The 72089-nt window shown below is 34.7% G+C and overlaps 2 protein-coding genes across 5 annotated transcripts; both read right to left on the bottom strand.

The window, feature by feature from the left end:
• Positions 1–37147: 37147 nt before the first annotated feature.
• On the bottom strand, positions 37148–39919 carry LOC141597156 (uncharacterized). Its single transcript, XM_074417510.1, has 4 exons — positions 39428–39919; positions 38878–39304; positions 37885–38329; positions 37148–37552 (listed from the first exon to the last, which is right to left on the bottom strand). The coding sequence occupies exons 1-3, from the start codon at positions 39648–39650 to the stop codon at positions 37894–37896; spliced, it is 1086 nt and encodes a 361-aa protein (XP_074273611.1). The 5' UTR covers positions 39651–39919; the 3' UTR covers positions 37148–37552; positions 37885–37893.
• Positions 39920–47478: 7559 nt separating this feature from the next.
• Positions 47479–63936, bottom strand: LOC141597157 (uncharacterized). Of its 4 annotated transcripts, none has more exons than XM_074417511.1 (20): positions 63541–63936; positions 62229–62557; positions 61218–61406; positions 61039–61122; positions 59498–59557; positions 58978–59025; positions 57752–57951; positions 56262–56738; positions 55725–55851; positions 55415–55612; positions 54849–54938; positions 54157–54219; positions 53144–53218; positions 53011–53061; positions 51555–51632; positions 50823–50957; positions 50587–50694; positions 49067–49132; positions 48205–48287; positions 47479–48116 (listed from the first exon to the last, which is right to left on the bottom strand). In XM_074417511.1, exons 1-19 carry the CDS (start codon positions 63614–63616, stop codon positions 48219–48221), a joined length of 2523 nt encoding a protein of 840 aa, XP_074273612.1. In that variant the 5' UTR covers positions 63617–63936; the 3' UTR covers positions 47479–48116; positions 48205–48218. The 4 variants fall into 4 exon arrangements, with proteins under 4 accessions (XP_074273612.1, XP_074273613.1, XP_074273615.1 ...); XM_074417512.1 differs by having other exon boundaries at positions 47479–48078; positions 63541–63924; XM_074417514.1 differs by having other exon boundaries at positions 63545–63621.
• Between the last annotated feature and the right edge of the window lie 8153 nt (positions 63937–72089).

The following is a 72089-nucleotide window of genomic DNA, read 5'->3' as shown; positions in this document are numbered from 1 at the left end:
CTTGGAGCTTTCTACTCCAAGAGGATGTGCACATTAATGGCTTGAGATACAGAGGGACTCGTGTGGTTGAGACACGACGTCTGGTAGGGGATCCTGTTTGCTTCCAGACCCGGTACGTCTGGGCGTCTCCTGGTGCCTCTTTGTGGTTATCGGTATGTTCAGTCGTGTCCCATTAATAGTGTGGTTGTCGGTATGTCTGGGCGTGTCTCGGTACCGTGGTGGTGGTTGTTGATGGTGGTCCATTCATATCATAGTCACGTTATTTGTTCACACACTCTAGTCGTGTCACACTTTATTTATTTAATGAAACTGACGTTTATGTGTCTGTGTAATTGTCCCTTATCTCTCTTGGGGTGGGCTGTGTCGATCCATATGATATCCTTTGGTCATATGGGGAGCAGGTTAAGTTCAGGTTTTTCGGATAGCACGCGGGAGACGGGACGAGCGTGATGAGTCACTAGACGAGTCTAGTTGACTAGAAGAGTATAGATGTCATGAGTTGTACTTTATTCATTTGTTTACGTTTATGTAATTCATTAAACATTACATTAAAAAATGTTCTTTGATTGAAGTTTTGAAACCCTACCTCGGGAAACCGAGAGAGTAACGCTTCAATTATCTTGGCCGGATAATTGGGGTGTTACAATACCCATGCCTAAAAAGCAAAAACAATTACAATAATCCAATTCAAAACTTCTATTTCTATCAAAACGATCTATCAAACCAAAACGATCTACCATTTCTATTTCTCATTCAATCTCTCAATACAAATTCGATTCAAATTTCCAAATTCAATTTCCAATTCAAATCAAAATTAGTAATTCAATTTAAATTCAATTCAAATTTCCAAATTCAATTCAAACTCGATTCAAAAATTTCGAATCAAATTCAAAAATTTCAATTCAAATTCAATTCAATTCCAAAAATTCAAATTCAATTCAAGTTCAATTCAAGTTCAATTCAATTCAAGTTCAAAGTTCAATTTCAAGTTCAAATTCAACTAAAGTTCAAAAATTTTAAACACAATTCAAGTTCAAATTCAAAAACTCAAATTCAGTTCAAGTTCAAGTCAAAATTCCAAATTCATTTCAGCTGAAGCCAAAATTCCAAATTCATTTCAACTCAAGCCAAAACTCATTTCAAGTCAATTCAAAATGATCATTCCTAATTCAAATCAACTTCAATTCAAAGCAGCCTATCGTTTCATGCTTCCAAATGATCTTTCATTTATAAGCGGTTCTATCATTTCTACGAATCAAACAGAAAAAAGAAAAAAAAAATGAAGGTTCATGCCTCCAAAAATGAGACCTGGACCGACAGTAGCAGAGGAAATCCCCTTCTCCATCAGCTCGGGACAAATCATTGCCCTCATGTATCGTATGAGGATCGCAAAACTAGGATTAACCCTGTCCCAATGACCTAGGCTACTCAGGTCAGTATGGAAGGGAAGAAGCTTCGTCGACAACTTCTCCCCCTTGTCTCCGATGTAAATCGAAGACAGAAACCACGAGAGCCACGGTCGGGCTCGCTACTCAGCTGTACACGGTGGAGGAGGTGCCATCTCATTACCTGCAGTAATCTACACTCTCGTCGGAGTCTTACCGTCAAAGTATTCCTTAACGTAAGAGCTCGGGACTAGGCCGGGTACCCTAACCGCAGCCTTGGCTAGGTTCCAGCCGATCAAACCTCTAGCCTCAACTGAATCTGTTCTCATGGCCGTCGCAGGCCAAACTATCAGCTCATCTCCACAAGGCAAGCTAGAGATAATGTCGTAGTCCTCCAAAGTGACCCCGATATCTCCAAAAAGACATATGGAAAGTCGATGTCGTGTCCCAGAAGCGATCTAGGAAAGCTCGAATCAGGCACATGTTGGCCCGAATCTTCTTCCCTTTGATCTCTCGCCAGCCCCTAACCAAGGATCTGAAGGCCTCGAGCTCGATGATCGCCTTCTCCTCCTCCGATAGTTTCTCGTAGGCCTCCATCATGGCGGTGTACCCCGAAAAGGACCTCATGTTCCCGACCTCTTGAGTTTTCAAAGTTGTATTAGCTTCTTAGCTAAAATAAAGCAGGTGAATATAAATGGCTTAATATAAAGATAAAATCGAGGTTTACCATGCTCCTTGTCGTGCAATACGACAAGTGACTCTCTGCTACCCAAATGAGATGTCAACCATCCCATTTGTCTGCCCACTGAGGCGCATGCACAAGCTGGCGCCCTCTCCTCCTCACATTGACCCTCCGAGCTACCTCCCCTTCCTCCATTTCCTCCCTGTGAACTACCTGGGTTAAAAGGGGATCAACGTCGACTTCCATGGCGTCTCGCCCCGAGGTAGAAGCTACATCTTCTGCAAAAGAAAAGAATAAAAGCGCAAATGAAGCATTTAAAAGTCGTTTCAAGCCGTTTTCAAGACGTTTCTCAAGCCCTACCATCAAACAACTCGGTAAAAGTGATAAAAGTACGTTCCTAAGTAGCTAAACTAAGCCTAGTTACGGTCACGAGCCGAAAATTCGGCAGCATTTTGCTACTATAAGCCTAAACCCATGCAAAAGTGTCCCGGAAGACCTGTCACAAATCAAAATTTCGGCATGGTAGGAAGTTTACCCATCATCCAAGGATTCCAAAACATCAAGTTTCATCAAAAATCGACAAGTTTTAAACCATTTTTGAGCCTTTTGAAGCGGTTTAGCAAAATCATCTTATTTTGGTCTCATTTCATCGAAACTCAACGAAAATTCGAAATGAATACATGGTTATGCTCCTAGCATGTTTAATTACGCATTTCTAATGTCAATTTCAAGGGACAAACACATTTGGGACGGAATCCCTAATTTTTTTCGACTAATTTGTGTTCTCAAACCCTAATTTTTCTATCTTCTTATTCAAGCAACAAATGCAAACTAAATAAAGGGCAAGATACATACCTGGATTTGTCATAATTAATAGCGTATTTTGATCGAATTTTGTAAAATTTGGTTGGGTTTAGGTGTTTATCGAAAGGAAGAAGAAAAAGAAAGATTTTCGGTTCAAATGAATAGAACTCGTGCTGAGTTCTGTTTTACTCAGACACGGATGAACCCGGGAGAAAACGCGGCCTTTGCTGTGCTTTTTCCCCAGGTCTGTTGTCTGCTGCGCCTAATCCCCAGCAGGTTTTGCAGCAGCTTTCCTTTCAAGTCGTTATAAGATCGTTAAGGGTGGACCCAAGCCCTATTTTTTTCTGCCTTGGGATGTTCCATTAATGCGACGGGTATTTTTACTCCGTATATTTTCTACGGGTGTAATTTTTTTCGCCCATCTAGTCTACATTCTTCCCAGCAGTTGTAATATTTTGTTCCCTAACGAGAGTTCATTACCACTATACAACTCATGTATTCTTCGACCAAATCAAGTTTTCTATCAGCAGTTCTCGGAGAGATCCGCCTCCTTAAAGTCAATTATTCCCCAGTGGTTCTCAGAGCATCATGACTTTGTCCCAGCGGTTTCTTACATTGAGATCATCCTTTCAGGAACCTTCAGATAACCCTTCAGTAATTTTCAAAAGTTTTTATGTTCAGTCCTTCAGAGTTAACCTTCAGAGGTGTTAAGAAGTCTCTTCAGAAGACCTAAACCCCTAATATCTTCATACATCAAGTTATCTTCAGACAAAAGAGGTTTTGCCAAAGCACTTCACTCCTGTTTCACCCAGGGGTGTCTCAGGTATGATTTCTTCTTATGGCTGGCGAGCCTCCTTATGTAGTCTAATGGACTTTAAACGACCCTCCCCGATAGTCGACAGACTCTAAAATGTTCCCGACGATACCCCTTGACCCGCCTTGCTTCGCCATAATCTTCAAGTTGTAATCTTCGATTAACCTGAGGGCTATACTTTGACTTTTGCTTTGTCCAAGACTCGGTCAAAGTAGGGGCTCTGTATACACCTCGTTTCTGCACCAACCACCAGTGATGATTGGGCCGCATGTTTGACTATGCGGAGCGATTTATGACATTTCGTAAGTTCGTCGGCACATGATAGCTCAAACAGTCAAGTCAACCTCATGGTCATCATCTACGCACCGATATGGTTGTTTTGACATTAATTAGAGTTCGTTTGGAGTCCGGGTTAAAAACCGCTTCCATTTTCAAAAACCGTCTAAAACCCGAGTCGGAATATTCTGAAATTTTCCGGAGTAATATTCCTAAATTTCATCTATTATCACGGAAATATCTACCTTACGGAATAAGGAAGCCTACATCTTCCCTAATTCCTAAAATCAACCGCGGAAATCTTTCTTACTGAGGAGGAAACTGCCCAAGAGAAAACGCAGTAGGTACTCCGCCTCTTGGAAAGGTCGCAGTTCCTGCAGCGTCTCTTCCTGGGTTGCTTTTTCTCAAGTTTCCAGACTTCCTCCGGATTCCTTTCCAAATTCTACCCTTTCCATAATTCCTCCGTGGGATTAGTATAAATAGAGGCCTCCGCCTCACATATTTTTGACGCGAGTGTCCGCCCTTCTCTTCTCCCTTTGCATTCTAAGACCGCGCTCTTGCTTTTCGACGCCTACGTGCTTGATCAATCGACCACGTAAGCTCAGATCTTTCTAAATACCAGTCACATTTTCATGACCGACCAATTTGACCAATACACTTTAATCAACTCAATCAACTTTTCCCAAATCCTCTTTAGAGGGCACTTTCATTCTACATCGAGTCGAGCAATCACTAATACGGCAACTTAGTTAATCTCGCTTCATCAAACATGGAAGTCTGAGGGTGTAAATCCCAATTTATTTAATTTTTTTATTTTTTATCAACTAATGTACGAGTTTATATCACGAGTATGTCTAAAACCATTTTCAAAAATCATGTTCTAAAACCCTTTTGACGGAACAGCAGAGAGGCACTGTCGAGAAGAAACGCAACAGCTGTTGCGCCTTCTGGAATGGTCGGAACACTTGTTGTGCCTATTCCAGAAGCTGCTTAGCCGCTATTGCTCTTCTTCTTCTTCCTCGTGTTTCTTCCTTGTTTCATTCAAAGGTTTTCCTTTCATTTATTCCTTATTTTTTATTTTTCATTTACAAGTTAGTTTTATAAAATACCTTTTCTTATCTTTTCCGACTTAAATCTCTTATAATTCGATATTTGCGGATTTTCGGCATTCATTCGAACCCGGATTTAAGAGGCTCGATTTGTTCATATCAAGTCCCCTGAATTCGTCTTTGATATATAATTTTAATTCTGCTCTATCTTTTAATTTCCATTTCTAATTTAAAGTTTATATATAAACCCGTTTCCGACATCGTCATATAATAACTAACTTGTAATAATTCGCTTTTAATGCTTTATGATGGTTCCCGATGCATATAATCTGACTAAACCACCTTTACTCGAGTTGTATATAAATAATATATAATAATCAATCCATCAACGATAACAATTAACAAGTCTAACTTTCACAGTCAGAACCAACTCAAGAACAATCGCATGAACTGATGCGCCTCTTCTAAAGGACGCAGCAGATGCTGCGCCTATTCCGAAGTGGTTTCTGCCTCTGAACTTGTCTTGTTTTGACGTAGGCTTTCTTATTAGGTTTTAACCGGTTATAATCCTTATTATCACCGCTAATTCGTCATATTTTCATATTTCTTTCAGTTCTTTTATTTTCTTTTCAAATTCCTTTTCAAGCATACTTGTGACGTAAATTCAATTGTAATTTATTTATTTATTTGGAGTTCATTTCTTGCCATTCTTTCGTTCGTTATGTATGATTTACTTACTTCCAACTTCGACCCAATTAATGCTAAATTGGTTGTTTACCGACATTTTTAAATTCACATGCTAGGATTAATCCATGTTTGTTGCATAGCATACATACAGTTGACAACATATAAATTATAGACAACTTCCCTGATCATTAGTAGATGCCGATATCGAGGCGGGCAGGATTATGTGTTCAATTAAATGAGCTTCCTAATACGTACCCTCACCCCTTACTCAAGATCTCTGTGAACATCCGTGTTCATTGACATCATGAGAGTCATTCTAGACATAGAATGCTAAGGGTAACGAATTTTTTAGTGTTCATGTCACTACTTTGTGTCTTGACATAGCATGAACTATACAAACGGTTCCAATTTTCCATAAAAATTGGTGGCGACTCCACAAATACAGGCTTCTCAAACCTTTCACCGGTTTCAATGCCTTTCAAATCGGTAACGACCCATGACGTGCTTTGTCCCTCGCGCCGGAGTTCCGTGGGAGAAGTGTCGTGGCCTCAAACCCAACGCGCGGGTGAGCGCGGCGCGGGTGGTTGTGTCCACATTAAGGTTTAAACCCCGCCTATTAGATTTCTCCCAAGCCTGATAACGACACTTTTCGGCTTCGGAGCTATTAGCTGTAATGGCCGTTGGTTCCTCATCTGTCAGGATGGCAATGTCCAGTGACATTATAACCAGTGTATACTGGATCTTTAAGGCCCACTCATCAAAATTAAGCCCATTGAACTTTAAAACAGAGTTAGCAGATGCAAACATATTTGGAGATGCTGCAAACATTTATACATGTTTATCTATTAGTGCCATGAAAAAACTATCATACAGATTCAAATAATCCCCCTTATACTAAAAGAATAAGAGATCTAAAAAATTTTCCCGCCTAAAGGAATTTTCCTGTAATTGGGCTTTCATTATATCATATCTGTAATTGGGCTTTCATCATATCATATCTGTAATTGGACTTTCATTATATTACATCTACAACTGGATATTAATACAAAACATAATAATAATAAATTTTACAATTAAATTTTAAATTGCGTTAAATATGAGTTGTATAATTGTTATTTTCTTTAATATTCCTATCTAAAAACCGCGCATTCGCGCGGGATCTATACTAGTATTAAATAAACTATCATACATGTATTTAAATGACCTTTGGGCAACACTTAAACACAAGCAACCATTACTGATATTAATATATACTTTAACAATTAATTATAACACATATGAATCAAATAAGAATGCTATCTTTAGATATACATACTATTAGACCCAATTTATGAATAATTAACCCTTTTATATCATCAACTATATTTAATGACCCACCTTTAGGTGATCTCCCAAAGTATAGAGGACAAAAAATAATTGATCAATCGAACTATAATGTCATTTAAACATCTCTTTAAAAAAATGATCAATTAAAAACTGTTATTTTAAATGTCTAATTATAGTATAACAAGGTCACTTTGGTGACTAACATGTCATATACAATCAAAACATTCAACAATAAAGAAACCCCGCCTCTCATTTGCAGGAATTTCTCTATATAATATTGACACCCACCAATCATATAACCATGGATGTATACCCAAATAATGCAAATATGAATCAACAATACATGGCTGATAATAGTACATGAAGAGCCTAATGCGATGTAGCGGAAATACATTACTCGTATAAATAAATGATGCTTAATCAAATCAATTGTCTAACTTCATGCGTGTTTGCTGTTAACATTTATATCTTCCCAAACACGCACCCAAATGCAATATAAATACAATACGATTAAATGAAGATTAATATGACACCATAGTGCAAAAAAAAATGTATTACTGAACAAACAATGGCCCATGCAACTTTGGAAGTACTCATACAATTTTCCAAATTGTAAATACCAATAAGACACCCTCATAATGAATCTATCATTTGCATAAGTATTACACTTTTCAACGGAAGCCACTGACAATCTATTACAGATTTGACAGATCATGTATTAATACTATTCTATAATTCCAAAGTATGTACGCAAAAACAAAATTATAACTTTGACCATAAAAACATCGAATTACACTACTATTATATACATATCTACATACTATAACATCAGTACATCCATTTTCCCAAATAAAAGTTAACCAGGGTTCTATTTCTTCAAACATAATCATTCTATCGAAGCAGGAAAACTTTTATGGCTAAATTAATCAAGTCTAAACTCCTCTGATACCAAATGTAAGATAAACTTTATAATTTCGATAATGAAATCAGTCCCAAGAATCAATATAGACTTGAATTAATTCAACCCTAATATAATTAATAGAAGAAATAAAGGACTAACCTTGGTCCATGGCTTACAGACGCACTCAATACAATAAAAAGAAGTATAAGACGATTGCTTAACCCTTTCCTTTAATGTTTCTTGATGATAAAGGAAGAAACTGCCTTTCACCCTTTTTCTTTTAATGTACGTATGTTTTGTGTTTTTGTAGGATGATTAATTATATTCTTTTAACTTCCAAAATATATATAATGGATTACGTACCTTTTCGCACAATGAAACCCGATCGTACCTAAATTCAATCAAACAACAAGAAGCTCAGTTGTGACTACAAAACGGAGGCACCTCTCTCTCTCTCTAAAAATTTAGAGATAGTGAAATCCTCTCAAGAGGAAAAAAAAACCCAAAATTAAGCAATGGAGTTGAAGGCTTTTTCCCCAAATTCTTCTTTAGACGTTTCTTTAATCACCACTCTTCAAAGTCATCTCCTTCCTTATTCAAGGTAGATCTTTAGTTTCTTATTAAATCTCATATTAGGAAAAAAATAAATCAGCCTTTTTTCTTGATTTTCTTCTTCTTAAAGACTCGGTTTTAATTTGCTCTCCACTTTAGTCTAGGAGAGCATTTTTTTCAATCACTTGTCTTAGTTAAAGAAGATTTTAATCAAGGATTTAATAGCAATATTTTTAGAATTAACTTCATATATTAGCCAAATCATTGTTAATTTTTTCAAATTAACAATGTATAATTATGAATGTATACTGAAATTTTTAATCTTTCTGGATTTATAAACTGCTTTGAAATTTATTGGAGTCTCTTTGTTTTCCTTGGGTTGCCCTCATTGGTTAGTTTTGGTCAGATATTATGTTGTGTCTTCTTCTTGTGATCTGCCTCTTTGCATTTTCCTTTGATCTATATGATCTTAATGAATTTTTTTATTTCTTTTATGGGGTTTTTAAAGTGTCATACTTTCCCGAGTAGAGTCTCGTTCTTTGAACCCTTTTATTTTGTGGTTTCTTCATGGTAAATGGAAATTCTTTGAATTTCGTTTACCTTTTTCATCCACAAGGATGGTATAGATTGATTCATATAATCAACCTAGTTTCCTTACCTTTTCAAAAAGGAAAAAAAAAAAAGAAAAAAAAAACGATCGTACCTCTTCGTGAAAGACGACATATATTAGGGTAAGGTAAGAGGGAATAATAATTCTCGAACTTTAATTACATTAATTGAAACTGATCCATCACGATGTCGTCTTTTATATTAAAGTCACGTAATATTTAATATGAAATTAATAAACCCGAAACACATAGGCCGCTAGCGTCTATATCTATCTATCTATCTATCTATCTATATCTATCTATCTATCTATCTATCTATCTATATATCTATCTATCTATCTATATATATATATATATATATATATATATATATATATATATATATATATATATATATTAATCCTCTAAGTTTGCTGCTGAGATGGCATTGTAATATTTCAGCAAAAATGATATGACATCTCATGGTAAACTAACATCTTAATTAAGACTAAAAAATGATATCAACGTAAATATTGCTATGAATACAAATCTTTCCTTTGAAATCGCATAATGATAATAATAATGATATCTGTGTGGTTGTCACTTATCATGGTTATTCCTTCCATAACTAATACTAATATACTCCCTCCAATTCACCATATTCTTCCCTATTTCCTAAAACGGTTATTCAGGTTTTCTTCCCCTTTCTATTTTTGGTAACTTTTTACTCTTATTTTATTCATACCTCTCTCCAATTACCCCACCAACCCAACTCTTTTAATCTTATTTTATTTCTTACTTTAATATTTGTGGCCCACAATTCATTATTTAACTCTTAATTATTCATCCCTCTTTCCTATCACCAAACCCCACCCAACTTTTTATCAATATAATACTTCATTTCTTAATTCTTGTGCCAAAAGTAAAGAGGAAGAAAATAGAGGATTGGAGGGAGTATTGTGCAAAGATTGCTCCCAACTTAATATTTACGTGATTTGTGTATATCATATATATATAAATATTCACCACCTCTAGTAAAAATGCGCCTCCAACATAAGAAAATGAAACAAAATATAAAATCAAAAAAAAATACTAGATATAAAATCAAAAAATATTCTAGATAACAAACAGAAATACTGAAAAAACTGATATTAAAATTAAATGTAATTTATTTCGCCGTACATTTTCTACTCATCTCAGTACATTTTGTATCCTACTTTCTATTTACCTACCCTTCTAAAAAAACACAAACTTAGTTCTCTCTATTGCTAACACTAAATATAAAAATTTCTTTGATTTGATGATAATTTGTATCTAAAATTGGTATTTAATTCAATAATTGCATTATTATTGTCTTTGTACAATTTCAATGCATCTTTTTCAATCAAATTGGGGATTTGGTTGAAATAAAAAAATATTATTTCTATATTCCTATATACTAGATGTAAAATCAAAAAATATTCTAGATAAAAAACAGAAATATTGAAAAACTGATATTTCTATTCTACATAAAAAAATATTCCTATATACTTAACCAGTTTTGTTCCATTTTATATTTTCTTTTTCCTTCAGATCATGTTTAGTTAGAGGTGGGGTAGGTGTAGATGAAAATTTGTGTGGATTAGTAGCCACATGACTCAATGCAAGCCTTTACATATTCTAGAACCATTATTTGTTTTTTATTGTCCAAGATAATGATATTTTGGGAGTTAAAATATGCAAATTATTTCAGATTTCTGATTGTTGTATAGTGCATATTTAGAATAAGGCGATTGTGAGATGGTAAATGTCTATGATCGTTTCTTTATTACTACAGTCTTAAGGAAAGAGTGTTTTAATATAAATGAACCGTCTTATTGGTGAGATCATCTCACAATTACTATTAGTCTATTACTAGACTAATTATAGGGTGACATGATGTCACAATGTGAGGCGGTCTTTTTAATAAAATGATAATAATTACTAAACTAATTCTAGGGTGAAATGGTATCATAATGTGAGACAGTCTTAAATGAAAAAAGAAGTATTAATTAATTATGAAAATATGAAAGTTGTTTTTACTCTCTTTTTACTTTGTATTCTGTTTATCCCAATCATTTATTTGACTATTTATTCTTTGAGAGAGATATTTTAATCAAATGCAAACAAATGATTCGGTACAGGGAGACTTAGAGGTGACAAACGTGCCATTCGGATCATTTCGGTTCGGGTTCTTTCGGATCGGGTTATTTCCCTGGACCTTTATTTTCGATTTCAGTTTGCACTTTTAATCAGGTATAGATATTTTGGGTCGGACAGGTTCGAGTCAGGTCAACATCAGAGCAAATAAGATTCGAGTCAAGTCAATATAAGAGCAGATGAGATTCGAGTCAAGTCATATTCGTATCGAATATCAAGGGATTATGTCTTTATTCAAAACATGAGTCATATTAGTATATCAAGTTCATTCGATCTTATGTCTATTTTGGATATTACAAATTTGGTTCAAACGAATCAATTCAGGTTTCGGGATAAAGTCCAGTGATACCTTTCGGGTGTACGGTTAGGTTCGACTCATTAATTTCGATCGATTTTTCGGGTTTGGTTTACATTTGCTAGCTCTAAGAGGCATTAATAAGTGGTTGTTTACTACGGTATAATATACTCCGTACTAATAATAATAATAATAATAATAATAATAATAATAATAATAATAATAATAATAATAATAATAATAATAATAATAATAATAATAATAATAACATTAATAATAACAACAACAATAACAATAATATGAATATGAATATGAATATGAATATGAATATGAATATGAGTATGAATTAATTATTATTTCTTATTATTATTAGTTAACAACAACAATAACAATAATATGAATATGAATATGAATATGAATATGAGTATGAATTAATTATTATTTCTTATTATTATTATTAGTTACCTTTTTCTCCCAGTAATTATGTTGTTAAATATGTCGCTCATGTTTTAAACTCTTTATCATTTCGTTAAAGGCGTATGGTATACAAATTGTACACTTAACCATTTTTGTTGCATTTTATATTTATAAGAACGGTTTTAGCAATTACAATTCTCTTTTTAGTGGTAACATATATTAACTGATTCTATTCATCTAATTATAAAAGAGTCCATGAAATTCAAGGTTTAAAACTAGTACTTCCTCCTGTTCATTCATTTTGTCCCTCTTTCCTTATCGAAGCTAGTCGGATTTTTGTCCCTCTTTCCTTTTTTGGTAACTTTTGTGTGGTCCAAGTTTAATTACATGTGAGGTAGAGTGGAATAGAGTATTTTGTGTGGTTCATAATCATTTTCTTAATTCTCGTGCAAAATAGAAGGGGGACAAAATGAATGAATAGGAGGGAGTATTATTTAATATTCTAAGACCATCCCCAAGCAAGGTCGTGAAGGAGGTCGTGACCTTGCTTGGGTCACCTTAATCATGATTAAGGGAAAAATTAGCGTGACCCGAGTCGTGGCCAAGGCAAGTAAAGGTCAGTTTGTGACCTTCTCTGGTGACCTCGACCTCTTCCATGACCTGCTAGGTGTCATGTTCTGGTTGGTTACAAGGACACACTTTAGTCTTGTCTGCAAAAGTAGCTGTTACTTTCCCTCAAATGCCTGCAATTTTCCCAAATAAAAGAAATATATGAAGAACTAATTAATAAGAAACTAAATAAAAATTATACAGTAAATCAAAACAATAAAAAATATGAGCATATAAAAAAGAACTATATTTTTAAATTGTCTACTAAATGAGCTTAATTTTGATATATTTTGACTCACTCGTTTTTTTTTATTTTCTCAAATACACCATTATATTTTTAATATTTTTATAAATAAGAAAATCAAAACAACCTCAAAACAGAAAAATAAATAAAGATAAATACATGGCTACCTGACGGTGTTGTGAAGGTGATGGTGAAGACGGTGTTGATCGACGACGGTGATGGTAATCGTTCAAGATGACGGTCGTGAGACGTGACGATCTGAATAGGAGATGTTAACAGTGTTTGATTGATTAAGAAATAGAAGATCGATGATGATGAAGATCGGCTATGATGGTGAAGATCGAGTATGGTGATGCACTGAAGATGGTGATGATGAAGATCGGCTAGGATTTTTTTTTAACTGGGTTTTTTTATATATCTGGGTTGGGGGTAATGATTTGGGAAAAGGGGGATTAATTTTAGAGTTTGGTTTGTTGTGTCTATGTGGTCTGACCACGTCAAATTTAGGTTTTTTTTTTTTTTTTTTTTTTTTTTTTTTTTTTGAGTTTGTTTAATACTCCGTATTAAAGCTATCATATTGACTCGATTATTATACGGTTCAAAATAGTAATACGATTATTACATTGAATAGATTTTCGTTAAAATACAACTATAAAATTAAATTAATATTTTTACTAATATCCGAATTAAAGATAAAATATTTATCATCGACTCGTAATTACTATTTTAAAATTAAATTATTTATAAAATTATAAAAATAAAATTAAGTTATATAAATTAAATGATAATTGGAAAAAAATGAGAAAAGCTTTAGTGGGGTGATTATGTGAGAAATGATTGAAATTGTTGGAAAGTGGAAAATGATTGAGTTGATGACCTAGGTCGTGACCTTCTGCTTGGGAGGGTAAAAGTGGGTCAAAGTTAATAAGGTGAGATTAAGAAGAAAGCGGGTCCGACCTAATTAACCGCGACGCTTTCTTTTGGTCTAACAATTTGGGCACTAATCTTTGGTAGTACATTGGAAGATGAGATGAAAGCACGCTTGTGTGCCGTCAAATCAAAAAAATTGATCGAATCGCAAGAAAGATTTGCAACAATACGGAGAATTTGTGGTTAGAAAAGAGTGGTAGCTCGCTCTATCAAAACTTGGATACTAGATTTGTAGATCCTCTAGATTAGCTGGGCTAATGCCTAATGGGCTTCTTGTTTCTTGGCTGCTGGACATGCTTTTAACACATATAGCTGGTAGCATGCATAGCCCGTGCTTGATTTACCAGACTTAACCATTAGTTTGGATTGTGGGATTTAGGGAAAAAAGAAAGGAATGGAAAAGAGGAAATTATTTGGCAAATGATACTTGGGTGGCGCTGAGATTGGGTGTCACCCTCTCACATGTATCCTTTATTAAAATGGTTCTCACTTATTGCATGTAAGAGGGTGGCACCGAGATTAAGTGTCATTTGGTGGCGCCAACTCATTTTTCTTTTGGAAATATGAATTATATGATGATCATTCATCGTACAAAGAGATCACTATTCATTATTACGAATCACCTATTCCAGCCAGTGCAACAAGAGATGAGGGAGTAACTTGGCCTCGTGCCATTCCTTTCTAGTTTTATTTGTATTTTTAGTTATCTTTTCTGCATTTTTTTTTTTTGGTTAATTCGGCTCTTTATCACCTAAAAAATAAATGATTTTAGATGTATGATCATACACATACTATTTAATCCCCACAAAATCTAACATAGATAAGTTTCCTCGTGATAAGACTATCATCATTTTTGAAAGAACGTATTTACTAATCTAGTAAGTTTGATAAAAGTGAAAAATGTAGCAAATTTATAAGTGAACGAGATATTAGATACGAAGTACTATACTACCATGGTTTAGATTTTGTTGCATATGTAACCTCTAGGTCTACCTTGAATTAATATTATGCTCTCATATTACTCAAAAATAACAAGAAAATACCATCTTGCATGTCTTCTGTACGGGCAAATACTATTTTAGTCGGACTATTTTCGTTTAAAATTAAGACAGATCAAATATCACCATTTTACAATAAAGTGAAAATATTTACTGATAAAACGTTACTATCGGTTTTTTGTTAACAACTGACAATTTTAATTAACATTTATTATTAAATGGTTACTTTTTATGAAAAATATGCTGCCATTTTATGGTCTTAAGATAGAACCGTCTCAAAAGAGACCTACCCCTTGCGCACCCTATTAAATTTACACTATTTCTCATTTAAGACGGGTATCATTCGTCTTAAGCTTAATTAGACGGGTTAAATACCTATCAAATTACAGCAAGTCTTGCTGATGGCAGCCATATTTGGTCTTCAGCTGAAGACGGGCAAAATGTCACCCAACATTGATGAAAATGTAACCATTTTAAGGTAAATAATTTTTAAAGCTATAATAGTTTGTCATTAAAATGGTAACATTTTGTAGTTAAAATGGCGACATTTGGCCCGTCTTCAGCTGAAGACCAAATATGGCTGCCATCAATGAGAATTTGTGATCAAATTATATAGCAAGTTGCCTAAGAAATGTAAAATATTTTGTCTTTATTATCATCATATAATAGTATTTGACGCGTTTTAACATTTAAGACATAATTCTTTTTAAGCAAGACTTAGTGTTAAATAATGATTTAGTCAGATCATAAAGTTTAACAGCAGGTGCCCCTTGTGACGGGTATATCCGTCAAAAACTTGCGACGGATCAAGTAATACGATGTGGGTAGATAAGATAAAACAGAATGCTACTCCCTATGTATTTTGCTTTTGTCTTATCTATCTCATATAGTTTGTATTTGACCCGTCTGTATCCACAAATGAGAATTTGTGAAAGTTTAAAAACTAGCTAGATTTTTGATTAGGCTTTCCAACACCATGAAGTTTATGCAGGAGGAATAGCCAAAACTTGGTATATTTTGGTCCCACTACACTGTTAATAACCAAACAAACACAACAAAACCCCTATTTTAGACAACAAAAGCACTGAAATCTGAAAGCAACCATAGAAGTATCCAAAGACTTGAAGCTGTCATCTGTCTTTGAAACAGATGATAAGTTTACATCCCCTCCAAACAAAAGATTCACACATGAATTATTTCTATATTACAAATTCTCATTTGTCATAGTACTGTTTCGTCATAAACGTGTGAGATTTATGATCTCTTAAAAGCTATAAGTAGAAGGATAAGTGGGAGAGGGTTTATGAGAGGTCGCAAGCTTGTAACGGTCACAAGCGAAATTATTAGGAATATATTGATATTATGCGATTGTATTTATGATATTATATGATCTCAGTTCATATTCTATGAGCCCATGTGTATAATTATATGAGCCCATTTATTTTCGGAGAAACGTCGTCATTTCCTTTCAGCTGTTACTAACGGTGTCGAACCACCCTCTTTTAAAGAGGTCATTTGTGATGAGCGGTGGTGCGCTACTATGAGGGACGAGATTGATGCTCTTGAATGCAATGAAACGTGGGAGCTGACTGATCTTCCGCCTGATAAAAAGGTCATTGGTTGTCGTTGGGTATATAAAATTAAATATAAATCTGATGGAACTATTGAGCGTCTTATTTAAGGTGCGCCTTGTTGTTTTTGGTAATCATCAGGTGGAGGGCTTGGACTACGGAGAAACATTTGCTCCCTGTGACCCCCCGCGATTATGCGGAAAATATAACTAATAAATTTAAGCGGAAATTATGAAAATTTTAACACTTTTATTTACTAGATAAGGTTTAACTGCGGGAGGCACTAACAAAATGAAACAAGTGCAACGATAAGCAAACTTAGGTTATGACAAACCAAGTCTAGCAAAATAGCGAGGGAAAGATATCCCACGAAAAACAAGTCTAAAAGGTGAGTCTAAGCATAACGATAGACAAAAATCCAACGGTTAAGGTACTCGTTAGCTCACACATGTCTTCACTCCATAAATGCACCAACTAATATCTATCATTCATGTAAACATGAACGCCAGAGTCAATGGGGAGTAACTCAAGGTTCTCCCAGCCACATTATATCAAAATGAACATAACAAAGAACTCAAATAAGGCAAGGCATAATAAATACGGGATACAATTCATTTGAACAAATAAGCATGGGATCATTCATGTTAGAACAATAAGAGAAAGCAAGATAAAATAGCAAATGAGCATGTCATAAGCATATTTAAATAAGTGAAGTAAAGGAAAGAACATAGATACGGTTAGTTAATCACAAGCACGAATTCCAATGATATATGACATATGTGACTATCCAAATTACACAAAACTAGTACTTAAGTCATGTGAGATAGATAAACGAGTGGTCAATCATCACAATACATATAGATAAAAACCATAGCCATTACTTTGGAAATCTTCTAGCAAATATTGCACGGGACGTGGCTATTAACGTCATATGCGTACTCATGGCTTGCATCTCACCAGAAGAACGGATGAGAGCATCAATCCTGGCGATAATATCGCAACTAGAAGGCTCGCATCTCACCTCTAGTATCCGATAGGACCAAGACTCTTACATTCAACCACATAAGACGTAAACTCTCGTGTAGAAAGACATATGCCAATGACCATAACCAAGCAAGACATTTACTCCTCTAAGACTTACTTTTCCCCTGGTAGGACTACAATAATAATACGGTCCTAGTCTAAACCTGGCCAGACTCTCAGAATAAACATTTTACGATTCAACATACGCCAGAACAGCCCGTATCCAAGACTCGATGACAGAACGGAAATCGAGTACCCCAATCGCCAGAACAGCACGAAAGTGGCGGAAAATACTAAGATAAAACTTACTTGCGAGAACAGCACAAGTGGGCCAAACCCGTACTTGCCAGAACAGCACAAGTAGGGCGTAAAAGAGAAGAGATAAACCGTACTTTCCAGAATAGCATAAGTATGTTAGACCCGTACTTTCCAGAACAAAGAAAGAAGGGCGTAAATATAAGTTAAGCAAGAAGGCATAGCATTATGGCATTTCATGAGAATACGACACATTACAAGTGTAATACTACGGATTTATGAGTCTCTGGGTACTCTATCGAGTAGGCCTTACTCTGTCGAGTGAGGGTGTGTTGCGTTTTAAAAATAGTTTATGACCTGTTGGGTACTCGATCGAGTAACGTTGATACTCGATCGAGTAAGGGGGCACTCGATCGAGTACCTCAGCTACTCGATCAAGTAGCCGGTTTACGGGGGATGATTTGTCGGCTTTTGTTAATAATGCGATTAAGTATATAATTACTTCCGTCACTTTTCTTTAAACACTTTTAAAACCTAATTGCTTTCAAAAAGAGAAATCAAACTACGTTCTTCGCATCAATCGCATTGTTGGCAAATCCCGGAGCTTGGAAGGTCGGATTTTACCTTTCTTTATACCTTTGTGATCCTTGCGTCGAGGGTAAGATCTACGTACCGTTTTTATAGTATTTCGTTAAAGTTGGTTAAACCCTAATATGGAGATTTAGGGGTTTTGTTGTATTTTGTGATTGGTAGTGATTATATGTTTGTATGTTAGGAGGAGGATTCGTAGAGGAAGCTTTTTGATATCAGCTGTGAGACCGTCTGATTGTGTTGTTTTCCAGGTAGGGTTTCCCTACTCAGTATTAGTCCCATAATGCATTGTCGGTATTTCGTGATTGTTGAATATTATCGTATTGGTATTGTGACGGTTGTTGACTGGTTGATGTTTGATGGTTGTGATTGTTTGTCTCTGGTTCTCGAGATGCGTTCTCGGCTGAGTGGAGTCACTTGTGGGAGTGGCTTCACGCCCTAGTTTCGCCCTCCGTGGAACCCGCCACGGGAGGGGATGTGCACATTAATGGGACAGGGTTATCGCTCGGTATGATGAGCGGGGATTTGGTGGGTATGGCTGCGGTCCCCCACTGGCAGGGCTGGTCCAGTGGACAGTCGGTGACGGAGATTGATTGGAGTGGGTGTGATTGTGTGTGTGATCGTTTGAGCTGTTTGTTTACTGTGTTGTTGGTTTATATAAATCGTGTGATTAGTACTGACCCCGTTTAATGTTTTAAAAACTGTGGTGATCCATTCGGGGATGGTGAGCAATTATTGAGTATGTATGAGTCGAGTACATGGGATAGCTGGGATGTGCCACCGTCTGATGATAGAAGTCTTCCGCTGTAGCTTTAGTAGTTTAATAAACATTTCATTTAGCTGATTAGACAGTTGGTTTGAGAACTTGTATTCGTATTTTGGTATTTGGTTTCGGATTGTAACCTTTCACTAAAGTTATACTATTTAAATGTTGTTTCGTTATTGTCTGATGATTATCATTGCCTCGGGTAACCGAGATGGTAGCATCCTTATACCTGAGTGGTCCTGGTAAGGCACTTGGAGTATGGGGGTGTTACAACAAGTAGTTACTTAGAATAAATCAGTCATACTTGAAATATGATGAAAACATGAAAAGGAGCAAGTAACAACCCATAAGTGAAATATAATAAACCATTTCATACTTGTATAACATGGCTAAACATTTTATTTCATATTTACAAGTTACTTGAGCTTAAAAAAGAACAAGCGATAACAAATGAATTAAGTGATACGAAATACGAGGTAAAACGTAAACAAACAAATGAGAACTCAAATATGAAGTATATAGCATCATTTCATAATTTTCTAACATGAATAAATATTATACTTCATATTTACATGTTAATTAAACATAGTATAAATAAACGATAACAAATGAATTAAGTAATGGGAAACACTAGGTAAAATGTAAACAAACCCAAACCGAACCACATTTAAGCTTAACAACTAAAACCGATGTTTATCATGTGAATGAGACATAAGAAAGGGGCTCTAATGATAAAAAGGTGTAAACACATCATACACAAGCATTAGAACCAAGGTTAAGATGCATACCCAATAAGAAACATAAAACCCAATTTACAACAACAACTTTAGTACTCGACTACAACAAGGGTCAACTTCAAACGGACATAACTTGAGTTATAAACATGAGAATAAGGTGAAACTAATTGAAGGTGATGTCTTATCCTCCTACGGTTCTAACGCTAGGTCATAAGCCTAAAACAAACAAGTAACGAAGGAGTTATGGCCATTTTACGAAAACTGGTCAGGCTGAAACCGCAATGGGCTGCTTCCCGCGACACATACAAACTACATCTTATCCTCAAACCAATCTTATCTTATCATTAAAATCTAACTGAATAAGAACATGTAATTAACAAGGGATTTCATATGATACTTGAGAGGGAAATCAATAGTTTACATATCCAAGCAACCAACTTTACCCAATTGTTCTAACTCAATAGTTTACAAACTAACAATTTCATGACATAATTAAAAAAAAATATTAAGCATGAACAAGATGGTTTACTCACCAATTCATCCATGTAACTAACCCAATTCATCCATGTAAACACTCATGTAACCAAAGGACTAGAAATTTCTCAAACAACCATAAGATGGTTTCACATACAAACTTATTCAACAATATACATGTAAAACATGTAAAGATTCAAACTTTAACACATATGAGTATACTACAACATATAAACACACAAAATTGACATAATGTCGAGTAACCTATCACCATTACCTTTTGCTCTTTACATTTCCGACTCAAAACTACTCCGGGTTGTCCGAGTTAACATCTACACTCAAAAAGAACGATTTAACATGGAGTCGCGTGCCATAAAAGCCACATCCAGAGGAGAAAGAGGGAGAAAGTTGGGACATTTCTTACCTAGAAAGATGGAGGGCGAGGAGAGGAAGAAATAGGCGCGAAAATCACTTGATTCGGATAAGAAATGAGTGAGTTATGGAGTTTTTAGTGAAGTGAAGGAAATTGTTTCAATGGTGTTTGTGGCATGGATTAGTTTGCTGAAATTTTGAATAAAAATGAAGGGGTAGAGTTTATCTCCAATGATTGGTGAAGGGATAAGGATAAGAGGAAAGCCCATTAGTCATATTAGGCCCAAAAGCTTAAATTGAGTCGATATACCACTAAAATACGTCTCAAACCTACTACAAACTTAAGACGGATATTTTCATCAACATTAAAATTATTATGCATGTAAAGCCACATTTTTATAAAATCGGATTTAAAATACAATTACAAAATAAAATGGCTAATTAAATTATAAATCCCAAAACGGAAAATTCGCGGGTGTTACACTCCCGTTGTCAAGAAGGTTACTGTACGGACTTTTTTAGTTGTGGTCGCTATAAAGAAATGGAAATTAAGTACACCAAATGGATGTTCATAATGCATTCCTTCATGATGACTTGGATGAGGAAGTTTACACGTGGGTTCCTCCTGGATTATGTCGGGATAAGGAAGGCAATGTCTGTTGTTTAAAAAAATCATTATATAGACTTCGACAGGCTCCGCGTTGTTGGTTTGCCAAGCTTGATACGACACTGAAGAGTTAAAAACGATTAACACCTAAGAGGGGGAGGGGGTGAATTAGGTGTACCTTTTAAAATTTTCAACTTAACTTGGTTAGGAGATAACAAAAGTAAAAGATTTTAAATAGTAGTCTTGAGAAACTTAATGGATTGTAAGTTCACAAGAGTTACAACAGGTCTATGTCACAGTGTGATTGAATGTGACATAGTAGATAGCAAGATTAAAACGAAATAAGCAAAGGTAAATGAATCGTAAAAGTAAATAGACAAACAAGACGATATTTAAAAAATTGGTTCAGCCTCTACTCCGAGACCTACGTCCAACCGTTATTTTATTGCTTGTTTAGAAATTTACTCAAACTACTAAACCCCTTACAATGAAAATAACTCGCCAACCAACTCCGGTTGCAACTCAAACTTAAAGTTACTCCGCTTCAAGAGTTTATAAGTTCAATCTCACAGGTTTAGAGAGTCAGAATCTCAGTGGTTCACTTAAGAACATGGAGATTACGATTAAGACTTAAACACGAGATCATGGAACAAACTCAGATGTCATAGTGCAGCGAACTGTTACATGGGGACATTTCAGCACTTTTGAAAACAATTGAAAACGTTAAGACTTAAACGTTTTTACAAATACTTAAGAAAGACAAAACTTTTGACTCAGAAATGATTTGCAAAGTACTCAATAAATGTTCTTCAAAACCTTAGCAATAAATGAGAAATGAGATGGCTATTTATAAAAAAAGTGTATAAAGGAAAAATCCTAAAGTACTATGATACGTGCAATTTATATAGACTTTTTAGCCTCTTATTGCACGCATTTCTATGCCTTTTTGTATCGCTTTGTATTGAAAAATGCCCCGGAATTGGCTACTTTGGTTTGTTTTGTCTTAGTTGCAGAAATGGACCCGAAAGTAGCGGAATTGACCCTTATTCGTCCCATTTAGCATGCATTGTAAGGAGACGGCAATTTTGGAGCAAGAGTCGTACCTCGGAGTGCGTGAAGGGAGGTCAAATAAAGCTGTCATGACGAGTTTGTGGCTGATGCAATGGATTTCCACTCGATCGAGGTCAAATGAAGCTGTCATGACGAGGTTTTAGGGTTTTAGGGTTAGGGTTTAGCTTTTCAATTCCTTGTCATATAGGAACCCATTTGATTAATAACGCGCTTTGCGACCCGGGTAGCTTTTCAATTCCTTGCTAAGAAGCGGAAGAGACCTGAGATCGGAGAGGGATCCACACCGTCTACGGGTGGCCAGACTTCCACGACCACTCCTACACCGATCCCTATTCCCACTCCTGACACTACACAGCCGGTCTACCCGGCTAATTTTATTCCTCCTCCACCTTTTGAGGCGTCCGAGGTCATTGACCAAGGGCGCCGTGACGGTTTGATTCTCGAGCTTCTTATCAGGCAGGCTCATATGGAGCGGGACATTGCACTTACCTTGTTCCCTCTATACGAGTATCACATGAGATGAGGACGCCCCGTTCCTGAGGGCTGGCCACACCCTTCTTTCTACCGGTACCCAGTGGAGGGGTACCCACAGCCAGCCAGCGAGGCGGACACCGCAAGGGAGGAGGAGAGAGTACGAGCTGAGGAGGGGAGCAGGAGGGAGCAGAAGCGAGATCCTGACTTCGTGGTGGTAGAGGAGGAGGAGGAGGAGGGCGACGAGTAGCTGCTGGTCTAATCACTTCCCTAGTTTTCTGGCTAGTTTGAGGAAGTTCGTCATTTTGTATATATTTCTTGCTCTTTTCTTTATTTTTCGTCTCCTTATTTATTTATTGTTTTTCATTCATTTATTGGTTGTATGTCCCTTTCCCACTATATATCTGCTGGTGTATGCTGGAGGACAACGTGGGCGTTGTCCGTTTTGGTTTGGGGAGGGTATTGCATCGTTTGAGTCTGCAATTTTGCATTTGTTTTTGCATTCACGTTTACTTTTTTGTTTGCATTGCATTTATTTTCAAAAAAATCATTAGAAAATTCAAAAAAAATAGAAAAATTAAAAAATTCAAATCAAAAAATATTCACGTTTCATTTTGCATATAGGTTGAGTCAGAACGGTAGATTTCCATGATGAAATTGCACTTTAACTTGTCATCTTTGCTTAAGCCCTGCATCTAATTGACAGTTATTAATTTTGTCATGCGCATATCTACGAGTTAATGTCAAAAATATAGCTGATTGTGTAGACTTGACCTGATAAATTGGCAACCTACTTTACAATTTCTGAGCTTTAGAGCCATATAACTGGTGACATTCATGACCGGTTCATGTAGGAATTGAGAGTAGTACTCCTTGCATGACATGTTTATCACTTTTGAACGTTTATGAATTTCGATTGATTGTCACTTGCATACGTTCGCGTTTGTGGTCGGTGTCACATGCAGGGAGGTGCTTACAATATCCCTTTCTTTCATTTTTCACCCATTTAGCTCCACTTTAGCCAAATATAACCTTTTTGACCCATTAGCTACACCCAAAATTTAGCGTGCCAGTCAAGCTAGTTTAGTGTGACTTTTGTGGTATATTTGTCATTGTTGCGAATTTGGCTCGTTTGTTATTTGTACGGTGTTGGTAAGAAAAGGAAAGAATGAGGAAAAGAAAGAAAAAAGAGGCGTGGAAAGAAGAAGAAGAAGAAAAAATTGAAAAAAAAAAAGATGAAAAACGTGAACAGAAGAAGAAAAAGAAAGAAAAACGAAAAAAAGTTGGTTATTTGAAATAGAAATTAGACCGTGTTAAAAAAGTGAAGTTTGTGACGGTCTCACTCCTATGTTCTTAGTTATATCTTTTGAGGAGATAGTGTATTGGGTAGTGAATTGTGTGCCAAAGAAGGGCACTTGTGCTTTATTTTCTAGACAGCTGAGATTTGGATGGTTTTATATGGTCCTGTTTAGGTGCTAGCTTGACGTTTTACCTCCACATCTCCATAATCTGTTTTGCCTTTTCTTACCTGTAACTTCACTCTCCCATATCTTTTGTAAGCACTCGGCTGTGGCGGACATTGTTGGTTGGAATGTATGTATTGTACTTGAATCGTCTATCATTTTTGTTGCATGCATGTTATGTAGGTCGCAGTTTAGGTGAGTGACTGTTTTCTTCTTCTCTCTTACACATATACTTTCACCCTTTGCTTCATGAGAGAAGAGTGACCCGCGAGAGTCCGATTTTGATGGTCTTGCAAGGTCGATAGGTCAGCTTAATTATAGACATCATACAACTCGTTTGCGTATTGACTGCTATAGATATATCTGTTAATTTTGATTGCCTTAAATGGTTTAAGTGGACAAGTTATAGCTAGCTCTGAGTTTTCATATCCGTTCCATTAGTTTGCATTTAGTTTATTCGAGGACGAGTAAAGGTTCGGTTTGGGGAGATTTGATACGTGCAATTTATATAGACTTTTTAGCCTCTTATTGCACGCATTTGTATGCCTTTTTGTATCGCTTTGTATTGCAAAATGCCCCGAATTGACTACTTTGGTTTGTTTTGTCTTAATTGCATAAATGGACCCGAAAGTAGCGGAATCGACCCTTATTCGTACCATTTAGCATGCATTGTAAGGAGACGGGACTTTTGGAGCAAGAGTCGTACCTCGGAGTGCGTGAAGGGAGGTCAAATGAAGCTGTCATGACGAGTTTGCGGCTGATGCAATGGATTTCCACTTGATCGAGATGTTTTGGAAGTCGATCGAGTGGTTTGGCAGACTTTAGAGGTCGATCGAGTGGTTTGGCAGACTTTAGAGGTCGATCGAGTGGTTTGGCAGACTTTAGAGGTCGATCGAGTGGCCCTTTTTACTCGATCGAAATGAGCTTTTATGGAGTTACTCGATCGAGAGCCTAAAGTGTTCGATCGAGTATATTTGCTGGAGAAGACTTCGATCGAGTAGTCTGAAAGTACTCGATCGAGTGGTTTGTTACATTACACTGGTTATCTTAATCCGTGATAGGTTTATTTTAGTTAATTTTCGCTCCTCTATATAAGGGAGTAGTAATTAGGTTAAAAAAACATACTTTACTTTTTCAAAAACTTTGCTTAATTACGTTCTTGCTCTCTTTTGACTGCTAAAACTTTTCTGCCTCTTTTCTCTCGGAATTGGATTGTAATCATTCTTTTCCCTTTAATCTCAATACTTTGTTTTACTTTAATTCCTTGCTCTCTTGTTATTATTTTCGTTCTAATTTGGTTTATGCTTATTTATCATCTTTTTATCATGTCTTCCATTAGCATGCCTTTTGTTATTACTGTTAATTACATTAAAAACATGAGTAGCTAATTTCCCTATGTTAGGATTAGGGGATCCATGGTAGAATTGTGACGATGTAGTAAATAGACTAGATAACTTGTTGCTGAGAATCTGTCCCCATAGCAATATAACTGTAACACCTATTTAGTCTAGTGCACGCTTCTAAATAACATTAATTTGGTTAACTTTGTTCCTGGATCGGAAGATTGCAAATAAACAGGCCTGCTATGAACAGTAGATTACCCTAATGAGGAAGGAAGTTAAGTTAGTGGAAATCTAGGGTGGATAGTGGACTGGAAGGACCTTTCCCTTATCCTTCTCACAGTAGATTGTCTAGACTATTTGCAACTGAGTCGATAGACTACCATGTGAACCTAAATCCTGACATACTCTCTTTTATCTGATCACTTTTATCATATTTTCTCGCTTTACTGCTCTTACTTTATTTCTCCTACCCTTAAACCTTTAGTAGTTTAGAAAACCAAACTAAAACCCCCCATTTGTGACTTAGATAGACGGACTACAGATAGATACCTCGCCTCCCTGTGGAGATCGACCCTACTTATCACTAGCCTTTATTAGTATATTTAGGTATTTATTTTTGGTACAGAAACGACCGTATCATACTACTTCACTCTATTATCCTAGAATAATCATAACTAGTTTAGATCCCGCACAATAAATGTGCGTTATTTGTAGTGTTTTTATTTTTAGAAAAAAAATTAACTATAAAACTATTCAAAAAATTGAATAATGTCATGAAATGTACTCCCTTCTATTCCGAATAACTGTCCCATTTGGACAATGGCACGAAAATTAAGGAATGAAATTAAAATAATGAAAAGTATTGTATAGGGGTAAGAATATATGAATTAAATAATGAAAAGTATTGAATATATGATGGTTTAGGGGTGGTTGGGGTGGTAAATAAAGAAAAGAGCCAAGGGTAGGAAGGTTAGAAAACATGTCCAAATATGGCAAATGGGACAGTTATGTGAATAGACGGAAATGACAAATAGGACAGTTATTCGGAATAGGAGGGAGTATATATTTATAAACAAAATTAATGAAATTGTTTATAATTTTTTTATTAGCATATCATTTAGTTACGATCTAGCATACAAAGAACGAATTTTTTATCACAAAAATCTTAGACAAATTTTAAATAAAAGAATACATCAAAATAGGAAAGTAAACATGAGATTTTATCAAAATAGGAAATGTAGTTTAGGCGGGAAAACTTGAAACTTTTCTTATTCTTTTACTAAATAGGAGATTAATCTCAATTAAAAATGTTGATAGAGAACAATCAGTTTGTAGGCTCAAGAAATATTCATTTTCAATGCAAAAGGTGTTCTCTATAATTTCTTATGAGAACTCACATTTTTGCTAAAAATAGAAAAGCAAAAGACCCATTTTTTGAATTAAAATCAACTTGCAAAAACAAGATTTGTATCTTTTGAAGCAACTAGCAAGCATATTCTTTTTGTGCTTCAGATTTGTAAAATGGTATCTTTTGAAAACAATAAGTCTTATGAAAGTTTAAACTTTGCATTTTTCGAAATTTATTTCATTTGTGAAAAATCTCCATTCGTTGTACCAGAAACCACAGTGCGCTGCACTGTTGCATGGTTTTGCTATCACTTGACAAATTGAAAATGTTACACTAACTCGTTTACAATATTTGACTTAAGCTAGGGATATTCTTCATCTTGATCATTCTTGCACCATCTTGAGGAGTAATTGTAAGTATTAAATGCTATTAACAATAACTAAGAAGCAAACCATTAAATGAAAAAGAAACTTGGCATCATCAACCAAGTGTGGTCTAACAAGCACTACGAGACTACGGTTTTCATCAGTTATATTCTGATTATTCTCTCTTTTCTTACTCGCGTGATAAGGTATGTCTCTTTGTTCTTATTTATGTTGACGACCTCCTCATTGCGGGTAATGATGCGCTTCCGCTATTGCTAATTTCAAGACATATTTGGGGAATTGTTTTCATATGAAAGATTTGGTGCCGCTTAAATATTTTCTTCGTCTTGAAGTAGATCATAGTGCTGAGGGTATTTATCTTAATCAAAGGAAATATGCTCTTGACATTATCTCTGAGACAGGATTACTTGGCGCGAAACCCGATGTTACCCCGATGGAGCAAAATCACAGACTCGGGCTCGTGGAGGGTGCGTTTTTGGAGGATATCGAGTCCTATTGTCGTCTCGTTGGGCGCCCTGTTTATCTTGCTGTCACGCACCCCGACTTATCCTATGCGGTGCATGTTCTTTCTCAATTCTTGCATAAACCGCGTCAGGAACATATGGTGGCTGCTCTACGGGTTGTCCGTCACCTGAAGGGTTGTCCAGGTCAAGGGATTCTTTTGCGCTCTGATATTGTTTTTTCTATTTCTGGTTGGTGTGATTCTGATTGAGCTGGGTGTCCTTTGACTCGTCGTTCGGCTACAGGATGGTTTGTCTTACTCGGTGGTTCCCCTATTTCTTAGAAGACTAAGAAACAACACACCGTCTCTCTTTCCTCCGCTGAGGCCGAATACCGCTCTATGGCTGCTCTTGTTTGTGAATTGAAATGGCTTAAAGGGATGTTGGCTAGTCTTGATTTTTCCGTAACTCTTCCTATGTCTTTGTTTTGTGACAGTCAGTCGGCTTTACACCTTGTTCGTAAACTTGTTTTTCACGAGCGAACGAAGCACATTGAAATTGACTGTCATTTTGTTCGCGACGTCATTACCGCAGGTTTGATACGCAGGGCACAAGTTTCCACGCATGTACAACTCGCTGACATATTAACTACGACACTGGGCGCTCCACAATTTCTTTATCTTCTTCGCAAGGTGGGCATTATCGACCTTCATGCTCCATCTTGAGGGGGTATTAGGAATATATTGATATTATACGATTGTATTTATGATATTATATGATCTAGGCCCATATTCTATATGAGCCCATTTGTGTAATTATATAAGCCGACTTCGCAAATGAATATAATACAACGTTCCCCTCATATCGTCTTAACAGAGATCTTCTATTGCTATATATTTGTTGAGATCTCTTTTCATATGTGTGTGAGGGGCATTGACTCACATCGGTAGAAAAATAGTGAGGGGATTAGCTTATAAGTAAGTGGACCCTACTCCTCCTATTACCGATTGGTTTTAGGATGGAATTCACTTGTTTGTGGGTCGGTTTCATGCACCTATTTCTATAAGCCCATTGTGGGAAACTCAACAATATCCCAGAGAAGAGATGACATAATAATTAGCTACTTATGCTTACTCTCCGATTTTTAAAATTCGCCCCAATTTATTTGGATAGGTTTCACCATCGTAATATTAAATTTTAGCCTCATAAAACCTTGTTTAAGATAGAAATTCAACAATTGTAAGGGTAAGCAAAAAAAAGGACAATTTCTAAGAATTCAGAGTAATATTTTTTTTGTAAGAAATTCGTAGTTTTTTTTAGTGAACCCTTTGAATTCGTTTAATGTTCATTGGATAATTTCACACAAAACACAGCCTTAGTCTTTTTTCACTCGGTTTAAAAGTAAGGATAAGACAGAGATTACCTTTCTTTTTTATATATTAGTTTGTTGTTTTTATAACTAAAATTACTAGGAATAAAAGACAAAAAGGTCAAAGTTTTAAAATTTAACTATATTTCTCGGACTCTTCAATATTACACCGCTTTATCTGTATACTCGACCCTCGAACATGAGTAAAGTAGGGCTGAGCAAAAAATCCGATTATCCGAACTGATCCGATATCCGATCCGAAAAAGTGGATATCTGATCCGAAAAGCAATTGGGATCGGATATCCGATCCGAAACTTTCGGATACAAATCAAATATCAGATAGAATTTTAAAAAAATTCGGATAACCGATATCGGATAATTTATTAGATTTATGACTACATTGTCTACATATGATTTATTACCACTAGATTTTGTTTTAGTCCCATGTCCAAAAGAAATTTGCTCGGATGTAAAAGTAAGGAAGATTTAGAATCAAATTATATTGTAAAAAGTTTACATTGAAAATCGATTTCTAAGATAAAGAAAAATACAGAGAAAGTAATAGTTTTGAAATTAGATCAGATAATAGATATTTGGATATCCGATCCGAAATTTTCGGATACTAAAAATCGAATATCCGAATGTTTCAGATCAGATATCGGATAATGAAATTTGTGAGTTTCGGATCGGATATCTGATCCATACTTTGCCCTAAAGTAGGGTACTCGGACATTTCATTTTAGATCAAAAATATGATCTTTTCCATAAAATAGCGGAATTAAAAAAAAAGCATAAATATTAGAGAATCAATCAATACATATATATAAAGCAGGAACTTTTCGAGCAATATTAGAGAGTCCAACTTTTTAAGAATTCCTAATAAGAGTAGATTTCGAAAAAAAATTATCCTAATAAACGTAGATTTCTTAAAATTTTAAAAAAAATAGTAAATTATCCTAATATAAGTAGATTTATTAAATTCAATTTTTAATAATAATCATGTTCTACACAAGCTCAGCTAATTTCTATAAGCTTTTGTTGGCGGAGGTTAAATGAGAATTATCTTCTTCATGACTCCATGAGTAGCTAATAATAAAACTAAAGACTAAAAACAATAATCAGCATCATGAGCATCATAAAAAGCCCAACACTAGAAACATATTTATCACTTGACAAATTATATTCATCAAATTATTACTACGCTTTAATTTAGCGTATTATAGGTTCATATTCATATGAATGCCTTCGTCATGTAATTTTATGTGACTCCTCAATTATTTTTCTCGCAACGGACCATCCAGAAATTTTTATTTAAAACGGATATATTTGTCTTAAATGTAAGACATGTCAACTATTACGAATTAGCCAATAGAAGAATGCATAGGAAAAAGCCACAAATTGTCTTATATATGCACGAGTGGAATGATATTTAACCCGTTTTAAAGTTAGGACATATACATCTGTCTTAAGAGAGACTAACTGCGGAACATCTTAACTAGGTTTAATTGTTTAAAGTTTAAAGATTGATTTGGTTGAACGTTGTTGAAGATTTATTACAAAATTTATTAAAAAAAAATAAGAATATTCAATATAGTTTTGATAGTATATCAATTTATTTATCGATATTTGTTGATATGTATTTTCTCCGTTCCTATCATTTGTTTATCTTTCATTTTGACACAAATACCAAAAGAAAGGAGGGAATCATTTATGGTGGTTGTTATTGGATGACAAGTGGACAATAATAAGTTAAAAAGATCAAATTACCCATTAGAAACAATCCAAACACGAAAAGGTAAATAAATAATTCCGACACACAAAAATAGAATAGGCAAACAATTGACCGGGACGGGAACGGGCCAAACACAATTTTTTTTGTTACCCCTTCATCCCACTTTTATTCTCCTATTTTTTTTTAAAAAAAAATCCAAATTAATTGTCCTATTTCTAATTATAATATGGTAATGGATAGAGTACCATTGTACCACCAATATTAGCACTGTTACCCGTAATCTTTTAACTATCACTCGCTCTATCAAAATGACATTAGCCTCATTCTTCTTAATTGCGCGGTAGAATTGTAATTTACCCCGATTTTATTTCTTAAATCCTTTCCAAAATGAAAAATAGGATGATAAAACAAAATTGAGGGAGTATAATCGTATTGTAGTAAATTACGAATATAATAATCCTAAAGACCTTTCTCTTTGTACTAATTTTTTCCCATGTAGTTGGTTACTGTGTTTATTTGTTTCAACAATTTTTATATAAAACCGTTTTACATAAACTTTTTTGTAAAACAAATGATTATTTACCTAAAAACTCTCATTAAAATAACTTCTACCAAACAACACTTTTCATAATAAGGCATTAAGGTCTTCCCTTATATAGTTTTACAATGTGCCAAAGTGATAATTTGTTATTTGAAATAATATCGTTTCAAATTTAAACGTTAAGGCCACAAAACTAACTGTGTAAAACAATTAATCAACATATGAGGTAGAAAATTGTGATGGCCTTCACATTCTAAGATCAAGTTCATGGTCATGCAACGTCAAATGAACAATTCAAGTCTTTCTTCTTTATAAGGCGGTACATAAATTAGAAAACAAGTAGCAAAAGTGGTATTCTGTGTGTACTTAATTTAAGGTTTTGGTAGAGTGTCTTGACTTCTTCTACATGTTTAGGTTATATTAATTCATTGTGAAGAACTACACAGAAACATATTTCTCAAAAAATGAAGTGGTTAATTATGACAAAATTTACTAATTGAAGTATAGATAGATTGAGGTTCATTGTTGAGTAAGTTCACGTGCCCTACAATTACAATGAGAGAGAGACTTTAATCTCTAAGTTATTTTGGTTCACGTAATTTATTCAACATACGATAATTAAGTACATACCATATTGTTTGGTACTCTGAAATCTCAGATATTGCAGATTTGCAAAACTGCTTTTATTTGAAGAAGGATTGCTCAAGGTAGGTTTGAGATACCTATTGACTTATTTGAGAACTCAACATCTAACACTTCAAAAAAAAAAACCAACTCGAGAACTCATATGTCATACGCATATATAACATCATTAATTATATAGGACGAGGCTCCTATGGATAATAGATTTTCTTTTGAACCATTAGACTGAACGATGAGGAATGTAATGACATTCATGGATCCATAAGCGAAGTCATTGGAGGGAAAGTTGTACTGCTTAGGAGCAATTTTCGCTATGTCCTTCCGGTAATCTCTAAAGGATCGCGACAAGACATTGTTGAAAGCATTAATAAGAAGATTATATCTATAGAATGAATAAAACATTTATACATTGAGAAATAGCATGCGGGGCGGTGAAGGAAGGAGACGAGCATGAAGACCATTTTGAAGCAAAGGCAGAAGATAATGAGGAAGGACCGAGTGGATTAAGATACCTGAGGAATATATCGGAAGTCTAAGAGAGCTTAAACTCGAGACAATAGTGAGCAACAGAAGGGAAAATAATTACGGAATCCAAAGTCGACCAAAAGATAATGATCCCGATGATAATGATGGCATCCTCAGATACAAAGATCCTTTTATGCTTAAGCGGAGACAATATCCATTAAGGCCAAAAAAGCAATGGCCATAAATAAGAGTTAGGAACAATCACTTAATCATGTTGGAGTTTATCTACCGAAGCCAGTTTTTAGTCACGGTCATCTTTACGTAGCCGCGTCAAGAAAAAACATCACTTTATGGTTTAAAGTTCTACATTGATGGTAGAGAATAAATGTACTAGGACCGTACGAGAAATATTGTTTGCATGAGGCTTATAGTGGCATTTAATGTTAATTATAGATCAAACAAAAATGGTTTGTTTAGAGATCTAACATTTTTTACAAACCCACTAAATATATAAAGGGGGCTGTAAAACGTCGTCGACGTTTTGTAACGAATCATCGACGTTTTTTTTAAAAAAGACACTCCTTACCCTTCCTCTCCCTCTCTCTACTCTATTCTCTCCCAAACCCACCCAAACAAACAACAAGCTTAAAGAAAAAACACTTTGTTCATCCGATTCAATGTCGAACAAGGACAAACTACATTAAACGCGAACAACGAATCATCGGTAAATAATTAACTACTTATTTTATTTCTCGTTTGAATCGAATTAAACGTAATCTTCGCTATCCGACATCTGCATTTACGAGAATTAAACGTTAGATAAACATCAATACAAAATAAAACAAACAATAAAAGTCAATCTAATACAAAAATTATGGTGAAAAAAATTAATTTTGGATTGCATTCAACTCTGAATTCAACGTCTGTCACCAACTCAGACGTATGAATTCTACGTCCCTAACCATTACGGACGAACAATTTCCACGTCCCTCACCAGCAAAGATGTTGATACTCAACGTCTAGACCATCCCAGACGTGAAGATTCACCGTCGAGTGCCAGCCCAGACGATGAATTTCATCGTCTCTATCCATTTCAGACGTTGAAATTCATTGTCCATCACCAACCCAGATAACAATAAAGACGACGAACAATTGGGTTGAAATAATCAAAAAATAAAATCAATCAATCCTAATCTACAAATCAAACAACAACAAAGACGACCAACAACAACAAATCCATCAGCATTACAAAAATAAAATCAATTTTACAAATCTAACTTATTTAAAATCAATTTATATAACCAAAATCATACACTAAATAGAAAAATTAAATCGAACAACTTACTTGTGGTGGTCGACATTGGTGCTGCGGTGCTGGTCGTCGGAGGTGGCGAGTGCGGCGGTGTTTGGTCTGGTGATGGTCGTCGACGGCGGAGTCAGTGTTTGTGGCTGGTGGGTTTTTGGTGGAAGAAGAGAGTTGAAAAGAGTTTAGTGAGAGGGAGAGAAAGGGTAAGGACGTCTTTTTTATGAAAAATGTCGACGATTTGTTATAAAACGTTGACGACGTTTCGCAACCCGGTATATAAATAAGGAGTTTGGATCCTCCCCATTTCCTGAAAGAAATGAAGAGTCCATTTCCTCTCACAAGAAAATATAATATTACACTTCTCTTTCCAATGCCTTCTCCTTTATTTTTCGGTTTACAATTTGGACGGTTTGATCGACTTTAGATGAAATCTTGAACGTTGAGATCGAAGAAATGGACCTTCAATTTCATAAATGAAGTATTTTACGCAGTGTCATTGTTAAGCTTTTCCTTCGTATGGTTAGAGCGAGTTTAGGATATACTCCCTCCCATTCACAATAAACCTCCCATTTCATTTTGGCACAAATATTAAGGAAACACACTACCCCACCATATAATTAAATTTGAACCACACAAATACACTACCCCACCATACAATTAAATTTGGACCACACAAACACTTACCAAAAAAGGAAATAGGGAGGTTATTGTGAATAGACGGAAAAGGAAATAGGGAGGTTTATTTTGAATGGGAGGGAGTATATATTAGTAATTGGGGTAGGTTAATCTAATTTGAGAATCTCATAAAGTTATGTTTTAGTTATTAAGGATTCATTTTGAGGAACTATATCAAATTTATGAGAATAGTGTTTTATAATAATTTTAAAACCGGTGGTGTATATAATAACGAATACGCTGACTACATATTACAGCTATTTTACTTGATGTTATTTAACTTAAGATTATTAGTACCGAATGACACAAGTTTTATGCTAAGAAGTACTTATAATTCAGAACTAATCAACTATATCAACTCCAAAATTTTGTTTCATCTCGGGTTCAGAATAGTTGGACTTTTTTTATCAATTTAAATATATATTGTTATAGATGATACTAATTGGAGCCCCATGCATCGCACGAGCTTTTCAGCTAGTATTATTTGATAGCGGAAAGTTTTGAGAGGGTTGATTAAGCTGATACCATGTCAATAATAGAAGGGAGAGTATAATTGAATGAGTTGAATACTCCGAGAATATTCCTTGTTATCAGGCCCGTCTTTTAGCCTGTGCAGCCCGTGCGGCTGCACAGGGCCCCCAAAAATTGAGCCCAAAAACCCAAGTAGACAATAGATAAGTAAATCTAGCGCACTAAATAAATCATGAAAAGTAAAGTGCTCAGTTGGTTGCACAGCCTTGCATTTCACCTTGCCCTCTTCTGCGCGCGTGTTCGATTCTTTATGCGCTTTTGTTTCCTCAATTTTTTTTGGTTTGCATTAAAGTGGGGCCCACGTGTTGCTTTCATTTCCATACTATAGTGGCATCGGGTTTAACCTTCAAAGCTTGCCAATGGGCAGGAGTTGAGAGGTCCCGTGTTCGAACCCTAGGCTGCGCAAATCATGCGGTTATCGGTCCACCGGGGACTTTAAAAATGCCGGTCCTTCGTACACCAAAAAAAAAAAAAAAAAAAAAAAAAATGTGGCCTTCTATAATGTACTAGATTTCACGCATGCATATAGACTTTTTATTCTTTTTAGTATATTTTTTATATTTTTAAAATTTATACCTTATTAATATTTAACATTTCACTGATACACTCTACTGTATTTTGATATAAAACAAAAAAATTGAAATGGAAAATTCTTTAAAAAGGATTAAAAGTTAAGTTGATTTTTTTAATGAATTTGTTTTTTTTTTTTTGTCATAAAGCTAATAGTAAGTATGTGTCAAATTATTCTCTACAGTAATAAACTAATAATTATTGCATTATTGAAAAATTTAGCAACTTATAGTTTATAGTTTAAGACCAATTTTATTTTATTTTAATGAAAAAATCATAATTATGAATTTAATTAAAAGATTAGAGTTTAAATATAATAATATATTCATAGAAAAGATAATAATGTAATGAAAAAGAATTACGTATTACCTTATTTAGTTAGATGACTTTTTGAGGGAAAACTAAGGCTCCGTTTGGCAAGACATTTCAGGTACCTAATTTGATCAAAGTAGCTTATTTGACCAAAATTTCAGGTACCTTATTTTTTTTCAAGCGTTTGGCAAGTATCTTATTTAACCAAATAAGCTACCTGAAATGAAATACTACCTAGAGTAGCATTTGAGATTTCAGGTACCTGATTTAATTTAATTTTCCAGTTTTACCCCTTAAATTTATACTATTAAATAATTATCATATTTTTTTACGTCATTTTATCAAAATCAGTTATCTTTTCAGTTAGTTTGCCAAACATTTTTTTATATAATTAGTTACCTTATCAGTTCCTAATTTCCAGCTACCTTATCAGTTACCTTTTCAGGTTTCAGTTAGCTTTTCAGTTTTCCGCTACCTTTTCAGTTTTCAGCTACCTTTTCAGTTAATTTTACCAAACAGAGCCTAAGAGAATTTTTATTCTCTTAGTAGTAAGGGTAGCTTAATATTATTAAGTAAAATCACTTTAAAACTACTTTCTTTTCACCATTTCTTCAAGCTCTTTTATACCAGTTTCATGGATTAAGGCCGCAATAAGTTGACATGCCCATTTCTATAATTCTTTTTTCTTTCTCTTTTGTTTTGATGAAACAAAGAGAGAAAAGGGCGAAAAGTGACGAGAAATCGACCTGATTAAGATAATCATTGGGAGGCGGATCTATTAGATTATCTGATGGCCGGTCTGAGGAGGTCGTCAAGACCGGCCGGTGGCGCAAGGGAGACGACGGTGAGGGTGGTGGATGAAGAAGAGAGAGACTAAAAGGGTATTAAAATAAAATCATTAAAATAAAAGGGATATTATTGTCAATTACGTCCATAAATGAGTAAAACTCGCCCATGAATAAGCACCACTCTAATTTTATAATCTTAAGTCTGTTTAACTTATAATTTCATTTGAAACCCTAATTTGATTTTATAATAAAATATAAGATTTGTTTCACAATATGTTCCAATAAATATTTTTTAAAAATTTAGAAAATATCCGCTTTTGAACAATTATAGGGGGCCCATTTTCAAATTTCGCACAGGGGCCTCTAAATCTCCAAGACGGCCCTGCTTGTTATAATATCCTAACTATAATATATTATATGATAATATATTTTTCTAATAATAATATCTCTAATATAATATTCTCTAATAATAAAAACTTTGCTTGTCTGTTTTCCCGTTTTGTTTCTGATAAGTGATGACTGATGGTGGAAGTAAATAGGGAAAAATGGCAAGAGAATAACATGGGACATAAAGTGAGTCAGTCTTTGCAATAGAAACACACCAATACAAACTACAAAGAATTCTACTTTCATGCAGTAACAACTAACAAGTCTTCTCAATCACAAACCCTCACACAAAGTAACTTACACATACATATAGATATCATCATTTCGTCTTGCTTGTGACCATCACAAGCTTGTTTATAGGTCATCTACTTGCTTAAAAACCAAATAAAAAAGAAAAAAATTACATTAAAAATTTTTTAAAAAAAGGAAAATAATAAGCGGAGAAGCAGCTGCAAACTGACATATCCCACCCACCAAGTATCAGGCTTTCAGCAACAGCATTCAGCTGCTACTCTCTCTTTTTCTGGTCACCTTTGATTCAGAGTTCCACCCACTACCCAATTTCTTGATATTCTCATTTTCCTGCCATTTTGTCATTCAAACCTCATTTTTTCATTATTAAAAACAAATCTAGGGACATAATATGACAAACATATGTTTGTCACATGTAAACCCAACAAACACCATAACCTCATTTATCATAAACCTCCAACAAATCCGTTTTACACTTGACAGATATACCCGTTTTAAGGGAGACCACTTGTTACCATAAACCTCAACAAAAAAACTAAACAAAATGACATAATACTATAAAATAAGACTGTCTTACATTATCAGACAGTCCCATTCATATATAAAAGGATCATCATAAAGTGCAAGACGATATTACACGATAATTAAGTTTGGATAATTACCATAATAAGTCATAGATTCCTAAAAAAGTCATGATGATGATTGGAAGTAGAGCTAGGAATTGAGATGGAAAGTTGAGTAGTTGATGAAGAATCATCTCTAAGACCACCTCTTCCACCATTAGTTTTATTATTAAGAGGCAAATCATCAAAGAAATGATGTGTAGTTTTTTCATTTAAATTCGATTTTTCGTCTTCAACCTTCATTGATAACTCACAGTTAAAATCTCTTCCCCAAATGTAACATTGTTTCTCTTGTTGTTGTTGATGATTGTTGGTTGTGTTTTGAAGTGGTTGCAAGTAATTAGGGAAATTATTAGCATATTGTTTTTCACCAAGTTGAGAACTTTCATCAATGGAAAATCCCCTTATGCTTGAATCTGTACTCTCTGTGAAAAATGCATGTTCATTTCCTTGATCCTCTTTTAACCCTTGGTAGTATCTTTCCCTGCATTATAACATCATCATCATCACATTATTAATTTAACAGTAATTCTTCTATGAGACGGTTTTGTTACTCTTAATTTAATGTGACGGCAGTGCCGGACTTGGTAATTTCATAATCATGATCTCAACGATTTGACTCAAAATTCAAGTGTTGAATATCTGACACGGGTGGTAATTAATAAAGAAAACATTATTAAGTAGAAACACATGGTTGTTATGACAAAGAATGCTATTTCAACTGTAATATGTTACCCATGCCACAAAGCATGCAAGTGAGGATTTATAATCCTGTCCCCCTAGTGTGAACAATGTGGTTTCGGGTTTCGCCCCTCATATGTACCAAAAAAAAAAAAAGAGTGAAGAATGTGGTAAACAAACTATACAAACACAAATTATTCACTATTAATCATTCACTAATCTATTTAATGTTCATAATTTCTTGTGTTTGGCGGACGGATGATTATAAGTTTAGCTGGTTATAAATCCATAAGACCGTCTTACAAAAGACTAACAAAAACGCAAAACGAGTCGGAAAAAGAAGTAACAAACCTGGTATAATCCTTGTGAGGGAAAGAAGAAGAGTGAGGGTACAAAAGATGGGAACTGGTGGAATTATAGGAGGAATCGGAAGAAGGGTAAGAAGAATAAAGAGAAGTAGTATTTTTATTAGTAAAAAGTGATTGATTGGTCAAATTGGTTGAAGAAATAGCACCAGAAATAGGTGAATTATTATTATTATTGTTAGTAGTAGTAATAGTAGAAGTGGTATTATTATTATTACTACTGTTAGGAGTCAAAGGTGATTCCACAGGCTTTCTTGAACGGTTTTTGCCTCTATGCATGTGCCTTTCACAGTATTTGGAGTCAGGGTATGCTTCTTTTGCACATCTCCACTTCTTCCCATCTGTTCTTCTGCACCTTCCTGGCTCTGGGTCTATCTTTTTTCCATACCCCATTTGGTATGGATTCCACCCCACTACATCAAAATTTCAAAATTAACTCGTTTACAAGGATTCGACACAAGTGCATTTCTAAAAAAGATTCCGACTTTTTAAAAAATTGGGAGAAATAATAGAGAGACGGTTTCCGAAAGACTTACAAGGGGAAGATTGGAGAGGGAAGAGCTTGGAAGAAAGAGAAGAGTCAAGACTTCTTTTGATGTTGAAAAGAAGATCAGAAGGAATAGGAATACCAGCAGCCATGTATTTGTAAATCAAAGCTTGATGTTCTAATTCTTGATACTGTGTTGCTGTAAAAGGGAACTTGTTTCTTCCTCCTCCTCCTCCTCCTACTCCAACACTTGCTGTACTTGCACTCATCATTTCTTTTTTTTTTTTTTTTTCTTTTAGAGGGATGTGTAGGAAGTGTAAAGACAGTAGAGTAAAGGAAAGTAGTGAAGTGTGTGTGTGTATATATTTAAGGAGGAAGGGGACCAGTTAGAAGAGAAAGGGAAGAAGGGTGATGTAGGATGTTAGTGTAGATGGATAAAATTAATGGTTCAGATGAGAGGAGTCTACTGCACAAAATAAAAGACTGAACCCACACTGTTATTTTAACTTCTGCTGCCTTGGCCTGCAGCTGCTGGTGCTATAACCCTGCATGTGTGCAGCTATTTGTCTCTGCCCTTTCTTTTTCACAATCCCATGCTATGCTAGGAGTTAATGTTTAAGCCTATAATCTTTGTTTAGTAGATCTTACTTGATACTCTTTAAATTAAAGTGAATGACTCTTTATAGTACTGCGTTTTAATTAAGTAAGAGCTATTTGTTAGTCAAAGGATTTTCCTTTTTTGTCTTATTAAAATTAGTTATCGCCTTATCGGTGTCATTGAATTAAGAAAAATCTTAACCAAAATTTTTATTTTGTTAATTTATGGTTTTAAAATCCTTTGTTCTTATCGGATCTAACTGAACTGGACTACATGGAATAGAGAGCTAAAATATAGTTCATTTGAATAGAACTTAGCTGAATTGATAATAGAACCGAGCTGAACTAAACTAAAATAAGCTGAATCGAACAACTTTAGCGGTATTACTAAGGATGAAATGTTGACTCCTATTTATCTCAACCCTCAACCCGTTCTTTTTCAGAATCCCGTAAAATTATAACTAGGACTAGATTTGGCAAAATTGACTCGACCCGGCTCCCGAACTTAAGACCTAACCTTGACCCGAACTTGTATAACTCGATCCGAATTTGTATTGTTGCAAAATGATTATAATTCACAAATAATTTGATAATAGTTGACCCGAAAGTAACTCGACCGGACTCGAAATTTGCCGGGCCTAACTAGGACACCAGGAGTCCAGGAGTAAATGTTTTGGTGTTTGGGGTTATTATCTTTGCTAATTTACGTTTCTATGCAAGTCGTACAATTGTTAGAAGGTAGGGACTAGGGAGCGTAGGGTAAAAACAAAATGAGGGGAAATGGGGTGACAGAGAGAACAGTGGTATAGGATTGGATTATTACAACTTTTACTGTGAGCTGTCTTTTACTTTATCTGTAGCTTTACCTCAAACAGTACTAGATCCACTTCCAATTTGACCTCTTCAGCAGTAAAAAAAATTAGATTCTAAAAAAGTCAGTCAAGACTCAGAAACTTCTACTGAGATGACCCTTCTTTCACCTCTGCTACCTCTGTTGTGGCCCTGTCCTCATTATGTTTTTTTTACTGTGCTTTGGTTGGTGTGATAATACTGAGCTCCCAATATTGTACGACTATCCCCCAGTTGTTAATAATTCACATTTGTTTACGCGTTTGATCTACTTACACGTAGACCTATGAAACGAAATGGGTGCGAGTTGGATCCGCTCGAGTTGGTCATTTTGGAAGTGTAACGTCTGTAACTCTGTAAGTACTCGGGTTGACGGGGTTGATCAGGCTGAGTCGTGTTATTTTTAAGTGTATTTTTATCAAATTACTTTAGGAGGTTGAAGTGGTCGGGTCAAATTTGAATGATCTGATTACTCTCCTAATTTTATGGTTGAAATAAAAGAGCTATTACCACTCGAATTAACTCTTATTACTCTCCTATATTCTACACCTCTTGGCCCAAGCCTTTTTCTTTTTGGACCAAACGGATCGATCTCAATCAATCAACTTATAGGATCTCGAATCAACTTATAGGATCTCGAATCGAATCGAACTTATAGGATCTCGAACTAAATCAACTTATAGGATCTCGAATCGAACTTATAGGATCTCGAATCAATCAACTTATAGGATCTCGAATCGAATCAACTTATAGAATCTCGAATCAACTTATAGAATCTGAACTAAATTTACACGATCCGAACTTAAATTAATTTAACTTAAATATTATTATTATTATTAATTATTAATTATTATTATTACTACTACTTATTCCCTCCGTATCAGACCAATGGTAACACTTACCTAATACGGTCGTACCACACCAATGGTAACATTCATTATTTGGCTCACAACATTACTAAGTTATCCTTATACTCATTTGATATTTACACAAAATGTCATCAAATACCTCCACCTACCAACTCACAATTACATACCTACTTATTTTCTTCCCTCTTTACCCCTTCTTTTATCCTATTTTTCTTAAAAACCCCCATTTTTTTAACACGTTACCATTTGTATGGTACGGGGGAGTATTATTATTGTCATTGTTATTCTTGTTGTTATTTTTATTATTATATTATTATTATTTTTTATTTTATAAAACCACATCTTTTATTATTATTATTATTATTATTAACGCAAACTTTTTTTGAGATTAAACAAAAGTTTTACTATAAATTATTGGGCAGCCAAAAGAGAACAGTGATAAAAAAATATAGTCTAAAACACGAGGTAAGATACTAACATTTTTCCGTTTTATATACATTGGTTTGTTCATAAATTATACTACGGTTACATTACGATAAAAAATAATGAGAAAAGTGATAATTTTGTTTTAAAAATAATAATGTATATATGTATCGAATAATTAATAATGTCAAATATTTTTGTATCGGTTTTAAAAAAATACTCTGTATATAACTTTTCTAAACTGAATTTATAGGATCTGAACTTATAGGATCTCGAATCGAATCAACTTATAGGATCCGAATCGAATCAACTTATAAGATCTCGAATCGAATCGAACTTATAGGATCTGAACTGAACTTATAGAATCTGAACTAAACTGAACTTATAGGATCTGAAGCGAACTTAAGTTAAGTGACTTTAAGTCCAAAAGAACTGGGCCTTAGGATCATAATTGACAAGAGTAATATTCTCCTCCTTCCCTCTTTTTAAAATTATCTTCATATAATTGTGGGACACGGACATTTTAGTGACTTGATGCATCTTGGAAGTACTTATTTTTAATTAATAAGGATTAGCTTTAAGAATATTTCGTGGGAGATTTCACTCATTCCAAAAGTGACTTTGATGAGGTAAAGTGTACTTGTTGCTTCTTCCTTGAACACTATCCTAACAATGTGGTTGTAAAAATTATACTATTCCAACCTTAATTTATACAAAAAATGATGTCTATGAACATCCCTAGGAACAAGGTGAGTCATAACACAATTTTCATCCAACTATTGCCTATATACAATATGGTTAAGTAAAGAGCTAAGAGCTTACAAAGATTTTCTCCATTTTCTAAAAATTCAAGCGATGAGACGAGAATTAGTAATAGTCCCATGTCTATCTCCTCCCCTAGGACAAGAGGGTAATTAGTGTTGTTTAATCTACTGAATAAAATGTAATTAAAAAGGGTGGAATGTGATTAGTAAAGCCAAGAAAAATTTGCTGTTTATGTAAAGTTTGGCAGAGGTTGAGCAGTACAGAGTTGGGGTCAGTCATCAGCTTATTTCCTCTTCAAATCCCTGTCAGTCACTACTCATTCTGAATCACACACACATGCAAAAGCAACTATTTCTGCACCCTACGCTCCTTTTTCGAATATAATTTCGAATATAAAATCGTAAATCACTTTCCAGGATTATCGTCAGTCTGAAACTTAAAAATTGTTAAAAATTTAAATCTTTTATAAATTGTCGCATTATCTCATATGCTTTTCTATTTTCTTGCCACATTTCAAATTTCTACCCATGATTTAAGAAGTTGAAATACTCAATCTATCCCAATTAGACCTGGCAAAATGGGTCAGACTCGAATGACCCGACCCGAAAAAGCCACCAGACCAAAATGACGACCAACTTGCTTGACCCGAATATGACCCGAAACCCGAATTGACCCGACCCAACCCAGACCCGACCCGAACATTGTCTGACCCAATGTTGACCCGACCCGAGGTGACCCAATCCGAAAAAACCCGACTCATAACTGACTTGATCCCAAATGACTTGAAGTGACCCGAAATGACCCGAAACGACTAGTACTAACTCATATTAATACTATATATATCAAAATAAAGTTTTATTGGTTACAATAATCCCTAATAAATAGTTAAATTTGCAAAATAGTATTTCTTAATTAAAATAGTATTAACTTAAGTGTTTAGCCATTAACTCAAAAGCAACCTCACCCAAAATGACCTATACCCGAAGACCCGACCCGAAATGACCCGACAACAGGTCACCCGAAATTGACCCGAAACCCGAAAGTGACCCGACCGACCCGACCCAACCCGACCCGAAATATGTGACAGACCCGAAATAACCCGACCCAAACTGACCTGACCCGTACCCGACCCGAGTGACCCGTTTTGCCAGGTCTAATCCCAATCAAAGGTTATAATTGCTTTTTGATAGTCAAACTTTATAAACTTTAATCATAAATACGATAAAAAAATATAAACTTTTGCAAGACAACTTATATACATAGATTTGTATGGTAAAAATTTTCATAAACTTTTATTTTAATTACTCCATCCCAAAATAATTTTTCTAGTTTGACTTACACGGTTTTCAAGACGCCACTTTGACAAGATTTTCCCCATTTTTATAAATAATTTTTCATTTTAAAAAAACTTTTGTAAAAGATTTTTATACGATAAATGATGTACATAAATATTTTATCATCGAGGTAAAATTTAAATTAATTTGACATTTATTATTGCTCTAATTTTTAAACTTAGATCCTAAAAATCAAACTTAAAAATTATTTTGGAATTAGGAATATTTAATATTTTTCACTTTCACATAATAATGTACCTAAAAATTAGACTATTAAAAAACACAGAAAAAGAAATAAATGTGAAGACAATTATTTTCTGGACCATATGACAGGAAGTCAGAAGTATGCAGCAGAAGGTGTCAGAGAAGTCAGAAGTGAATTTAATATCAAGCATTCAGAAGGCGCATGACTCTGTACTCCACGCTTTAAGCTTCCACCACTCTTCTTTCTCTCTCTTTTTTTATTATTTTTATTTTTATTTTGTTTTCTCATAGTCACGTGATTTGATTCTACTGCAAAATAAGTCACGTGATCCATTTTCACAGTCTATTTACTCTGTACTAAATAAATTTCAGACGATTAGAAGTGTATTAAATGATCAAGTCCACTAAGAGTAGACCTGGCAAAAGCAACCCACCCGATTGACCCGACCCGAAAAAGCTGACCCGAGACCCGAATTGACTTGAACTACATCACCCGAATGTGACCCAAAAAACCGAATTGACCCGACCCAACCCGAACATGACCCGAGCTTTCTTGATCCGAACTGGCCTGACCCGAAAATGACCCGATCCAAAACCACCAAACCCGAAAATGACCCGACAAAATATAACTCTAATTGAACCGAAAAGACTTGAAATGACAATTTCTCTATTATTCATTGACCCGAAAATGACCCGACCCGAAACAACCCGACCCGTTTGACCCGGAACGACCCGACAACAAACCCGAAATGACTAAAACCCGAAATGACCCGTCCCGAGCCGAGTTAACCCGAAATCAATGAGAAACCTGAACTGACCCGACCTGAATTGACTCGGCTTAAACCCGACCCGTTGACCCGTTTTGCCAGGTCTAACTAAGAGGAGAAAAAGGAACATACATTGGATGTACTATCTCCAACATTTTTGTTTTTTGAGCATATATGTATTTATTTTGAGTTTATTACCTCAAACTTTATTTGTTTTTGAGCATATGTGTATTTTTTTGAGCATATTAAAGTTTGTAAGTCAGATTTTAATTTTTTTTCCGTCAAAAGTCAAATTTAACAAACTTATATGTATTGTTTTTGAGTTTTATTATAATTTTTTGGAACTTAATATTTAAGTGAATAAACTCAAAAACTTCATAGTGAAACTCAGAATCTTTAAAACAAACTCAAAAAACTTTATTACAATGCTCAGAAACAATAGAATTGAAGGTAGTACATCAGATGTATAATCCACTTACTGAAGCACTAAGACCATCCCCAAGCAAGGTCAATTGGTAGGTCATGACCTTGCTTGGGTCAAGTTAATTATAAATTAAGAGGGGGATTAGGATGACCCAAGGTAGAGAAGGTCAATTTGTGACCTAAGGTAGAGTAAATTGACCCACCAATTGACCCTCCATGTGTCACAATTTTATTAGTTACAACATTTAAAACCAAAAAAAAAAAAAAACTAAATAAAGTGGAAGTAAGAGAGAGGTTTTGGTGGGGTAGCGAATATAGTAAATGATTGGAAATGTTGGAAAATGGAAAAATGATTGGGTTGATGACCTAGGTCGTGAACTTCTGATTGGGAGGGTGAAAGTGGGTCAAGATTAATAAAGTGTGATTAAGAGAAAAAATTCCGATTGACCCAATTAAGTCGATCTTTTGCTTGGGGATGGTCTAAGAGCAATAGCTATAGAAAATTTTTATATTAAGTTCTTATACTTATCATATTTTATTAGTTTCAATGTTTAATAATTTTTGTCCACAATAGATAACATTTATATAAAGTTCTTAAATAAAAAATATAAAATAAGTAATTGGTCTTCCACATTTTTTTAAAGTATCTTTATTGTTTCTCAAATTCCCATGTATAAACAACCAAGTTCTTATTTTGAAACTCAATTTTTAAAATTAAGAACAACATTTTACTTACAATAGAAGAACTTTTTATTCTGGAGTCTTAGTGATCACCCCAAAACTAAGAACCATTATTGCTGTTGCTCTAATACCACAACCAAAAAAACAAAAATATTTTCAAGATGAATTCAGATCACCTTAATTGTTTGGCGAATGTCAATTTCGTTTATATCTAAAACAAGTTAAATAATTAAACTCTCCTGTTTGCAATTAATTCCGTCACAAGTGTTAGAATTCTCCCTCGGTCTTAAAAACAATTTTTTTACCTATGATTTAAAAATAATAATTCGTATAATAGGAGCAAAGAGCAATTCGAGTGCTACGTTAAAAATCACTTTACGACAGCCAGATTTTCAACAAAATTACCGGTGTTTTAAGCATGGTTGGGGTCATTGCTAAATTTGTGTTCGATTTCGCCTTAATAATTTAATTAATATCGTTTTTCTCACTTTATATAATGTTAAAAGATTAATAATTAACACGTCATGTAAATAAAGTGACAAACAATTCATATTTCATATTCCACGTCAAGAAATCGAACAAGATCAACCATACCTCACAAACAACTAATCTAAAATTCGCAAATATTCGATAATAATACCAAAAGAACAATTAGGCCGAACCTTAACATCAAGGGCCTCCATATTTATTTCATTTTCTGATTAAGATTGTACTACCAATTGTCCTTCAGATCTGTACGCGAAAGATATGCTCAGAAGAGTAAAGATACGCTGGTGTAACATTAACATTAATGACCCAGCAACGGAACACTGAACACTGAACACATCCAATAAATTGGAACTTCACGTGAGAGTCAACATGTCCAGGGCTCACACAGAGGGGTTAGTTAAACCGAGCCGAAGCTCGGCTCATATAGTCATATGCACTTCAGATTGACTAAGAAATTTGACCTCGAGCTTGGGCGCAAGTAGAAACTTCCCAAAGCAGAAAAATATGAATTTCGTAAAGGACAGGTCAAGCTCAAGGTTTTGACCACGCCTTAGCTGGACAGGTCAATCATGTAAGGCCGCCCGTATTCAGACCAAGCCCACATTTGATCACCTCTTAGCGTACTACAAGCAACGTAGAGATGTAGGGAGTTCCCGAATACTATCAAATTTATAGACTAAGATGAAAACTAAAAAGATAGGAACTTCAATTCAACCATTAATATCTGCTGAAATTAGAGGTACATGAGCAGGGTCAGGTGCAAATAATGCAGCACACACGAGCGCTTTTACACCACTAAAATCTGAAAATGTAAAGAAGTTGTACATTTATCATTGTTTTGTCATATTTCACTTGAACACAAATAATGTTGCTTCTTAAAGGAAGACACCTATTAGCTTATAAATGATGGGAATGTGGTCCTAAACTACTCAAGTACTCAACTCATGCCTTATTGTCTTTAGGACCACAAACCAAACCCAAGCTCTCAACTAAGGAAACACAAACCCGAATTCGTACACGAACTAGTTCCGTGATAACCTAATTTATGAACACTTAATGACTTTTCAATTTGTCCCACAATCTTACACCCACCTCAAAGATTTTAGTGTTACAACGAGGTTTTTTCATGGGATCTTTTTACATCTGTTTTAGTCTTGATCTTGAAATCGGTTGTCACAGCTTAATCTTGGTCGATATGTCTCAAATGTGGGCATGATTACCTCCAAAGCCTTTACAAAGCATTGCACTGACTGTCGCGGACCCTCGTATGCATTTTTCACAGGTTTCACAAAGGTGAAACTGGACATTGTGGCATTCAAAAATATGGATTTCAGGGGCTGCAAGCGGCTAAGTGTACATTATTCAAGTTCTAAGTTGCATACAGAAGTCCCAAGTAATCATGTATGTGTGTATGGAGAGACAAACCTTCGGCGGTAACCCTAGTTCTTCTGATAAAAAGAGAGAACAAGATCTGTATGTACAGAGAACATTTGTGTGTCCACAAATTGCTGCAAGTAGTGAGAAACCAACAAATTAGTACTGAGTAGCGCTTTGGTACGAACGAGCTAAGAGAAAATTAACAGTGCTAGGGTTATTTTAAAATTGAGGCGAGGTAGTTTTAGATTATCTAAGGTATACAAAACGTGGAACTTAATCTACAAGATCCAAAAATGTGTCCTGGACTCGTGACCTCTGAAATGATGTTAATTGTTCTATATCAAGCTGTTTTCTAGCTGCATAATTCCTTTTTTGTTTTATATAAAAATTACTCCCTTCCATTTTAGATGGCTAATGGGTTGGTCATACTTTTCATTCTGGGTTGTAATATGCTAAAAAATTTCCTGTCTTTCTTTGGTTCTCGTTTACGATGGATCAAAGTAAAATAACTCAGTAAACTTACTGCGCTCCTTTTTATTGTAAAGTTGCAGTTATTCATGGAGTAATTCCTAAGCTAAATTGATTATGATTTCTTTGTAAACTAGAGGTCTGAGGTAAGGCAAGGCTTGAAGGCTACACACATTTTACCTTCCTAATTCTGCTATTTGCAGGAACCCTCGAGGCATAACGGTAATATTTTGTTCTAGTTGTAGTTTGCTTTAATAACACAGACTAGAGTAAATAAATTAAACAAAATTCTCAAACACAATAGTCTCAAACAATGATCTTGTGAGACCGCTGTATTTATGGTTCATTTATTTATACTGAGAGCCTGAGATATGAGTCTACCTAATGAATAGATGACCATGTATCACCATTTTTAACAAACATAAATGATACTGAAACATACCTTCATAAACGGTCGCTCACGACTAGGGAATGAGCCAATGAAGCTCTCTTTTAAGAGCAATGACACCTGAAGGATTAAACAAATTAAGTGACCAAATAATTAAAAAAAAATTGAGACTGTAAGAACTGAGTGCTACTACATAAGATTCAAAGTGGTGAAGAAAAAAAAAAAGTAAGTTGAATAAAAAAGTCCTAAATGACAGTCACCTAGTGCCATCCATCTTCCTTATAGTTCTACGTTGGCATTCGCTCAAGTAAAGCAAGAAGCTAAGGCTTCAACAACAATTATTCACAGCATGATGCATTTTGTAGCTCTTCGTTAAAATTGAGTTTAATTTTGAATTCATCGCAACTAAAAAGCTTTTCGCTCTATTATACTAACAAGTTAAGGCTACTTTGAAAACTAGATCAATGGTCAGCCTTCCCAAAATTGGTCTTCAAGCAAAGTAAGAGCCTTAGAAATATTGGTTATTTTGAACAATGGTTTGAGGGTGCTGAGCAATGAAGAAAGGACTACTAGTGGTAATAATCCTATCCATATTCTTCCAATGCCAAAATTTTGTTCTCCCCTCATTGTCGGAAGCTTCCACCAAGCTATTGAAACATGACGATCTCCCAGCTCTATGAGACTACTAGATATTCATGATGATCTCCCAGCTCTATACGAGTACACTATAAAGCTATGTTACTAACTTGTGAATCTATGTTACTCGGATACTTCACTTAGTTGCCGTATTCCGTATCCGATACGTATTTTGTCGGATACGATACGACACTTAGATACTTCATTTTAGACCAAAATATTGAAAATTTCGCACAAAATAGCCATATCAGATACTCTGATACGTATTTTGTCGGATACGACTCATACGAGTATACGAGTCTGAGTAACATAGTTGTGAATGCAAGTGCCGGACGCAGGTGCGTGTGTGAGATTACTACTTCATGAAAAAAAAAAAAAAAAAAAAAAAAAAAAAAAAAAAACACTGTTTTGGCCAAAAATGAAGTGTCTTTGTCTAGTGTCATATTGGAAAGAATTCTCGACATGCAACAAGGAGCCAAAGTGAAGTGCCGAAGTAACATAGTAAAAAAAAAAAAGAGGGGGTAAAGTGGTAAACAACTACTTTAAAGTAGAGAGAAGATTGCCAAATACTTCCCTCCCTATCCCTGTTTGACTAGGGTGGTCAACGACATCAACATTGAAAAATGATATGATGATGACTAAATTGACATTGATTGATGGTGAAAATAGACATTAATTGACCACCAAATCAAATGGGAAAGATAAATAGGGATGGGCGTAGTATCTCTTCAAATAGCAGTTCACCACTTTTTCATCAATTACTCAACCAAGTTACAGTATAGACCTTTAAATTGAGAGCATACATACGAGTAAAGCAAAATGTTTGAGGCAATAGTCTTCTTTGTTGACTGACACCACACCACACTACATTCACAATCACCTTCCAATGGTTCGGGAACAAAAGACATCATACAAAAATGACATGTTCAAAAGCATACCTTGTCATCATTGGATTGAACGTTGGTTATTGTGTGAGACCGGAGATTGAAGCAAAGGGAGTCTAAGTAGGCCCTCAATACTTCCAAGAAACCTTTAGCAGCTTCAACCTACAGAAAAAATTTATTGGCGATTAGTTATAATAGATGTATACGTGGATTATAGAAAATTACATTAACCTACTCTACCAAGGAAAGCGTGGTTTTGAAACACTGCCAAAAACTAATTGGTTACATACCTGAACTTCGGTACATTCATAGAGAGGTCGTTTTCTCCCCAGATAACTTTCCCCGACAAGCTTTGAATGGTAGGGAATCAAAGATTGTACCAGATCATTGTGTTTCGGCAATTGTGGCATCGATGATGATTTTACCTGTAGCATTAGAGAAGATAGTTAAGCCTACACATTGACGTAACCACAAAAGAAAAAAAAAGTTGGAACTTCACTTTACTATTATCACGAAGCAAGTCATCATAAAATTACTACAGAGAGCAATAGACGGAAGCCAAAATGAGATCACTAGAACTATATAACCATAAACCTTTTTTTTCAATACTATTTTGGCCTGGGGGAGGGGGGAGAAACTGTAAGCTCTGTAACTAGTTCAGAGACATATGGGGACCACAACAATACCAGCAACAACAAGAAATTCCTAGTCTGATATAAAGGGACACTTCCAAAAATTTAGGCGAATACATCAATGAACAAAAAAAGTATTCCCTCTGTTCATGAATATATTCTTGGTTCGTTTCGCACAGAATTTAAAGAACATAGTAAGATGTGGATGAAAATGCCAGTTGATGAAAGGTGTAGGATAATGACCACAAATAACATACAAAAAAGGAGGTATTCCAAGCGAGAAGTCTATTCACCGACACCTTGAAATGGAAACTAGGAAGTTTCTTCATGCACAGAGAGATCTGCTAGGAAGTAGGAAGAGAAAAAGTAACAGAAGGCAGTTATATGCACCTGATTCCTGCTCACATCAACCAGTATCGCACTTGACAACTTTGATTGCACTTCTAAAGCTCTGCTCTGTACACCAACCTTCACATACAAAAATCCAATTAGATGTTATTAAGATAGCGCCATAATGCAACAGCTCAGAATATCGAACGAATTTCAATCAAAAATAGGATAAATGGACATGAAAGCTAGAAGATTTCAATACATTCACCACAAAAAATTGAACGTAAGTAAAGGATTGAATATTTCGATAATTCATAGTAGAATTATTCTAGCAAGAAGGCAGAGGTATGGTAACTATTACTCCCTCCCTTCAAATCCAAACACCCCGTAAATTCAAATTCCTTTCACAGTAAAGGTGGGATCAGGGTGTTTGGATTTGAATGAAGGGAGTATGTTATAGGCTAGATGGTGCTACTAAAAGCCAGGATAACAATTCTAGCTTCTTCATGCTCATGAATGGCCTCACCATACCAAAATAATCAACCTTAAGCGCTCGCTTGGGAGGTAATTATTACCGGAGTCATTGACCTTGAAACAAGAAGAAATAAGAGGAGATTGGGGGATACTGGTGGTTGTGGAGCGTGGAAATAAGAGGTCATATTGATTTAGTATATGTTGTTTCCTGTGATGTAACGTACCGCCCATATCGGTCACAGTCGACATGCACTGACTACATATATAGATCAAATATCGGCGGCCATAACAATCATATATCGCTGTTATTGAATGTCCTTTACATATCAGAAAATATCAGTACACTGAGCTGATAAACCTTTACGTATCAACCTATACCGAATAACTTGCTAAATAGCAATGGAAGCAATCGATAATGACAGTGAGAATGTAATCCTTTTGACTTTTCATTAGCAATAACTACAAAGAATATCCCATACATTATTAATGACACTGACAACAAAGAGAAATCGTCATTGTAATGAGCAAGTCTTGAGCAATGATTTAGAACATAATAATAATTAAAAAAAAAAGAGAGAGAGAGAACTCCCACCTTTATAAACTACTTTTCAAAACTCCCACCTTTCCTAATTTTTTTTTTCCTTCAAAAACCTCACCTTTTCTGAACATTTGCTCTAGAACTCCCACCAAATGCCCATTTTCACCAAAATAAGTGTCATTTTTTTAACAAATACCAATCATGATATATCTTTATTTTTGTCCAAACCTAACTTTTGGTCGAAGAGAAGGGGCACTCATGTTGATATGGACGAAAAGTGTCTTTCATTTTAACAAAAAAAAGGGGATTTTAGGGTGGGGGTTATGAAGGAATTAAGGAAATGTTCAGACAAGATGGAAGTTTGAAAAAAGTTTAAAAATGAGGTATAGAAAAGGTAGGAGTTATGAGTTAAAAATGTATGGATGGGAAGGTGTATTTCTGGAAACCATCAAAAGTCATTCATTGAAATATGAAGCCTGTGGTATACGAGGAAAGACATCTTACTATGTAAGGCACTGGTGCGTCAAGGAAATCGAGCATATCGTTGGGTAAAACCTGAAAAAATTAACAAATAAAGTTGATCTTTGGAATTATAATAATGCTGAAGGAAAAACATTCATGAGGAAATGGAACATACTGGCATCAACAAGCTCTGCCATTGATAGGGACGTATCAAAGGAAGAAGCGCTAGAACTGAGGATGATAGGATTCCCTGCATGCAGCATGTTAAGCTATATTACTTTCACGGAGAAATCAATAATACAAGAATGAACGAACGAACATCAATAACTCTAAAAAGGAACGCAAACGGGAAATATAGCAAATCACTCCCATTAGTTTGATACTATGTGGAATCAAGTCCCTCAACTTATAAATGTAGCAAATCAACCATATAAGTTTCTCTTAATGTGCAGTTAACCACATATCTTATTTTTATGAATAAAATTTGCTAATTAAATATTTTACTATTATTGAAAATCAAAAGTATATATTGATTAGATTGTAATCCTAAAATTCTTATTCGTTAAAAAACATGTTCAAATATTTTTTTTATTTATATTTTCGAAAAATGTTCCTAATATAAGCATTGTTAATGATGTTACAATAAAAAGTTACATGACCAAATTTTTGCTTATACTAAAATGGGGGTTCCCATTTTTCGTTGAATATGTAAATATTATATTTAATTATTTAAGAAATATATTTATAATAATTTTTATAATAGAAAACAATAGGTTTTAGTTAAAAAAAATGGTAAAAAACTTGATTTGTGCTTAATTGTACATTTTTGCAAAGTTATGGGGCTAATTTGCTACAAGTGAACCTTAAGGGGCTGATTTGTACATAGTTCATAAGTTATGGGGGTAATTTGCTACATCCCCGCAAACACAATGCAAACAGAAAGAAAATAAACAAGGGGTGTGCAATGCCACCAAACATAGATTTATGAATAAGGTAATATCAATAGGGCTGTAGAGTTGGGGAGCTTAAAAGGCGATACACCTATGCAACGATCCATCTAGATATAGAGGACATAGCATTACTAAAAATTACTGATATTACCTTAACATTAACTCAAATTGAATACATTATCTCAGATATAATGGAAACATAGGAAGGCGAGAAGTTTGACAATAAGAATATACGTACCAAATTAGAACAAACAAACACAATTTGTTTCTCAAGCAGGGCTCCTGCGAACAATGTCAAGAGCTGCACAACTAGGAAGAATCAAACAACTGAAACTGATTTCGAGTTACAGCTTGAGACTAGTTTAACATGAAAAGTGGAAAACCTAAGCAAATTTACAATACAAAAACATATGTTGCTCCATTTAAGAAGCAGCCATGTTTCCAAGTTACTACTCATTTAACACTGATAATTAAGTGCCTTATTTAAACCATTGTTTAGCAATAATGTTAATGAACGAAAAGTATCAACATCTTAGGATAGGCGGGCTCAGAAAAGAGCATGCAAAAGGAAATCAAGTACGATTAGAGGCTTTGAGCCTCTTTTACTCCAACCCTTTACAGCGCATGATGTACTCATGTCCGATACTGGACACTATGCCATGGGTATGGCACACTTCATTATAGACCAAAAATATGAGAAATTGTCATAAAACTTAACCGAACCAAATCTTGGACAGACACCTGTGTTGATACTTCTAACTGAATCTAAGTGACATAGATAACAATGACTCTACAATTAATATCATTCCCTCAATAGAAGACAGATCAATTTCACATTGACATCAGGCTAAGAGTGAACGTTAAACAACCCATTAGAATGGCACAATCCTAAAGAAAGGCATCTCAATTATCTGTTTGGCAAAAACTTACATTCTCGAGCTTCAAAGAACCGCAGATGCACGCAACAGCTGCTGTCGATAGAGCTGTAGCCTCTTCCTCAACTGCATATGCATTCAAAATCTGGTGGAAGGGTAAACCTCTTAGAAAAAACGAAATATACAACTTAGCCAATCAGATTCAACGTAAAATGATGCAATGTCCCCACCTATGTACTCCCCCTATTAAGAAATACCTTCCGTTCCAACGATAGCACAATATTCAACGAAAACAATAACAAATGGATGCAAAAGTACAAGTGAGCCAAATATACAGAAGTGATCCCGAGAAGTAAACTAGAAAATGGTTCAAAAGAGCAAGTGCGCTGATTTACTTTAAGACTGAAAAGTGGACCCACAGAGAAAATGGAAGATATTTGAGAATCTGAGGGAGTGAACTGTAAAGTACTCCCTCTCAGTCACTGGATTCACCGCATTTGTTGAATATATGTGTATTATTTCATTCAAATGTTGAATGAGAGGGAGTATACATAAACAAATCATTGCGAGAGAGCAAAGTGAACTGAAAATTCATTTCAAGGCTCAATGATGATAACACACCTCAGCCCTTTCAAGACTGGTCTTGCATAATCTCAGATCAAGCGGCGAGCCAGAAATATGTAGGACTCTTTCACCTCTACGGTGGAACTTCAAAGGATGTAAATGCTCCAATGGATGAAAAGTGATGGTTGAACCCTTCGAAGGTGTATCTAACTTGTAATATTCACATAATATTTGTAGTGATCCATTGTTATTTGCCTGTCATATTTTCATTCGCAAATAATAGGCATGAAATAGAGGAGGCATATAGAGCTTGGAGGCCACTTAATGCTTATGAATCATATTGCAGATAAAATTTAGAATTACAGACCTTAGCCCACTCTAGTATGTCATTGTGGCAACTGGAATCTGCCTGGCCAGAGATAGACGCTTCTTCTGTGTCTGCTTCATCATATTCGCTCCTCAAGTGTCTACTTTCACAAGAAGATCCCTGGAAACTACACAAGACAACTATCACAATCAGAACTCAAGTATTTTATAAGTAAACAGTTTTTACATCATTCAGATCCATCTTTTGGTACTATAAGGTTGAAGATGTTTGGTGCTTTTGAGTATAATGTATTACTCCCTCCATCTCAATCATATGGTCCCCATTCCCTTTTGCTTGTCCCACCATAATTGTTCCCTTTCTAAATATAGTCAAATTAGAATACTTTCCCAGTGCTTATTCCGCTATGACAAACATTGATAAACAAAAGAAAGCTAGAAGCATATATCACATCTATTTGCTTTACCATAGTTATAATTATCGGACTCGTTTAGATGGATCACAAAAAAAAATATCCCAACAAAAAAAAAAAACGTAAAGATACGGATGAGACAGAGGGAGTACAAAGCAATCGTATACCTCGATGAAGGTTCAGAACCTTCGAATTGTTGATAACGAAGGAGCGGCCACACAGCACCAGGTATGGACTTTTCTGTACTTGGCTTACTCACAACAGAGTTATCATTATCCGACTCATTTAGATGGATGACACTGGGATCTTTATCAGATGTGAGTGTATCTCTATCATAACTAATGGTTGTAAGAGTATCATCTGTTTCATCTCTAAATGAGGAAGAGTTTCCTTCAAATTCGGACTGTGTCACCTGACTTGCAATATCAGTAACTTTTGTAGAGGTAGCAGTTTCGCTAAAACTTGATTGAGAGTAATAAGAAGTCCCCACAGTTTCATTCACGTCATCTTCTGGCAGGTGCTCTCGTAACAAATTAGAGCCATTTTCTTCTGATTCTTCCACCTTGTTAACTGCATCTTGCACTCCCATTTCTAAGCCACTGACACTTTTTCTTAAGCGCTCCAACCTTTCTTCCATGAATATACTGCAGACAAAACATGAAAGCAATATGAAGTGAATCATATTCCTGTATAGTGCATATTTAGTGCGTGTTTGGTTGACGACAGAAAAACATACGATGTACAATTCATGAATGTTCGGTTGTTTGGTTGACAAAAAGACCCGTGAATTACAATTTAGGGGAATTATTAAAATAGGAATTTGATGAAGATAAATATGTTCTCAAGCTTATAACCCACAACCCCCTTCACCGTCTCCATAATACTCCACATCTCACGGACCAAAAAACAGGAGAGAATAATTCCCTTTACATTATACTAAACAATCCCTACATTTTTGCTATCAGAGTGCTCCTACCATGCAAAGAATGGGAGGAAGGGGTGATGGGCACAAGGGTTGGGAGCAGCACAAGATTCATGGTGTCTTCAAAGGGGATGTAACAGCCTACATGGTTCTGCGTTCAATTTAGTTCAGGGAACAGAGTCAAGTACGACCTCATAGAGCACACTTACTTAGCAAAACAATTTCGTTCTAGTATGTAAGAATCACCAAACCTGAACCACTTAGCCAAAGGAATGTAGTACAAGAAAATGGTGGGGAGTTACTGCCTACTTTGACAATTATCAGCAAGTATCACTTAAAAAAGTTCTGAACACACACTGCAATATCCTACTTTCCACGATAGTTCACAGAGGGTGCAATGTGCATCAGACCTAAATACGCCCCAACACTTTAATTGCACGGTCTTCAAGAATGCCAAATGGTGGATCATAGAGTCATAGTGTACCAGTAATAAGTGGTCACAATGCAAGGACAAATCCAAATATTACACATTGTTGGAAAAGATGATAGTTGGTTTTAAGTCAAAACATTGACAGAACGGGAAGTGTCTATGGCGAGCTTAGACCTATGGCTCAATGCCACAATACAAAATCATCAAGCTTATTGAGACTATTACTTCATCAAATTAACAAGCGGTCAAGAAAACACATCAAAAACAATACCTAAGAGAAGACTTAAGGTCACACATAAACCTACCTTTTCAGTACACCAAAATGCAACTCAAAAAATGGAAGCCTTGAAAGCATGCAGTAACAACGTTTGGTTGTAAACATATAGCGCCCCAAGCATGAACGGGCAGGCTGGCTATCAGAAATCATAGAGATTAACCGCGATGGTCTATCAACAAGTTCCTCCACCAAAACGCAACACCCATACAAAGTCGAATTGTCAGCCACCTGGTAAACAAATTTGCATGAGAAGCTGAGCAGCACAAGTAAAAATTAAGCACAACAACATTGCTCTTTTAAAGTCATGTTAAGCATAAGAAGATATATACTTAGAATACAGCAACAAAAACCATTGCTTTACAAAGTGCCTCAAAGGCTCCTAACTACAGCAGGGAAGGGGTAAGGAGGATCCTACGTATACAATATTTCCCAACACAGAGAAACCATTTTCGATGATCTAACAACAACAAAAACATTACACAGTGCCGCAAATGTCCTTTGGATAGCCCGGGATACGGAAGGTCGGATGTATGAAACCGGATTCTTTTGCCAAAACACACTGGGCTGTTTCCAATGACCAATGAAAAAATATCTGCCGAGTACTGCATCAATCTCAACTGTTACCTCGTATCATTAGAAGCACACACAACAAGTCATTTTACTTTTTACCCCCATATTCCAAAGCCAAAGAAGAGTGAATCTTGGCTCCGTTGGATACGGAAACAGAGAGATTATTCCGGTTGATCGATAAAGCATAATTTCCAACATATCAACTAGAAAACAAACACATGAATCCCACATAGCTTTATGTAAGAACATATGCAGGTAGTAAGCAACGCAGATAGTAAGCAACTTCAAAAACGGGCAATCGAAATGACTCGATCACAAGCCTTGGATGACCATTTATCAGGCGGAATCCATGCCCCATAAGAAACTGTATCAGCAATTCTATAGTTATTTGTTCTATATGCTATCATAATACCAGCAAAACATGAGACCTGACACTATATTTATCTCTACATGAATACTTATCCACCAGCTTCTATATGTGTCTCCACCTGAGGTTTTATTCCCTCTCACCTTGTTGGTTTGTATTAAATCCTAATTCAATTGTTTTTTACCATTCAGTGACAAATGGCCCACCAAACAGACAGACAGCCTAAGTGGTAGGCCACAACCATTTTAACTTTATTACCAGCTAAAAGGTCAAGAAACATAATGCAGTAGAAAGGAGTTGATAAAAGAAAAGGCTACCTGCTGCAAACGGAAAACAAATGAAAATTCACTTTGTTTAAGAAGGTCCTGCAAAATGATAAAAGATAACGATGTGTCAATTAAAAGAAAGTGCATCTTATTTTCTCCTCAAATCCTCAAACATGGTCGCAAAGAAAAAGGCCAGAAATTTCAGGACATATATTGCATATGGGCCCCGACACAATTTTGCGACTGACTTATCAAGGGTTTGAAGGTTACTGCAACCACATTTTAAGACAGTATTGGCCGCATTTTATAGCATATTGACCGTGATCAAACTGCGAAAGATTTCGAGATACTTGTCGCTTCCCTATTCTTCCTCTATTGCTTACTTTCCATACCACCTATTCAAACCATAAACCATGCTTCTCTTTCCATCAATGCACTCAATTCTATTGTCATTACCATTAGAGCAGAATTGTTAATGCCAGTGCATCTACTAATATAGTTCTCACTTTAGGTCTTTAGTAGTCTCAACTCGAGAAAGTGTCATCATAAAATAAGCAAGACAGTCAAATACCTGTCCCAATAGAATCTCATTCAACTCGCTCATTGAAGAATTTTTCTCAACGGCATTAACCTGTAAACACATTCAATACTTTAATACAAACTTAAATTGAGCCAGCAGTAACACTTATTTTATTGTCAGAATATCTTGTCACAGACGAACAGAATCATATGGGCAATGATTAAGAAGCTGGCAGAGAAGCTTCAAATTTCAAATTATTCTGACACAAAGGGGACAATAAAAAGATGAAACTTTAACTTGGACATGTAGACTTCAAACAAATTATCTAAGATTAACCATAAGTTACTCTCTCTGACTGGTTCTTTACATTTTCCTCTTTGAGGTGTTTCAATTGATTGTTTACGTTTCCTTTTTTTAGTAAGCTTTATACAAGGCAATTACTAAGAGCAATTGCAATGGGGAGTTCTTTGTATTGGGTTTGTAAATAAGAACCTCTAAAAAAAGTTTGTCTCATTGCATGAAAAAGTTTGTCCTTAAAAAAACAAACTTGGTTTGATATTAAGAACCAAGTTTTTTCAAAAAAACTAGAAAATTTTTGGGCCCCATTAAGTAATTAACCAATTAATGACATTAAATAATTAATATTTTTATTATGGAAAAACTTTTTAAGTAAAATTTTTCCATTGTGACAAAAAGTTCTTAATTCTTGAGATTGTCAAAAAATGACATGACAAAGGAAGAACTTTATAAAAGGTTCTTCCATTGCACTTGCCCTAAACTACCCCCACTCCACTCTCTACCCTGTCCCTGACCCATTCATACCCTTCTTACATCTTACCCCAACCAAAAACCACTCTTCAACCTTAAACCATCCCCGCCTGCCACCACATCCCACCAACCACCGTTAACAACTCATGCCGCAATACCTCTATGTTGCCGAGAGGCCCGGGATAGCCTCCACACTGCCGGATATTATCCCCCTCCCCCTAAACCACCCCAAACCATAAACTACGCCTCCACCTCTTCAAAACCCACCACCGAAAAACCCACACGCACCCCAGAAATCCTGTCCCGGGGTGGGGTTTCGGGTTGTGGTGGTGGTGGGTTTCAACGACATGGATTGGCTGTTTTGGCCAGGCGAGTTGTTTTCGACCAGGTGGGGGAAGAAGTTGGTAGGCAAGGCTGTTTTCGGGGTGGGTAATGGAGCTAGTTAGCGGATGAAAAAGATGGAGGGAAGGTTGGGCATTGGTAAAAACTAAAAAGAAAACAGTACCTTTTGAATAAAAAAGATCCAAAAGCAAACATCAAGAACTAGATGGGTCGGAGCCGGGACTAGGAAGTAATAAATATTCCATATTTGAAATATTAAACTCAGCATTCCAACATACTTTTGGCCAAATAAATCACAAACACCAGCCCACACTCTTGCCGATAGAAAAGAGGGAAGCACCTAAACTAGAATAATCACAAGTAGTTGTATGCATTACCAGAATTTCTAGCACAGAATGACAAACAGAGCTTATAGCAAGAAGATTCCAGATCCCCAAACACAAAATGAACAAACAAGTATGGCTGGCAACTGCTGAACCAACCTCGATGCCGCCAGGAAAGCAAAATGACAACAGATCCCTGTATTTGAGCGGCAACTGCTTTTCTGGAGGGTATGCAAATAGAACCTACGAGCAGATAGTTAGTATAAGCTCAACTGCTCACGTTAGATGATGTTCTTTTACAGTATACTGTATACCATTTATTACATGAAGAAATGCACCTGAGGTTCGAAGTTGGGCTCTACACGAGAATGATTTTGACCACTTAGAGCAAACCGAAATTTCCCACTACCTTCTGACTTCTTTGCAATTAGTCGTTTTCTCAGTATCTGAGTATCAAAACTTGGATGAAGTCCAACAACTACCATACTCTCAAAAAGCTTTGAAGGTTCTTTGAATGAACGATGTTCCTGCACATGTAAAGAGCTACATGAAACAGATAATGTAAACAGAATAGGGGAATTGCCAACGAAGAATTATCATTGCCATCTTGAAGGCGTTCTTAGTTGTTACCGCTTACCAGAGTAACTAAAAGGAGATTCAGTAACAAGGAGAACCTATGAATTCAAAGAAAGGAATTATTTGCAAGATTCAGAATGGAGGAGAAAACTTGAAAAGTTCAGTATTTGAATAACACAGAAACAGGATTTATGAAAGCATGTGAAATTCAACATACAACGGGGCTGTGGACAGCGCCGACGAGAAGGGAGAGTAACTCCGTGGTTTATTAAGTGCTTAACTCTCAGCCTCATCTCTCAATGCGGGATACTAACTAAACACATAACATGAGCTAATTTAACACTCCCCTCACACATGAGGTCCCGAGCAAATTAGTTTGGAACTGTAATCAATAACCTTTAACAGAGGCCCTACTTCAAATCGAGGTCATAGAGAGAGAGGCTCTAATACAATGTGAAATTACACAAAAAATGGGTATAGAACGCATCCACTTCATAAGCCAAAGGAGGTTCCATTCTAACCTCAATTGGTTGTGGGTGGAGAAACTCCTTGGTTTATAAAGTCATCAGCTACCTCCTCATCGTCAATGTGAGACACTCACGTGGGTAAACCACATAGTAGGAGTTATTTTAACACAGGCTAAAAAGACCCCAGTAGAGTCAATATCCATGTTAAATTTATAGACATAACACAGCAATGTGAGCCTATTATATGAAACCATAAGCAAAGAATACGACGTGTCATGACATTTTTTTATTAAACCAGGATCATACCAAAGATTGTAATTGAAAGCTTGCCCATTGACGTTTTTGCTTAGTTAAAACTTCTGGATTGTAAGTGGGACCTCTTTTGTCTGAAGGCTTTGATAGACCTTTCAGCACCTTTGATACCCGATTCTGTATTCTTTTTAATGGGGAATTATTCCCTTCATCATTTGAAGAGAAAATGATAGAGGGGCGTGGAGAACTAACAGCAGTGGCAGCAGCTGCCACAGCCCTTGCAACTTCTTCAGAGGATGGCAATGTGCGCAATGACCTCCACCTTTGGCTGCCTGGGGTTTCAGTGTCAGCCATAACAGCAATTTCGTCAGTAATATCCTCACCTGAAAAAAAAAAAAAAAAAAAAACAGAGAGAGTTCTGCTTAAGAAATGAAAAGTCACATCAAATGACAGCATGCAGTATGTACAGACAGCCTGAAACACTCTGGAGTCTCCGACATAAAGTTATAATTACTGGCATACCTATGGCCGATACTCCATATCTCAAACAAGGGTATGACACTTGAACGCTTACTTAAGCCAAAAACAAGCGTATTTTTCACAAAATTAGCCAGGTGTGACACTTGGAGATACACCTGGATACTTCTAAAGGAGTTTTGAGTAACATAGCAGCCACAAATCAAGAGAGGTCATACAGCATGTCGCAAGTTAGTATACATACATCTCCTTGTGCTCATAACACACATGGAATAAGGATGCTTACAAATGGCTGCCTACCCCATCTTTGCATACAAATAGCTCATTTGATTCACCAAACAAAGAAGGGCCACAAGAGTAGCTCTAACACTTAATATTCACAATTTCGACTCCTGGAAATATTATACCAGGTGACAACCAGAAATCGAACCCACAGACCAATTACAAGTACATACCAATACAGAACAAGAACACCTCCATTCTGAAATCCTTCATCAATAATCACAAAATCAAAACTTTCAAAATAAAACAGCTTTGGGATTATAATCTTCCTTTATCCAAGCTAAAAAGGCTAAAACTTTCCGCAAAGCAGAGAACTTTCAAAATATTCCATCAAAAACATAAAATTCCCAGCTCATAAAATTACAAAGATTCTAACTTTATGAATATTCTAACAAATTTTTAGCTGCATGACAAAAATCAGTCAATCATAACCCATGCTTAAATCAAAACCCAAAAAATTACAATACAATCAAAATATTAAGAAATAATAACAAACATATTGAAGAAAATAATAAAAACAAATTAATATTGTTTGTAACACAAATTAAAATTATGAATATTTGAAAATAATAATAACATAAATAATAGAAATGATAAAAGAACAGACCTACTTGAGAAGGACGAGAGGTTTCTCCTGGTTTGAGTTGAACAGGAGAAAGATTAACTGCAGGAAAGAAAAACATGGTTTGATGATCACAAGCTTTACCACTTATATATATTTTTGCTTTTCTGTTTTTTAAATTTAATTGTTTATTATAAATCGTTCCTTCATTCACATTATTAAAAATTTAAAATGTGATTTTTCCACAAAATTGTAAAAATTTACATCAAATTATATTTTAATTAATCAAATTTAAAAGATTGTAATAAATTAAGTTGGATTAATTTTAATCTGCAGAAAAAGGGTGTAATTTAGGGAGAAAAATGGTGTTGGGGAAGAAAAGCCACCAAAACCCTCTTTCTTTTGTCTTCATTCATTCAAATTAAAATTAGCATTTCCTTTTCCTATTTTTTTCTAGCAATATAGAAATAGATTTTCCAAGGATGAAAAAAGTTTAGAAATTTATTTGTAATACAGATATTCTTTTTTTTTATTATTTAATTTAGTAATTATGAATTCGAGTGTTTCACTCAAGGGACGGAAAGTAAAAAATTTGATGAATTGCTACTCTGCTTGCGAAATCATTAAATTTTTCATATTTTCACAAAAAAAAAAAAAAATCATTTAATTTTTCATGTCAAATTTAGTAAAAAAAATATGGGTGATTTTTAGTGAATTATGGATAGCAATATGAGATATTTTGCCAATTTTGGTGTTTTGAGGCTGGACACTCTTTTTCAACGTAATAATTGTAAGTTGGTTGATTGTCTTTTGAATAATAAAACCAAATATTGTTCAATGTTTCAATTAAATATCACACTAATATTATTGATGTTTCTCTAAAAAAACTCAAATGAATTTGTTGAACATAAAAAATAGTCTAGTTCCATGTTATGTAATTATTAATTGTCATGATAATTATTCGTATGCATAAAGTAGTCTTGCACAAGGCTAATTAGTCATTACTATAAAATATTGGCTTTATCTCGATATAACACAGGTCAATTAGATGGATAAAGTAAAAAGCAAAGGGTTATTTCATAACAATAATCCATCATATTGGTGGTCTGCAATAATCACTTTATCCTATCAATAATCCCAATAAATCCAACCTAAGCATCATACCTTCTAATAACGAACCGACAGATTTTTTTTAAGTTTATGTTGGAATAGTTGATAGTTTTTGGACAACCTAACTGGTATATGTGATGTTTATGTGTAATATTTTCAAGGGATGAATAAGTACTTGGTTTATTTGATACACATAAACATAAAAAAATATTAGTTGATTCGTTATTAAAAGGTATGGTGCTTAGGTTGTATTTAATTGAGATTATTAATAAGATGAAGTGATTATTGCATACCACCAATAGGATGGATTATTGTTATGAAATAACCCAAAAGCAAAATGTTTTTGAAAATGACAACCTTTTATCACATTTATTTATATATGGGATAATATTTAACTGTTTTAAAATGAATATGAGTTTTCTAAATAATACCATTTGTAGAAAGAGGTATCATACATTCATCATACATGCTCATCTCTTGCTAGTTGTTTACACTAGTCCAATTACAAAAACACACAAATACATGCTCATCTCTTATGTGATGTCCTTTTTTTTAAAAGAATATATATAGAGAGCTACCAATTACTGTCAAAAAAAATTTTACTATTAAATTAGTGATGAACTAATGATGACACAATGCGAGTGCATGACTAATGGTCCAATGTCATTATCATAAAGGAATTCTCATTATATCTTGCGTGCATACATACTTCGTAGCATGGATATTGAATATATTTGAATAACAACCCTTATTATGTAGTAGAAGACTGTACTCTCTCAACATCATCATTTTATTCCGGATATCAATGGAAGTAGAGATGATAAACAAATCAATTAGTTTTGAGTTCGTGTTATACTTCATCTGTTTCCGTCAATAGTAGAGATGATAAACAAATCAATTAGTCTTGAGTTCGTGTTATACTTCATCTGTTTCCGTCAATAGTTTACACTTATTTTATTTCCCCCTCACAAAATAAATCAAATGTAAACTATTTATTGGGACAAAGAGAGTAATTTATATAATCTAATTAAACATGTCACACTATCTTATTTTGGGTCTTAGAGTTTTGGATACAAAATAATATAGAAGGCAAAATACAAGCATACAATATTTTGTTATGAGATTAATTAACCACAATCCAACTTTTTATTATTCAATCTCTAACAATAATATAATCTCAAACACTTAGCAAGTATTGAGTAGCTAAGATTTCAATCTATGCTAAATCTCGGATACTAAACAAACATTCATCTTATCCAATAATGACTAATGACTTTTTACATAAGGTCAAAAGTTCTAACTTATCTAGCTACATAAAAAGTCATAACATCATACAAAAGCTAACTCTAATTATGTACTCTTAATATCATATCACATTTAAGTATTTAACTAATTGATAAATATTACTTCTAGTGTATAACATAAAATAATTTCTAATGATCTTTGATGCTCAGTTAATGTATTATACAACTGGTTGTATATACAACTTATTTAATGTAGTTGAGCTTTGTTATAAAATTATGGAGCTCTACTAACAAAATTATCGAATTATGATACAAAGTTATTGAGTTTAACATAATAATTATTAAGCTCAATAACTTCATAAAATAGCTCAATAACTTGTAAAATAGCTCAAGAACTTTGTGTAAGAGCTCAACAACTTTGAGGCAGTTGTACAATGCTACTACATTACAAAAAAAACGTTTCGATGCGACGGGCACATTGCGATGGAAGATTAATCCGTCGCTATGGAAACTTTTCTTTGTAGTGCTATACAACTGGTTGTAGGATAGTATTTGTGCTTAATGCTTGGTAGAAAGAAAACATGGCATATCAACGTTGGAGTTACTTTCCTAATAAACTTCCTTTTAAGCCCAACATTATTTCCAATTGGTCAATCATCAAGCAGAGCAACCCAAACCTATACTTAGGACCTAGAAGTCCTCCCCCTTGAACTAACACATCTCCACCACATCCCTCTTAACCATTACACAGCCTGACATCGCCTACACAACAAGTTTGCCTCTTAATGAATGCACCGCGTGAGCCACGCCTTCAATTTTTAAAATGTCTTCTCCGCTATGTTTATGGTACGCTTGCTTAATTGGCCTACTATTTTCAAATCTCGCTTGACTATTACTGCTTATTCCGATGCTGGGTGCCCTCACTCTCGTCAATCTACATCGGGTTATTGTGTTTTTTTGGGAGACAGTCCTGTGTCTTGGTCGTCTAAGCGCCAAGCGACGATCTCATGGTCTAGGGTTGAGGGCGAATATAGGGGTGTTACAAATTCCGTGGCCGAAACGAGTTGGTTGGGAAATTACTGTTCGAGTTTGAGGTCCCGCTCACTGTGCCACGTGGGTTTATTGTGATAATATTTCCGTTGTATATCTTGTTGGTGTTGGAGTATGTGTCCTCAACAATGGTACGATCACATTATTGAAACACATGATAAGAATACGTAAGGGATGATTCATTTATATATGTCAACTGATCAATATTATTCGGTAATGATTGGCTGACTAGAGTTTGACATTACTGTCGTTTAACAGTGGTGATCAGTTGATCCCTTAAGGTCACACCTAAAGGACAATTCTCTCAATTGTAAAGTTAATCAATTGTATGACGATACAGATTGATTAAATCCTTAATTTAAACAAATTGATATATAAGAGAAAATGTTATATCTTATTGTAATTTGATTAAATAAGATTCAATTTAATAGTTAATATTATATATTACTAAAATTGATTAATGTTTATGAAACATTTGAGATAAGATTAATTAGTTAATCATAATTGCAAAATGTTGTAGATGATATCAACTAGACTTAATGTGACCCATTTTATATACATGTAATTGTGAATTACTTGTTAATTTGTTAATTGTAATTTATTTGATATATAATGATATTTAATTAGTTAAATATACATTTATATCACTAATGACATGTTACATGTCACATGTCACAACATATTACAAATGACAAATGATAAAAAATAAAATGAAGTCCATTTTAAGTGGCTAAAACCGGTTTATGTAGGGGTTAGTGGGTGATTATTTTATGCTAATTGGAACATAATGATGACTCTATTGCATGAAAGATACCTACACTTATTCTAGCTTTTCTTGTGAAGAATAAAAGGAAAAATTGGGAAGATAAATTTGACTACCCTATGCGCCAAAAACCGGTTGCCCCTCTATACTAACAAGTGAATTGTTCTCATTTTGAAGATTATTCTTATGCTCAAAAACCTCTTCTTCTCTCTACATAAAATTGTTTTATGCATAATATTTGTTCTATAATTCTAATATTCCACTAGATTACTATTGTAGTTAGACCTGACAAACAGATCGGGTCGTGTCGGGTTCATGTTCGTGTCACATGTAAACGGGTCACAAACCCTTCAACCCAAACCCGACCCGTTTAAATCTCGTGTCGTGTTCGTGTCGACCCACTTACATAAATGGGTCATCAAGCCTCAACCCTAACCCGCTAATATCGTGTCGGGTTCGGGTCGTGTTTTCGTGTCATGACAATATTTGGAAAGTTTTAAGTATATTTATGTGATGAAAGATAAAAAAATTAGGATTAATTTATTAAACAGGTCATTCGTGTCGGGTTCGTGTTTAGAGAGCTCAACCCAAACCCGACCCAATTAAATATCGTGTCGTGTTCGTGTCGACCTACTTACATAAATGGGTCATTGAGCCTCAACCCAAACCCGTTAATTTCATGTCGGGTTCGTGTCGTGTCATTATTTGCCAGCTCTAATTGTAGTAATAACTATAATATTAGATTTATATTTAAGGTCACTACTCTTATTATCTAGTTAATAATATTTGTAGTATTGAGGGATAGTCTTGGTGCAATCGAGAGGAGAATCTCTACTTTGGGATTTTGGAAGATCATCCTAATATGTTTAAGCTCAAGATCTAGGTTAAGAAGATGTTATAACCTAGTGCCCATATTTCGTCCATTATCAATGTAAGAAAACCATTTTCTCCTAACCTTGTTATTTTGGTTATGCATGCAACTAGATCCATATGAGTATAAATTATGAGTAATTTATAAAATCTATTAAATAAGAATTAGACGAGTCTAATAGGGGTTTATGAACCTAATAATTGGTATCAGAGCTTTGGTGTTGCATGCATATCATTTTTATTGTTTTTTTATGAGTTACCCCCTCCATACCAGACCAATGGTAACATTGACCGTTTTGTCGTAGGGAATTTTCGATATTATTCTTAATCTTTAAGACAAAATATAGTCATGTGAGATCTTGTTTGATTTATCGTCATGAATACTATAAGAATATCAAATTTTTATACTTTTTCATAATGCGTAACAAAATATATTTACGTTACAAAACGTGTCTCGACAAGTGTGAAAAAGTCAATGTTACCATTGGTGTGGTATGGAGTAGGGATGGCAATGGGTAGGGTCTGGGTAGGGTCCGCCTAGACCCGGACCCGGACCCGAGATTTTTGCTTTGGACCCGTACCCGACCCAGACCCGCAAGGGTCTAAAATTTGAGGACCCATAGGCCATACCCGGACCCTATGGGTAAGGGTAGGGTTTGGGTCTACCCGCAGGTCCGAGTTTTAGCCACTTTAGTAATAGATTAACAGCTATGGGGTCTATAATATTAAAAAAAAAATATACTACTTTAACATTATGAGTTTATTTATCTCTATTGTACACTACCAAATCCAATATACATACCAAAGAGATTAAGAAAGACAAAGAAGACCTAAATTAATTTTACATCCAAATACATGTAAAAGAATCAAACTCGGAACCCAAAAATCAATACCGTACTTGATAGCCGTCTCCATCTGATCGTCGCTAGCTGGCTGCCGTTAATGGTGGTTGTCAGTCTCCGCCTATTAGAGAGGTAGTTGCCAGTCGCGTATCAGTGCTGTGGTGGTGGTTTTCTTGTGTTAGTGGTGGAGTGGTGGTATTGTCAGAAGAGTTTGGTTGTACTTTATCACTTTATGGGATGAGGGAAGAGAAAGAGACTTTAGTTGGGTTTCTACGCTCTGCCAGTATGAATTCAGAAAAGTTGTGATTTTGATTTTTTTTTTTTTTTTAATAAAGGGTCTAAGGGTCGGGTGTGGGTCTCATAACTTAGACCCGGACCCGGACCTGAAATATTTTCTTAAGACCCATACCCGACCCATACCCATTGGGTCTGAAAAAATGAGACCCATACCCGACCCATTAGGGTCCGACCCTCAGGATCTGGGTCGGGTCCCCGACCCACTGCCATCCCTAGTATGGAGGGAGTATTTGATAACAAAATTAAACTAAAATTTTAGATTTATAATGATAAATCACGAAAATTTTTGCATGTTATACATTCTGGTCCTAAAATATTGTTGGGTCATTTTGATAATTTATGGATGATTATTGCTTATTTTTATGATTTTTAGTGAAATAATTGTATTTAAATGAGTAAAATGAACTTTTATTTACTAAAAATAGTTAAACTTACTACTGGTCGTGATTTTTTAGTATGACCTCACATGCATATTTTGTATATTGCATGTAAAATTTAGGATCATTGTGATTAGTTTTGCATGTTTTATGATTTTTATGTGATAAAAATGGTATAAATGGAGGTTAAATGACTAAAAATAGTTAAACTTCGAAACAGGCCATGAAATTTTAATTTGATATCACATGCATATTTTAAAGATTGTATGTAAAATTTGAGATAAATTTAATTTATTATGCATGATTTATAATTTAATGGTTAAAATAATATAAATAGTGACTATTTTTAGCACTAAAATAAATTTTATGGCATGAATTTTTTTCCTAATGTTGTATATATGATATGGATATCAGATCTAAAGTTGCATGATTAATTTTGATTGATTTGTTACGTTTATTGATTTTTATGTGATAAAATCGATAAAAGGGCAACTTTATTAATCATAAAAATTAATTCGAAATTTTTGGTTGAAATTTTGCCATTTCCAGGTTCTGAAAATTATTTAAGAAGGTTCAAAATTTTGATTTTGATTTTTTTTCATATTCTTTATGTTTAATTTGGATTAAATGGTAAAAGTTATGATTTATACGATTTATTAATGAAGTAAATTATAAATATTTTGTGGGCAAATGTTATTGAGTTTTTATAATCTTGGTAATATTCCAGTATTTAAAAAAATGTGATTTCGAATTTTTCCAAATTTTTATGATTTATTGGGAATTATTTCATAATTATTATGATTAAAAGAAGTTTAAATAAGCAATAATAAAAAACCAAGTTGAATTATTGTCAAATGTTTAGTGAAGACTAATTTTTGAGTCCTAAGAAGGTTAGGATAATTAACTTAGGCTTAAATTTGATTAAGTATTGATTTGTTATTTTAATAAGTTATTATCACGCATTTCCATAAAACCGGATTACATAAGATACTAGGTAGTATCCCGCGCTTCGCGCGACCTGTTTTAATATTTTATGATTATAATTGAAGGAAAATTATATAATTCATATATGACTTTCAATATTTTCTCTTATAAATAATTTTTTTCTCAAATTTAATATTTTTAGGTTTAACTTCAATGTTTTAAAACAAAATACATAAGAGTTTTAATTAAAACTAATAAGTGATAATTAATTATGCATGATCAACGTTTTATAAATAAATTTGTGACTAGTGAAATATCATATTAATCAAAATAAAATTTATTCGAATAATACAACAATCAACAATAAGTTCTCAAATTATATCATTTCACGATACTTTATGTCTCAAATTAATTAATATTTATTCAAGATGATGTGAACATAACTTTATGTAATTTTTAATTTTTTATGTATAATATGTGACATTTATCTATCAAACATATAGAGTTCAAACTCAACTTATTCAAATATTTTGACTGTGTCTTGCATGTAATATGCACCTTTTGTTTTTTTTTTAAACAATTATATATAATGATGTTTAAGAGTTTATTACCTGTAAATATAATAGGTTGAATTTTCTCAAATATTATTTTTTGATGTTTAACTTCAAGGTATTTAAAAGATAACATATAAAATATTTAACTAAAAGTAATACGGAGTATTTGGCTAGTCATAATCAATATTTTATTTTTGACTTATGTATATTTAATTAAAGATATTAAAGAAAAATGTAATGTATTTTCTACTTTTTCATGTCGTTTATAATACTATATTACTTAATAATCATTACTTTTGTTTTGATTATTCAAATGCACTTGCAATCACTATATACATACACACTCGTACACATACTCGTTATCACACTATTGAAACCTATCAAAATCTCATATATATTCAATTTGTCCAATATAATTTTTTTTCATTCCCGGACTATAAAAACTTATCTCTTATTAGTTTTTTAAAGTTGTATTTTTAATATATACAACGAGTCTTCCAAATATATTTTTCTTAATCGATTTAATAGTCGAAGTTTTATAACTTTCTCAAAATGTTTTTTTA

Source organism: Silene latifolia, chromosome 8 (genome assembly GCF_048544455.1).
Source record: "Silene latifolia isolate original U9 population chromosome 8, ASM4854445v1, whole genome shotgun sequence".
In the NCBI taxonomy this organism is placed as follows: Eukaryota; Viridiplantae; Streptophyta; class Magnoliopsida; order Caryophyllales; family Caryophyllaceae; genus Silene; species Silene latifolia.
This window is presented reverse-complemented; position numbering and strand designations above follow the sequence as displayed.

Coding starts and splice junctions, on each gene's coding strand:
- LOC141597156 (XM_074417510.1), bottom strand. CDS start 39,650: ATGATGAGTGCAAGTACAGCAAGTGTTGGAGTAGGAGGAGGAGGAGGA. Junction 39,305..39,427: donor CCCTCTCCAATCTTCCCCTT/GTAAGTCTTTCG, acceptor ATTTTGATGTAG/TGGGGTGGAATCCATACCAA. Junction 38,330..38,877: donor CCTCACAAGGATTATACCAG/GTTTGTTACTTC, acceptor GTTATAATGCAG/GGAAAGATACTACCAAGGGT.
- LOC141597157 (XM_074417511.1), bottom strand. CDS start 63,616: ATGTTTTTCTTTCCTGCAGTTAATCTTTCTCCTGTTCAACTCAAACCA. Junction 61,123..61,217: donor AGCCCAACTTCGAACCTCAG/GTGCATTTCTTC, acceptor ATCTGCTCGTAG/GTTCTATTTGCATACCCTCC. Junction 54,220..54,848: donor GTTCTTTGAAGCTCGAGAAT/GTAAGTTTTTGC, acceptor CTAGTTGTGCAG/CTCTTGACATTGTTCGCAGG.